At 40.8% G+C, this 72,089-nt stretch overlaps 1 protein-coding gene and 1 long non-coding RNA gene across 2 annotated transcripts; both read right to left on the bottom strand.

Annotated features, from left to right (window-relative positions):
- Nucleotides 1-14,756: 14,756 nt before the first annotated feature.
- Nucleotides 14,757-28,823, bottom strand: LOC138891082 (uncharacterized). The gene is made up of 2 exons (XR_011407392.1): nucleotides 28,395-28,823; nucleotides 14,757-15,044 (listed from the first exon to the last, which is right to left on the bottom strand). It is a non-coding gene; the product is annotated as an uncharacterized lncRNA (long non-coding RNA).
- A 22,110-nt stretch (nucleotides 28,824-50,933) lies between these two features.
- Nucleotides 50,934-51,431, bottom strand: LOC138868785 (uncharacterized). Its single transcript, XM_070146356.1, has one exon. The coding sequence runs from the start codon at nucleotides 51,429-51,431 to the stop codon at nucleotides 50,934-50,936; it is 498 nt and encodes a 165-aa protein (XP_070002457.1).
- Between the last annotated feature and the right edge of the window lie 20,658 nt (nucleotides 51,432-72,089).

A 72,089-nucleotide genomic window follows, 5' to 3' on the forward strand; every position in this document is an offset into this window, starting at 1 on the left:
CATCCCCAATATGACATCGAAATCAACCATGTCTAGAAGAAGCAAATCTATGCGAGTCTCAAGACCCCTAATCACAACTATACATGAACGATGAACTCGATCTACCACAATAGATTCACTAACCAGTGTAGACACATAAGTCGGGGCACTTAAAGAATCACTAGGCATGACCAAATACGGTGCAAAATAAGATGACGCATACGAGTACGTAGACCCTGGATCGAATAACACTGAAGCATCTCTATCACAAACCAGAACCGTATCTGTAATAACTGCATCTGAAGCCTCAGCCTCGGGCCTGGCTGGAAGAGCATAAAATTAGTGCTGGGCGCCACCACCCTAAACTACATCTCTGGGATGGCCTGCTGCTGGCTGGCCTCCACCTCTAATACCTCTACCTCCACCTCTAGCACCTCTACCCCCACCTCTAGCTGGCTGGGCGGGCTGTGGAACACCTGCTGCTTAAACCATGGCACGGGAACCCTTATGCTGAGAGCTAGTTGGTGCTTGAGGGCAAAACCAAGCAATGTGACCCATATCACCACAAGTGTAACAAGCCCTCGGCTGCTAAGACTGCTGGCCCTGACGACCTGAATGACCACCCCGGAAACTCTGAAGTGGCGGTGCACTAATAGGAGCAGGTGGTCCACTGTAGGAATGCTGATCAGAATACTGCATCTGAGGACCACGACCACCTAAAGCATCGTGAGAAACCTGAAGTGCCGACTGAAAAGGCCTATGAGGATGGCCTCTACCATATGAACCCCTACCTCCAAGACGAGGTACCACTGAATCAGCCTGAATGACGGGGCCTCTTGTCTAACCCATGACCACCTCCCTATGACAAAACCATCTCCACTCTCCTGGCTACGTTGGCCGTCTCCTGGAAAGATATCTCACTCACAGCCTCCCTAGCCATTTGGAGACGAATCGGATGAATAAGTCCATCAATAAACCTCCTCACCCTCTCTCTCTCTTGGTGGGAAGTATGATAAGAGCATGCCGAGCCAAGTCGATGAATCTTGTCTCATACTAGGTAACAGTCATAGAACCCTGCTAGAGATGCTCAAACTACCTCAGATAGACCTCTCTCTGAGTGATAGGGAGAAACTTCTCCAGAAATAGCTGCGTAAACTGCTCCCAAGTCAAAGTTGGCGATCTGGCTGGTCTAGCTAAACAGAAATCCCTCCACCAAGTCTTAGCAGATCCAGACAAGCAACAAATAGCAAAATCGACCCCATTGGTCTCAACTATCCCCATGTTCCTAAGAACTTCATAACAGCTGTCTAGATAATCCTGGGGATCCCCAGTAGATGCACTATTGAAAGTAGTAGTAAAGAGCTTGGTGAACCTATCCAACCTCCACAAAGCATCAGCAGACATAGCCGCTCCATCACCGGTCTGAGCTACCACACCCGGCTGAACTGTTGGAGTCTGAATCTGGGGAGCTACCTGCTCCGGAGTGCGAGTAGCAAGAGTCTAGGCTCCTCCTCCAGCCTGAGAAACGGCTGGTGCTACATGAATCAAGCCTGCTCGGGTGACACTATCCATGAGGCCCACTAGACGGACCAGATCATCTTGAAGAACTAGGGTAACAATAAACCCCTATGGGACCTGAGCGGGGCCCACCGAAACTGCTGGGGCCAAAACCTCATCATCAAAGTCAACCTGAGGCTCCGCCACTGATGCTGCTGCTCGGGGCTGAGCCCTGCCCCTACCTCGTCCTCTAGCACAGCCTCGCCTTTGCCCTCTGCCCCTTGTGGGAGCTGCTGCTGGGGGCTCGGGCTGCTGGTTAGTGGATGAGGAAGCGCGTGTTCTCTCCATCTACGAAAGAACAAAGTAGAAATTCAAGTAGCATTGAGAAACCAAACCGCATGACAGAAGAGAATAAATGTGAAGTTGTTCCCAATTTTGTAGGCTCTGAGTGATAAATACAGACTTCTCCGAACCGATCCCTCATACTCTACTAAGCTTGTCTGTAAACTGTGAGACCCATGTAACCTAGAGCTCTGATACCAACTTGTCACGATCCGAATTTCCTACCTTCGGTAGTCGTGATGGTGCCTACTGATGTGAGATAGGCAAGCCAAACATTTAATATAATTACTTTATTAACAATTATTTCTTTTTAACAAATATAAGACGATAACGTGGTGACAGCGGAAATTCAAATTTAAGTAGAAGACAACCATAAAATATATGAAAACTGCATCTATTACAAATACTTAAGTCTTAACCACCTAAAACCTAGTGTCACAGTGTCACAGACTGTCTAAGATTGCTACATACAAAGTCTGAAGAAACAACAGTACACTGTTTCTAAATAAAAGGAAAATGAAATAGGAAATAGGGACAGAGAGAGATGCCAGGGCCTGCGGATGCCTGCAGGTCTACCTTGGGTCTCCGAATGGACTTAAGGAAGCCTCCAAGCTACTGTCCAAATGCTGCTCCGGGATCTGCACATAGTGTAGAGTGTAGTATCAGCACAACCGATCCCATGTGCTAGTAAGTGTCCAGCCTAACCTCAGCGAAGAAGTAACGATGCTAGGACTAGACTACCAAATAAACATGTGCAGTTTCAATATATATACAACGGAAAAGTAATACAGAAATAACCAGCTAAGTATGGGAGGGGGATCATGCTGTGGGGAAGATAACAATTCCGAATAGAAGGAACATCAAACAAACGAAGGAAAACAACATAACTCGGATATTAACAAAGAATCAGAAATCAATAAATGCACGACATCACCCTTCGTGCTTTTACTCTCATCCTCACCATATAATCAATATAATCGGCTCGGAATGGTACATCGTGCGGCACAACATCACCTTTCGTGCTTTACACTCTATCCTTACAATCATACACGGCATCACCCTTCGTGCTTTAACTCTCTCCCTCATCCAAACAACAATCACAAACAATAGGGCAAGGGAATAAAGGAAATTTGCAATAAGAATCCCGGCAAGGGAGCAACAAGTCAACAATTAAATCCCGGCAAGGGAACAACATCAATAACATCAACATCCCGGCAATGGAGATAACAAATAAGTCAACAATATCCCGGCAAGGGTGGCAACATAATAATCCCTTCTTTTTCTCACTTTTACTTCGCATTTCACTTCACAACTCGAGCCAATGCTCTAGAGGTTCAACTATCTCTTACACGTTCACAATTCGTTATGCAACTTGAGCCAATGCTCCTCAATGTACGTAGGTCACAATTTCCTTCCACAATCTTTGTACAACAAATAGAAGCTCCCACTAAGGCATGAATGATACAACGAAGTCATGATAATCACAATATAAAGACTCACAAGCATGCTAGACACCAATGTATAGATACTCGTCACCATGCCTATACGTCGTACTCAAAAATTACCACATAGCAAATAGGACTCAATTCCTAATCCCTCAAGCTAAGGTTAGACCAAACACTTACCTCGATGCCACAAACACAATTCATGATTCAATTATAGCTTTACCCTTTGATTCCACCACCAATTCGCTCGTATCTAGTCACAAATTACTTAATTACATCAATAAACACCAAATGAATCGATTTGAATGCATAAAAATGAGTTTTCCAAAGTTTTGCCCAAAAAGTCAAAAATCGCCCCCGGGCCCACATGGTCAAAACTCTAGGTTCAAACCAAAACTCGATTACCCATTCCCCTATGAACCCAAATATATAATTTGTGTTGAAATCGGACCTCAAATCAAGGTCCAAATCCCCAAATTTTGAAAAATCTAGGTTCTACCCAAACACCCAATTTCCACCATGAAAATCATTGATTTTGAGTTGAAATCTTGTTAAAAGATGTTAATGATTGAGATAAATGAGTAAAAATTAACTTACAATTGATTTGGAAGAAGAGTTGTTCTTGGAAAATCGCCCAAAGGAGTTTGTGTTTTGAAAAGATGTGAAAAATGAGTTTAAAATCGTCTAAGTAAAAAAGTTGCAGGTCTCAGATGTGGGAATTGCGAACAGGGGTTCGCAATTGCAAATCTCGACCTCCGCTAGGTTGGGAATTGCGAAGGGAAGCTCGCATTTGCGAACTCTTAGGAAATCTAGGCTTTTTGCATTTGCGGACAATAAGTCGCATTTGCGACTTCAAGCCTTCCCAGCATACGTCGCATTTGTGAAGAGGATCCTCGTATTTGCAAGGTCGCATTTGCGAAACATAGCTCGCATTTGCGAGATAAGGCAGGCCTGGGCTGGTTCACATTTGCGACCAAGCCCTCGAATTTGCGATATCGCAATGCAGGCCTGATCATACCAGCAAAATTTCTACAATATTTCTAAGTTCAAAATGCACCCCGTGGCCTATCCAAAACTCACTCGAGCCCTCGGGGCTCCAAATCAAATATACACACAACCTCAAAAACATACTACGGACTTATTCGTGTACTCAAATCACCAAAATAATATTATGAACATCGAATTAAACCTCAAGATCAATGAAATTTCTTAAAACTCCTTTAAACATCAATTTGCATTTAAGGTTCGAATCACGTCAAACGAATTCCATTTCTTACCAAACATCACACAATTATCTTAAATCATATATAAGACCTGTACCGGGCGCCAGAACCAAAATACGGGCCCGATACCAACATGTTCTAATCAAAATTCATTTCCAACCCTTGTAAACACTTTCAGAAAATAATTTTCTTCAAGAATACATTTCTCGGGCTTGGGACCTCGGATTTTGATTCCGGGCATACACCCAAGTCCCATATTTTTCTACGGACCCTCCGGGACCATCAAATCATGGGTCCGCATCTGTTTACCCAAAATATTGACCAAAGTCAAATTGATTCATTTTATAGTCAAATTTATCATTTTTCACAGATTTTCACATTTAGGATTTCTGGCTACGCGCCCGAACTGTACACACAAATCGAGGTGATACTAAGAGTGGTTTTTAAGGCCTCGGAATGTAGAATTCATGTTGACCAAGTAATTACTTGGCCAGACAAATATGCCGAATTGTGTAATTATGTGATGACCCAAAAGGTCGTCACTTGTTTTTAAAATGAATTCTGCATTCCAAGGCCTTAAAACCTCTTTCAGCATCACCTCGATTTGCATGCGCAGTCCGGGCGCATAGCCGAAAAGCTATTATGTAAAAATCTGTGAAAATGTTGAAATTTTAACTTAGAATGTATTTAAGTTGACTTCGGTCAACATTTTGGGTTAACGGACCCGGACCCGAACCCGTGATTTGACGTTCTCGGAGGGTCCGTGGAAAAATATGGGACTTGACATGTGCCCGGAATCGAATTCCGAGGTCCCAAGCCCAAGAAATGAATTTTTAAAGAAAATTATTTACTGGAAATTTCTATATGTTTTGGAAATGAAATGCATATAGAATTTGATGGTATCGGGCCCATATTTTGGTTCCGGACCCGGTACAGGTCATATATGTGAAATAAGATGAGTCTGTGAAATTTGGTAAGAAATGGAAGTCGTTTGAGGTGATTCGGACCCGTAGTTGTGAAAATTCATGCTTTGAAAGTTTTGAGGTTTTTCTTAGATTTCTATGCTAAATTCGTTGTTTAAGAGGTTATTTTGGCAATTTGATCGCACGAATAAGTACATATGATGCTTTTGAGTTAGTGCGTATGTTTGGTTGGGAGCCCCGAGGGCTTGAGTGAGTTTCGGATGGGTTTTGAAAAGTTTTGAACTCATAAAAAGTTGCAAGTTTTTGGTTGTTCAGTGCCCATGGATTTTGTTCTTCGCGTTTGCATGGTCCCACTCGCGAACGCGTAAGGCAAATATCCTAGGTACCATATTTCTTCTTCGCGAACGCGAAGCCTGAGATGCAAATGCAAGGTTGAGGGGGGAATACCCTTCGCGAACGCGTCCAAGCACTCGTGAACGCGTAAGGTTAAAGGCCTGGGGGACGGGCTCACATTTTGTTCTACGCGAACGCGGCCATTGGCCCGCAAACGCGAAGGCTCGAGGGGTCAAAGCTACGCGAACTCAAGCCCAATGTCGCGAACGCGAAGGTCACTTAGGCCCAACTCTTCACAAACGCGACAGGCCTATCGCCAAAGCGATGAAGGCCTGTCCAGTAATTTTAAAACAGAAGCAAAAACGGGACTTAATCAAAATTTCATAACTTCTTCTTCCAAACTCCAAATTGGGCGATTTTTGAAAGAGTAATTCACCACCAATTCATAGTTATGTAATCTTAGACTCATTTTCTTCAATTTCCATTAACACCCATTAGATTTCTAGGCTTAAATCATGTTCTTAAGGGTAGAAAATTAAGGATTTGGGTAGAATTAGGGCTTTTTGTATAATTGTGATTTAGACCTCGTTTTGGGGTTGAATTTTGGGACTAATTATATATTCGGGCTCATGGCTGAAAGGGTAATCGGGTTTTGGTCTGAACCTCGTGTTTTGACCAAGCGGGCCCGGGGTCAATTTTTTGACTTTTTGGGAAGAATGATGGGAAAGCTATAATTAAGCATTGGAATTGGATTGTTTAGCGTTTATTGATGTTATTAAGTCGATTATGTCTAGATACAATTGGTTTGGAGATGAATTCAAAAGGAAAAGCGGTGTTTGAGGCTTGAGTTGGTCGTGGAAGTTCGAGGTAAGTGTTTGGCCTAACTTTAGCTTGAGGGATTAGGAGTTGTGTCCTATTTGCTACTTTCTTCTTGTTGAGTACGACGTATAGAAATGGTGACAAGTATCTATACGTTGGTGTCAAGCATAACCGTAAGTCTTAAATTGAAATTATTGTGTTCTGAAATAATACTACGGATGCTTAAGTTGATGATTATCTGTATTGGGCAAGGATTATGATTATTCTTGTGGAAATTATGTATGACTGAGTATTGGTGTTAGCTGAGGTAGTTAGATGTTGGAACAAGTTTGGTTATAGTTGTTTCTCCCTTGCCGAGACGTAGTTACTTATATTGTCGATTCTCTTGCCGGGATAGTGTAGTTCTTTATTGATCCCTTGACGGGACTCTTGTTATGATTGTTGTTGATTGTGTATGTGGATCGGGTTGCGCGCCACAACAATGATATATTTGGATCGGGTTGTACGCCACAACAATATTATATATGGATCGGGTTGCATGCCGCAACAATGATATAATTGGATCGGGTTACACGCCGCAACAATGATATAATTGGATCGGGTGGCACGCCGCAATAGTGATAAATGATATGGATCGGGTTGCACATCGCAACAGTGTTGTTATGTGTTGGGATCGGGTTGCACACCGCAACAATTGATAATATAAAGTGTTTATGGATTTGTTACAAGTTCCTTATTGTTTTGTTGAAAATTCTAAGTTGTCTTTATGCCTTTTTCTTGATTTACTGTGGATACTGATATATCCCCGCAACATGTACCCCCTTTTCAACTTTATTGTCACGACCCCAGTTCGCCCTCCGTAAACCATCATGATGGTACCAAGTCTCTATGACTAGGTAAGCCTGAATTGCGGAAGAAAAACTAAAATTTGTGAAAGTAAAACAATTTAAAATAGGAATAAAGTAATAATAGTGTTTAAATGTGCCGCTCAGCATACACCATGTTTAACTTTCAACACCAATACGCAAATCCAAGACCCAAAAACCAATGAATCACAAGTTAAGATCAATACTACATAGCTCTAACTCTAGAATGTCTAATAAGAATAGAAAAATATAGAAGGGCTAAATACTAAAAGCAGGAATAGAAAGCGACTTCTCGGTTTGTGGACGCGGCAGATGTACCTTGAAATCTCTAGAGCAGTCGCCTCCTCAAGGATGATAGGCCTGAGTAGCGGTACCTGGATATGCACATGAAAAACATGCGCAGAAGGGCCATGAGTACACCACAGCGGTACTCAGTAAGTGCCAAGCCTAACCTTTGTTTGGTAGTGACGAGGAAGGTCAGGGCCCTACTGAGATTAAATAATATAAAGATGACAGAATAAGATAAGCAGTACAATTGAAAATCTACAGTAAGAATCTACACAAGATAATAAGAGTATAATAATGGAAACAGAGATGAAGGCAAACAACAAGGAAGTACCACTCATAACAAGGATGATAACCGGGGATCTCTTGGTATCCCGAGGATCTCTTGGTATACTCAATATATGTTAGGGATCTCTTGGTATCCCGAGGATCTCTTGGTATCCTCAATATATACTAGGGATCTCTTGGTATCCTCAATATACGTTCCAGGATCTCTTGGTATATCGCACCTCAGTTCAGATCATAAATACGTACAGGGGATATCCCAGGATGCCGTACCGTATTCCCAAAGTAAAACACACAGTAGCAACACAAGAATACCTAATTAAGCTAAATTTCGTACGAAGTAAACAGTTAATCATAGACTAACATGCTACATGTAATTCAATTAAGGCAGTTTAAGCAAATAGGCAACTAAGTCAACTAAACATGCTTTTCTAAACTAGCAACGGGCTAAATTCACAAGTAGAATAAAACAGGAAAAAAAGATTTCAATTGAAATACTTAAGGAAAAATCGGATTTTCAACAATTAGCTCAAGTACGCGCTCGTCACCTCACGTACAAGGCATTTCAATTATCAAATATATCATATCCTAAGGGGAAGTCCCCCCACACAAGGTTAGACAAGCCATTTACCTCGAACCAGCTCAAAATCAACCCGACACCACGTCTTTGCCACGAGTACTCGACTCCAAATGGCCCAAATCTATTCAATTAAATTGCATAATGTAAATAACACTTCAAGTAACTGATTCTCTAATTAAAGTCTAAGCTAATACGCGAAATTATGTAAAATTCAAAAAAATACCCCTCGGGCCCACATCTCGGAAGCGGGTAAAATTTATATTTTCAGAATCCTCACACTCTCACGAGTTCATGCATACCAAAATCGAACATCAAATGATCCCTTAAATCATTACTCAAAGGTCTCCAATGCTAAGCCCTAGTGTCCCCAAATTTTCACCCTTAATTTCCATGATTTCTAGATCTAATCCGTGAAATAATAGCATAAGAACGTGTTTTAGGTCCAAATTCGTTACCTTAATGAAGTTCCCTTGAAATCCCTCTTTCAAATCGTCCCAAAAGCTCCCAAGTCGTGATAAAAATGGTGAAATAAACCCCAAAGTCGCGGAACCCCTTTTAAAATAATCTGCCCCAGCAGTTTACGCATCTACAGCCTTGGGACCGCTTCCTTGGGACCACATGTGCGGAACAAGGGGTCACATCTGCGACGTACACTTAACGTCCAATTTCCGCACCTGCGATTTCCCGTCTGCAGGTGCGGTACCGCTACTGCGGTTAAACTACTCGCATCTACAGAACCTGCTGCTTCTACACAACTCCGCTCCTGTGATCGCTAAGCCGCATCTGCGGTGCCACACCTGCGGAACCCAAACCACAGGTGCGATTATGGCAGCACCAGCAACTAAAACTGCAACTTAAACTCCAACATTTCCTCCGTCAACCATCCGAATTCATCCCGAGGCCCTTGGGACCTCAACTAAAGGCACCAACAAGTCATAAAACACTACCCAAACCTGTACCAATCCTTAAAACACCTACAACAACATCGGGACCTTGAATTAACCAAGGATTTAAGCCTAAGAACTCCAAAATTTCTCAAAATATGCTTTCGATCAAAAAGTCTAGCAAACCTTTTTCTGAATGACCTGAAATTTTGCACACACATCACATTCAACACTACGGAGCTACTCCAACTTCCGAAATTTCATTCCGACCCTCGAATCAAAATATCACTATAGGACCAGAAACTTCAAAAATTCAACTTTCAGCATTTCAATCCTAAATTAGCTACGGACCTCCAAAATATAATCCGAACACGTCCCTAAGCCCGAATTCACCTAAAGGAGCTAACAGAATCATTGGATTTCCATCCCGAGGCCGTCTTCACACTGTTCCGAATACGTTCAACTTTCCAACACTTAAGCTCTCATTTAGGGACTAAGTGTCCCAAAACTCCCCGAGACTCAAAACCGAACATTCTAGCAAATCAAAATAGCAGAAATAAACTCGAGGAAAGCAGTTAATAAGGGATAGGGGCATAAATTCATAAGACGACCGGCCAGGTCGTCACATCCTCCTACACTTAAACATTCGTTCATCCTTGAACGAGCATAAAGATATACCTGAAGTATTGAAAAGATGTGGGTAACGACTGCGTATATCTTGCTCGGTCTCCCAGGTTACCTCCTCGATCGGCTGACCCTGACACTGAACCTTTACCGATGCAATGTTCTTTGACCTCACCTTTCTAACCTGCTTGTCCAATTGCCACTAGCTTCTCAATATAAGATAGATCCGTGTCCAACTGGACCGAACTGAAATCTAACACGTGCGACGGATCACTATGATACCTCCGAAGCATCGAAACATGGAATACCGGATGAAATCCTGCCAAGCGGGGAGGTAAGGCAAGCTCATAAGCAACCTCCCCATAATGCCTCAATATCTCAAAAGGTCCAATAAACCTCGAACTCAATTTCCCTTTCTTCCCAAATCTGATAACGCCCTTCATATGCGATACCTGAAGCAGAACCCGCTCTCCAACCATATAGAAAACATCATGAAACTTCCGACCCGCATAACTCTTTTGTCGGGACTGGGCTGTATAGAGTCTATCCTAAATCACCATGACTTTCTCTAAAGCATCCTGAACCAAGTCTGTGCCCAATAGTCTAGCCTCACCCGGCTCAAACCAACCTACCAGGGTTCTACACAGTCTCGTATATAAAGCCTCATACGGTGCCATCTGAATGCTGGACTAATAGCTGTTGTTGTAAGCAAACTCCGTCAATGGCAAGAACTGATCCCAAGACACTCCAAACTCAATCACACATGCATGGAGCATATCCTCAAGAATCTGAATAGTGCGTTTGGACTGTCCATCCGTCTGAGGGTGAAATGTTGTACTCAACTCCACCCGAGTACCTAACTCATGCTGAACGGCCCTCTAGAACTGCGATGTGAACTGAGTACCTCTATCTGAAATGATAGACACTAGAATACCATGCAGACGAACAATCTCCCGGATATAAATCTCCGCCAACCGCTCCGAGGAATAAGTAGTACACACATGAATGAAATGAGCGGACTTTGTCAGCCAATCCACAATCACCCAAATAGCATCAAACTTCCTCAAAGTTCGTGGGAGCCCAACTATAAAGTCCATGGTTATCCGCTCCCACTTCCACTACAGAATCTCTATCTACTGAAGCAACCCACCCGGTCATTGGTGCTCATACTTCACCTGCTGACAGTTGAGACACTGAGCTACGAATCCAACAATATCTTTCTTCATTCGCCTCCGCCAATAGTGCTGTCCCAAGTCTTGGTACATCTTCGCGGCACCCGGATAGATGGAATACTGCGAACTATGGGCCTCCTCTAGAATCAACTCTCGAAGCCTATCAACATTGGATACACAAATTCGACCTTGCATCCTCAATACCCCATCATCACAAATAGTCACATCTCTGGCATCACTGTGCTGAACCTTATCCTTGAGGGCAAGCAAATGAGGGTCATCATACTGCCACTCCCTGATACGATCAAATAAGAAAGACCGAGAAACCACGCAAGCTAGAACCCGACTGGGCTCTAAAAGATCCAATCTCACAAAATAGTTGGCTAACGCCTGGATATCCATCACCATAGGCCTATCTGATGCTGGTAAATAAGCCAAACTCCCCAATCTCTCTGCCCGACGACTCAAAGCATCGGCCACCACATTGGCCTTGCCCAGGTGATACAAAATGGTGATATCATAGTCTTTTAGCAACTCTAACCACCTCTGCTGGCACAAATTTAAATTCTTTTGCTTGAACAGGTGCTGCAAGCTCCAATGGTCAGTATAAATCTCACAGGGAACCTCGTATAAATAATGGCGCCAAATATTCAAGGCGTGAACAATGGCAGCTAACTCAAGGTCGTGAATAGGGTAATTCTTCTCATTTATCTTCAACTATCTAGACGCTTAGGCAATCACCCTACCGTCCTGCATCAACATCGCTCTGAGGCCAACCCTCGAGGCATCACAATAGATCGTATAAGACTCCGAACCTATAGGCAGTATCAAAATTGGGGTTGTAGTCAAAGCTTTCTTGAGCTTCTGGAAGCTCGCCTCACACTCCTCCGTCCACTGGAACGGAGCACCCTTCTAGGTCAACCTAGTCATAGGGGCTTTAATCGATGAAAACCCCTCAACAAAACAACGGTAGTAACCCGCCAAGCCAAGGAAACTACGGATCTCTGTAGCTGAGGATAGCCTGGGCCAACTCTGCATGACCTCTATTTTTTTCGGATCCACCTGAATGCCCACACTCGATACCACGTGGCCTAAGAATGCCACTGAATCCAACCAAAACTCACATTTCGAGAACATAGCATATAAATTCTTCTCTCTTAGAGTCTGAAGCACAGTCCTCAGGTGTTGCTCATGATCTTCCCGACACTGGGAATACACCAGAATATCATCAATAAAGACAATGACGAACCAGTCAAGATACGGCCGGAACACACTATGTATCAGATGCATAAAATCTCCTGGTCATTGGTCAACCCAAATGACATAACAAGGAACTCATAATGACCATACCGAGTCTAGAAAGCAGTCTTCGGGATATCTGGCTCCCAAATCTTTAACTGATGGTAACCTGAGCGCAAATCAATCTTAGAAAACACCCGTGCGCCCTGAAGCTGGTCAAACAGATCATCAATACGAGACAAAAGATAACGGTTCTTCAATGTAACCTTGTTCAACTGGTGATAATCAATACACAGACACATAAAACCATCATTTTTCTTCACAAACAAGACATGAGCACCGCAATGTGTTACACTAGGCCGAATAAAACCCTTATCAAGCAATTCCTGTAACTAATCCTTCAACTCTTTTAACTCAGGAGGAGCCATATGGTAAGGAGTAATAGAAATGGGCTAAGCGCCCGACAGCAGATCAATGCCAAAATCAACATATCTATCAGGCGGGCATGCCCGGAAGATCAGCTGGAAACACATCGGGAAAATCCTGTACTACTGGGACTGAATCAATAGAAGGGGTATCAACACTGACATCTCTCACATAAGCTAAATACGCGTCACACCCCTTCTCTACCATACGCTGAGCTTTAAGAAAAGAAATAACTCTACTGGTAGTGCGATCTAAAGTACGCCTACACTCAACACGCAGTACACCTGGCATAGCCAGTGTCACGATTTTAGAGTGACAATCAAGAATAGTATAATGGGGTGACAACTAGTCCATGCCCAAGATAATATCAAAATCTACCATGCTGAACAACAATAAATCGACTCTGGTCTCAAAACCAATAAGAGTGACCAAACACGACAGATAAATGATGTTTATAACTAGAAAATCTCCCACATGAGTAGAAACAAAAACATGGGAACTCAAAGAATCCTGAGGTACACCCAAACACGGAGCAAAATAAGAAGACACATAAGGATAGGCTAAGCCTAGATCGAATAAAACTGATGCATCTCTATGACAAACCAGGACAATACCTGTGATGATAGAATCGGAGGCGACAGCCTCGGTAAGGGTAGGAAAGCCATAATATCTGGCCTGGCCTTCCCCTCTAGCTGGCTGGGCAGGTGGGGTAGCAACTGGTGCGGTGATTATAGCCTGAGAACTCTGCGGAGCGCATTGTGGCTGAGAAGTCTTTGGAGGTGCACTCCTCCCAAGTCTAGGGCAAGCCCTCACCATATAGCATGTGTCACCACACTCAAAACAAACTCTGGGAGGATGTGGCAGTGGAAACTATGAGGTACGGGTACTCCAAGACCCCTCTACACCTGGAACACTGTGAAATATGAGATGCAAATTGAGCTGGCTGACCCACAAAACCTCTACCATGCCGTACTCTTCCTCCAAAATAAGGACCAGTGGGTCTCTCCAGTCCACGAGGCCTCCTCACTTCCCTATATTCTCTCTCCTGACCTCGTCTGTCCTCTCTCTCCTAGACCCACCTGTCTTCTACTCGGCGAGAGGTCCTCACCACCCGCTGAACTAGGACCACAGGCTGTGTCGCTATGACACCCAGAACCCGACCAATGAGAACTCGCTGCTCTGGAGTGGGGGTGGCGGAAGTCTAGGTCCTTTCCCCGATCTGTGAAGTAGTTGGTACAACCTGAATCAACCCCGCCTGAACTAACGTACCAAATATGCTCAGGAACTGTGCTAATGTCTCCTGAAGTGCTGGAGCAGTAGTAGCAGTAGGCGCATTCGGTGCCTGCACTCTGTATGGAACTGCTGGTGGCTCCTCGGTGGTTGTTCGCATGGGTGCTCTAGCTGCACCGCATGCACATCCTCGGCCTCTACCCCGGCTCCAACCTCTGACGGCTCTCGTAGAGGGAGCGAGTGTCTGATCATCTTTGGTAGCACGTGTCCTCACCATCTATGAGAGAATGGAAGACAAAGGTTTAGGATTCGTGATGTCAAAAAATCTCGCACGATAGGGAAATCAAATGAAGTGAAATTTTCCTAACGGTTACATAGCCTCTCGTAGATAAGTACAGATGCCTTCGTACGGATCATCGAGACTCTAATAAATCGGCTTGTGATTCATGACTCCTATGAACCTAGAGCTATGATACCAATTTGTCACGACCCCGGTTCGCCCTCCGTGAACCATCGTGACGGCACCTAGTCTCTACGACTAGGTAAGCCTGAATTGCGGAAGAAAAGCAAAAATTTGCGGAAGTAAAACAATTTAAAACATGAATAAAGTAATAATAGTGTTTAAATGTGTCTCTTGGCATACACCATGTTTAACTCTCAACACCAATAGATAAATCCAAGACCCGAAAACCCATAAATCACAACCTAAGATAAATATTACATAGCTCTAACTCTGGAATGTCTAATAAGAACAGAAAAATACGGAAGGGCTAAATACTAAAAGCAGGAATAGAAAGGGACTTCTCGGTATGTGGACGCGGCAGATGTACATCGAAGTCTCTAGAGCAGTCGCCTCCTCAAGGATGATAAGCCTGAGTAGCGGTACCTGGATCTGCACATGAAAAACATGCGCAGAAGGGGCATGAGTGCACCACAACAATACTCAGTAAGTGGCAAGCCTAACCTCGGTTGGGTAGTGACGAGGAAGGTCAGGGCCTTACTGAGGTTAAATAAAATATAAAGATTAATAGTATAGAACAGAACAATATAAATAAGTACATCAGTAAAAATAATACATGATGTACAGGACAACAACAACTCTGCAGAAACAAGGTAATCACAGAAAGGAAATACAGCTCAGCACCAATAATAACGATCGGGGATCTCCAAGGATATCGTCCTGTAGTCCCATGTGTACATATCCAATGGATCTCCCAGGATCCCGTCCCGTACTCCAACTCATAGTGCGTGGGGATCTACCGGAATCTCATTCCGTAGTCCCAAATGTAAATAACCAACACTGGGGGAATCTACCGGGTGCATTCCCGTAGTTCCATATAACTATGCAGGGGGATCTACCGGAATCCCACATCCGTAGCCCCAAAATAAACAGACAAGGGGGAGATACCGATATCCCACATCCGTAGTGTCAAAATAAATACACAGCAACAACAGGAAAATATACAGAAATGGCAAACTTCATAATAAGGCAACAAGTGATTCTAGCCTAGCATGCTGCACAGAATAGGCAGATTGAGCAAATAAAGAAATTAAGTCACTTAGACATGCTTTCCTAAGCTAACAAAAGGCTTAATAGTGCAAGTAATAGAGACATGAAAAGGAAACATACTAGTAATTACTTAAAGAAAACCGAATTTCTAACAATTAGCACAAGTACGTACTCCTCACCTCACGTACAAGGCATTTCAATTACCAAATATACTAATCCTAAGGGGAAGGTTCCCCACGCAAGGTTAGACAAGCCACTTACCTCGAACCGACTGAATAATCAATTCAAAACCACGCTCTTACCACGAGTACTCGACTCCAAATGGCCCAAATTTATTCAATTCAATTTCATAATGTAAATAACACTTGAAGCAATGATTCTACAATTAAATTCTAAGCTAATACGCGAAAGTATGTAAAATGACCAAAACACCCCTTCGGCCCACGTCTTGGAATCGGGTAAAATTTATATTTCCGGAAACCTCGCACTCTCATGAGTTCAGTCATATCAAAAGTATAAAAATCATACCTCAATTTGTCCCTCAAATCATCACTCAAATGTCTCCAATTATACAAGCCCTAACCCCCCAATTACCACTGATTTTCCTTATTTTTTCATGCTTAAATTGATAAAAATCATTGCAATAACGAGTTTAGGGACTAAAGACCTTACCCCAATGAAATCCACTGAAAATCCCTCTTGAAAGGTGCTCCCCAAGCTTCTTCCCATTTTGAAAAGATGAAAAATGACAAAATTTCGCGAAGGCAAGAATTTATATGTTCTGCCCAGCAATTTCCGCATTTGCGGCCCTAGGACCGCATCTGCGGAGCCAAGGTTGCACCCGCGACTTTTCACTTAAAGGTTGACTTCCGCATTTGCGACTCCCAATCCGCAGATGCGGTACCGCTTCAGCGGTATTACCACCTCTTCTGCGGTTCCTGAAGAATGAATAAATTCCTCTTCTGCGGCCACTGAACCGCTTCTACGGCACCGCACCTGCGGAACACAAATTGCAGGTGCGGTTATGATAGAACCAGCAGCTGAAGCTGCAACTCTAACTCCAAAATCTTTCCATCAACCATCCGAATTCATCTCGAGGCCTCCGAGACCTCAACCAAACATACCAACCAATCCTAAAACATCATTCAAACTTGTTCCAACCTTCAGAATGCTCAAAACAACATCAAAACACCTATTTTTCATCGAATTCAAGCCTAAGAATTCCAAAAACTTTAAAAAATACGCTTTCGATCAAAAGGTCTATCAAACCTCGTCCGAATGACTTGACATTTTGCGCAAACGTCACATTCAACACTATGGAGCTACTCCAACTTCCTTAATTCCATTCCGACCCTCAGATTAAAATCTCACTATCGGACCAGAAACTTCAAAAATTCAACTTTCGGCATTTCAAACCTAAATTAGCTACGGACCTCCAAAACACAATCAGAACACACCCCTAAGCCCGAAATCACCCAACGGAGCTAACAGAATCATCGGAATTCTATTCCGAGGCTATCTTCACACTGTTCCGACTACGGTCAACTTTCCAACACTTAGCTCTCATTTAGGGACTAAGTGTCCCAAAACTCTCTGAAACTCAAAATCGAACATTCCGGCAATTCAAAAATAGCAGAAATAATCTTGGGAAAAATAGTTAATAGGGGATCGGGGCGTTAATTCTTAAGACGACCGGCCGGGTCGTCACATCCTCCTACACTTAAACATTCATTCATTATCGAACGAGCATAGAGACATACCTGAAGTAGTGAAAAAATGAGGGTAACGGCTGCGCATATCATGCTCGGTCTCCCAGGTCGCCTCCTCGACTGGCTGGCCCCGCTACTAAACCTTTACTGATGCAATATTCTTTGACCTCAGCTTTCTAACATGCCTATCAAATATTGCCATTGGCTCCTTAACATAGGATAGATCCTTGTCCAACTAGACTGAACTAAAATCCAACACATGCGTCAAATCACCGTGATACCTCTGGAGCATCGACACATGGAATACCGGATGAACTCTGACCAAGCTCGGAGGTAAGGCAAGCTCATAAGCAACCTCCCCATCACGCCTTAATATCTCAAAAGGGTAAATAAATCTCGGACTCAACTTTACTTTCTTCCCGAATCTCATAATGCCCTTCATCGGTGAAACCCAAAGCAGAACCCGCTCTCCAACCATATAGGAAACATCACGAACCTTCCGGTCCGCGTAACTCTTCTTTTTGGACTGGGCTATACGGAGTCTATCCTGAATCACCTTAATCTTCTCCAAAGCATCCTGAACCAGGTTTGTGCCCAACAATCTACCCTCACTCGGCTCAAACCAACCCACCGGGGATCTACACCGTCTCCTATATAAAGCCTCATACGGTGCCATCTGAATGCTGGACTGATAGTTGTTGTTGTAAGCCAATCACGCCAATGGCAAGAACTAATCCCAAGACCCTCCAAACTCAATCACACATGAACGGAGCATATCCTCAAGAACTTGAATAGTGCACTCAGAATGTCCGTCTTTTTGAGGGTGAAATGTTGTACTCAACTCCACCCAAGTACCCAACTCATGCTGAACGGCCCTCCAGAACCGTGATATGAACTGTGTACCTCTATCTGAAATGATGGACACTGGAATACCATGCAGAGGAACAATCTCCCGGATATAAATCTCCGCCAACCGCTCCAAGGAATAAGTAGTACACTCAGGAATAAAGTGAGCGGACTTGGTCAGTTGATCCACAATCACCCAAATAGCATCGAACTTTCTCAAAGTCCGTGGGAGCCCAACTACAAAGTCCATGGTGATCCACTCCCACTTCCACTATGGGATCTCTATCTGCTGAAGTAACCCACCCGGTCTCTGGTGCTCATACTTCACGTGCTGACAGTTGAGGCACCGAGCTACAAATCCAACTATATTTTTCTTCATCCGCCTCCACCAATAGTGCAGCCTTAAATCCTAATACATCTTTGCGGCACTCAGATAAATGGAATACTGCGAGCTTTGGGCCTCCTCTAGAATCAACTCTCGAAGCCCATCAACATTGCGTACACAAATCTGACCCTGCATCCTCAATAACCCATCATCACCAATAGTCACATCTCTAGCATCACCGTGTTGAACCTTGTCCTTGAGGACAAGAAAATGAGGGTCATCATACTGCCGCTCCCTATTACGATCAAATAAGGAAGACCGAGAAACCACGCAGGCTACAACCCGACTGGGCTCCGAAAGATCCAATCTCACAAACTAGATGGCTAAGGCCTGAACATCCATTGCCATAGGTCTCTCCGATGTTGGTAAATAAGCCAAACTCCCCAAACTCTCCGCCCGATGACTCAAAGCATCGGCCACCACATTGTCTTTGCCCAGGTGATACAAAATAGCGATATCATAGTTTTTCGACAACTCTAACCCACTCCTCTGGCACAAATATAGATCCTTTTGCTTAAACAGACGCTACAAGCTCTGATGGTCAGTATAAATCTCACAAGGAACCCTGTATAAATAATGGCGCCAAATTTTTAGAACCGATGCAGTATGATATAAAAACTATGGGTGTAGTCAAAGATGTCTTGAGCTTCTAAAAGCTCGCCTCACACTCCTCCGTCCACTGGAATAGAGCAAACTTATAGGTCAGTTTGGTTTTTTTATAGGGGTTGCAATCGATGAAAACCCCTCAACAAAAAGACGGTAGTAACCCGCCAAGCCAAGGAAACTGCGGATATCTATAGCTGAGGATGGTCTGGGCCAACTCTGCACGGCTTCTATCTTCTTCGGATCCACCTGAATACCCTTACTCGATACCACATGGCCTAGGAATGCCACTGAATCCAACCAAAACATTTCGAGAACTTAGCATATAACATCTTCTTCTCTCTCAGAGTTTGAAGCACATTCCTCAGGTGTTGCTCATGATCTTCCCGACTTCGGGAAAACACAAGAATATCATCAATAAAGACAATGACGAATGATTCAAGATACGACCAAAACACACAGTGCATCAAATGCATAAAGGTTGTTGTGGCATTGGTCAGCCGAAATGACATAACAAGGAACTCGTAATGACCATACCGAGTCCTGAAAGCACTCTTCGAGATATCTGGTTCTGAATCTTCAACAGATGGTAACCTGAGCGCAAATAAATCTTAGAAAACACTAGTGCGCCCTAAACCTGGTCAAACAGATCATCAATACTAGGCAAAGGATAACGATTCTTAACTGTCACTTTGTTCAACTGGAGATAATCAATACACATATGCATAGAACCATCCTTTTTCTTCACAAACAAGATAGGAGCACCCCAAGGTGATACACTGGGCTAAATAAAACCCTTATCCAGCAATTCCTGTAATTGATCCTTCAACTCTTACAACTCAAGAGGAGCCATATGATACAGAGGAATAGAAATGGGCTCAGTGCCCGGCAACAGATCAATGCCAAAATCAATATAACTATCAGGAAACATGCCTGGAAGGTCAGCTGGAAACACATCGGGAAAATCCCATACTATTGGGACTGAATCAACTGAAGGGGTATCAATACTGACATCTCTCACATAAGCTAAATACGCGTCACACCCCTTCTCAACCATACACTGAGATTTAAGAAAAGAAATAACTCTACTGGGAGTGTGATCTAAAGTACTCCTCCACTCAACACGCAGTACACCTGGCATAGCCAGCGTCACGGATTTGGTGTGACAATCAAGAATAGCATATTGGGGCAACAACCAGTCCATGCCCAAGATAATATCAAAATCTACCATGCTGAGCAACAATAAATCGGTTCAGGTCTTAAAACCAGTAAGAGCAACCAAACACGACCGATAGATGCGGTCAACAATAAGAGAATCTCCCACATGAGTAGAAATATAAATAGGGGAACTCAAAGAATCCCGAGATACATCTAAATGCGGAGCAAAATAAGAAGATATATAAGAGTTAGTAGATCCTGGATCGAATAGAACAGATGCATCTCTGTAACAAACCAGTATAATTCATGTGATGATAGAATCGGAGGCAACAACCTCGGTACAGGTAGGAAGGGCATATTATCTGGCCTGGCCTCCCCTTCTAGGGCGACCTCTACCTCCCCGACCTCCGCCTCTAGCTGGCTGAGCAGGTGGGGTAGCAACTGGAGCTGTAACCATAGCCTGAGAACCCTGTGGGGCACGCTTTGGCTGAGAAGTCTGTAGAGGTGAAACCCTCCCAAGTATGGGGCAATCCCTCACCATATGGCATGTGTCACCACACTCAAAACAAGCTATGGGAAGATGTGGTGGCTGTGAATGGCTCGGGCCAGGTCTGCTGGACTGACCTCTAAAAGCACCCCGCGCAGGAGGCGCGCTAGATGCTAGAGGTGCATAATAAGGCTCCAAAGGTCTAGGAGGAGCTGGAATACCACTGGCTACTAGAAGAGCTGAATGAACAGGGCGACTCATATAACCCCTACCATGATGACCTACTACTGGGGCTCGGGCACCAGAGAAATGGCCCAACTCTCGAGACCTCTAGGCCTACCTCTCCTCTCTCTCCCTAGCATGCATACCCTCAATCCTCCTAGAAATGCTCACCACCTGCTGATAAGAAATATCCATCTCCAATTCACGAGCCAAGGTCGCACCTGCGACTTTTCACTTAAAGGTTGACTTTCGCATCTGCGACTCCCAATCTGCAGATGCGGTACCGCTTCTACAGTATTACCACCGCTTCTGCGGTTCTTGAAGAATGACCAAATTCCTCTTCTGCGGCCACTGAACCGCTTCTGTGGCACCGCACCTGCGGAACCCAAACCGCAGGTGCGGTTATGACAGAACCAGCAGCTGAAGCTGCAACTCTAACTCCAAAATCTTTCCGTCAACTATCCAAATTCATTCTGAGGCCTACAAGACCTCAACCAAACATACCAACCAATCCTAAAACATCATTCAAACTTGTTCCAACCTTCGGAACGCTCAAAACAACATCAAAACACCTATTTTTCATCGAATTCAAGCCTAAGAATTCCAAAACTCTAAAAATACGCTTTCGATCAAAAAGTCTATCAAACCTCGTCTGAATGACCTGAAATTTTGCACACACATCACATTCAACACTACGGAGCTACTCCAACTTCCGGAATTCCATTCCAACCCTCAGATCAAAATCTCACTATCGGACCGGAAACTTCAAAAATTCAACTTTGGCATTTCAAGCCTAAATTAGCTACGGACCTCCAAAACACAATCCAAACACGCCCCTAAGCCCGAAATCACCCAACGGAGCTAACAGAACCATGATATTTCCATTTTGAGGCCGTCTTCACACTGTTTCGACTACGGTAAACATTTCAACACTTAAGCTCTCATTTAGGGACTAATTGTCCCAAAACTCTCCAAAACTCAAAACTGAAAATTCCAGCAAATAAAAAATAGCAGAATAAACTTGGGGAAAACAGTTAATAGGGGATCAGGGCGTTAATTCTTAAGACGACTGGCCTGGTCGTCATATCTAAAGTCCTAATTGTTTTTCTTGTCACCTTAGTATTTTCACCTTTAATACCTTAGGGGTCTGTCTAGAACCACCTATAGGTAGAGGTCCTAAATCCCTCTAGGACCATTAATAAGGGATGGGTAATAGCACACAATAGAGATCGCTGACCAACACTCGCTTCTCCTCAATAAGGGGATGGGAATGGTCTATATGGGATATGATGACTACGCGTTAATGTGACGTGTAGCCCGTCATTGAGGAGTGTTTAATGGACATTGTGTGGGGTGATCCAATAGGCTAATAGACCTAGGACTCCCCCTTCCCGAATTTTTTTTAAGACTTTGTCTTATACAACTTGTCTAGAACTTTTGTCTTATTTGAGTCATATAAACATGCCTTATTTGTAATTATTTGTTTCAAGTACTTATTTGGACTAATTTGTGACTATAAGTTCGGTCGAGACACACAATTGTGGACCAAGAGGAGTGCCTAATACATTCCCCTTGAGGTCATTTCGAGCCCTTACCCTAATCTCTGGTAATGCAAACCAATCCAAGAGTTAATCACTCTAGGTGCCCTAACGCACCATAATCCGTTAGGTGGCGACTTTTCAAATACTCAATTCCCAAAAGGAAATGAGTTATAACACCCCATGGAATGTCGAAACCAAGACCTTTCTCCGCAGAGGGAAAAAAGGTGGCGCGACAGCATGGCGACTCTGTTCGGGATACCTTTACGCTTTTACTATAACGAACTTATCTTTTTACTAATTAGTCCAAGCATGCTTTATCCCATACCCTTCTCGCTTATTTGAATTTAACTGTCCATTTGTTAAGCATTTATGGGTTTTTTTCTGAAACTGACTTGTCTCTTTGTTTTCTTTTTCCTGTAACTGTCTTTCAATTATTTAAATGTTGTAATTATTTTTCCTACGTGAAAATACTTGACTACATGTTATTAATTGCTGCATAAATCATGCTCCACATCATATTCCACTCGTGCGTATCAAATTCTATAGCAACGCTTTAATGAGTGGTTGTGCTCTTCCTATTTACTACCCTTAAATTCGAAAAGCCTTATTTGCGGTAAAACCAGTCGATCAACGGTGCAGTTGACAGTTTTGTGCCTTCCCCCTCGAGTTGTCTACTTGAGGGTACCAGTTTAAAACCCCAAGAATCCTTTCTCTAGTTAAAATTGTTCATGCATCATGGTCAAACCTAGTCGGATCAGTTATGTTGTCCACATGATGATCCTTTAAGATAAGCCTTATCTAAAGTCCATCGGGTTTTCCATAATCCTAACGGACACCACCATATTCTGTGCATTAATTTGGAGAACTAAATGCTGGTATGTTGATCATAAATGTATAAATAGTCGAGTCTGGTGGGGGTAAGGTCTAATCCTTTTGTTTTGCAAAAAATGAGGCACGAGGTCCCCAGATTTGGTATGGTTAGCAACATCCCACCATTGTTGCTAGATTGGTGGGAGGACCTTTCCTCAAGTAACAGGAAATATGTGAAAAAGTACCTGGGTGACCTGCCCTCCTTGCTAGATATTGAGCCAGATAACAAACTGATCGAGGCTGCCACTTTATTCTGGCATAGTGAAAGAGCTGTGTTTCGTTTCGGTGACATAGAAATGACACCTCTTCTAGAGGAATTGGAGGGCTTGCAGGATTGACTTGGGACAGTCCCGGGCTATTGGTACTAGAAAACCGTATAGGTAAAGGATTTTTTAAAATGATTGGGGCTGAAGAAAAATGTCGACCTAGTGTGTTTGAAGGACTCCTACATACCTTTCAAATACCTGTACGAGAGGTATGGCCATAGCAAGTCTTTACGCACTTACCATGATGAGATCTCTCTCACTTCTCTGGGTCATATCCACCACAGAGTGTTTGTATTCATTGTATGTTTTCTAGGACTGATAGTGTTCCCAATGAAAAAGGGAATAATCTACACTAAGTTGGCCATGGTCGCCAAGACTCTGATGGAAGGGATTAATGGACAGACATATACCATAGTCCCCATAATCATAGCCGACATCTACAGGGCTCTGGAGAGCTGTCAAAGAGGGGTCAAGCATTTCGAGGGTTGTAATTTGTTGCTGCAGTTATGGTTGCTGGAGCATTTCCAAAAGGGTCGTTATTGCCAAGAATTTCCGCAAAGGGCTTAGAACGACCATATTTCCTTCCATCACCCTAAGCAGATAACTTACATTCCAGATAGATTTGCTTAGCCAGAAAGTGCCAGAGAATGGGTAAAGTTCTTCGACAGTCTGACCAAGGAATAGGTGCAGTGGAAGTTTGAATGGTTCCCAACAGACGAGTTTATTATCAGGTTCAGGGATGCTCCGCACTTTGTGCTGATCAGGTTGAGATGGATATACCCATATGTCCCTATGCGAGTTATGAGGCAAGCAGGCAGAAAACAGGTTGTACCAAGGGTTGTCAAGATGAGTCATTTTAGGGCAGACTTTCAAGATGAAGATGTCCCTTACAAGTGCCAAGCTCAGCACAAGTGGCACTAGAAAATCATTATGGAGAAAAACACCATTGACCCAGACAGGTATCATACAGGATGCGAGCCTCTCTACTCGGCATGGTTGGAGGACAATTTAAAAGGAATGGTGATACCAGGGGCCGGTCGAGGGAACAGAATCATAGATGAGGAAGCTGAAGCTCAAGTCAAATACAACAGGCTGCGCAAGAGGGTCCACGACTCTGAGAATGAGCACCAGAAAATACATGAGAGGAATGTGAGGTTGATCGAGGAGTGGAAAGAGAAGGAAATCACTTCCAATAGGAAACTGGAATATCTAGAGCGAGGAATAGTGTAGCTGGAAGGCAAAGCCATAAAGAGGATTGAAAATTGCCAGAACACCGAAGGAGTTGAAGGAGGACATTTGGACAGAGCCTACTTGCTGCTGGGGCTGCGCGGGCTGGGGGATCTATATGATGGAGTCCGAAAGATCAAATCTAGGGAAGGTCCTTCTGGGACCAAATAGGCTAGATTTACTTGCTTTTCCTAAAAATGTAATAAGGCCAAGTGCCAGTAGTGACTTATTTTATTATTTTCTTAGTGTCGTTTTGGGATCCATCTATTTTTATATTATGAAATGAAGCATTTATTGGCATTAAAAGTTCTCCAAATTTATTTGTCGCTAGACCTACCTCGGGCACAAAGAGGTTCCCAAAGTAGGACACAAATTTATATTTCTGTAATATGTGTTTAAATACTACAAACATTTCAGAATCCTCACTGACTTGTTACCTTTTTATTTTTGCTTATTTTTATTATTATTCTCATCCCCTTAGGTTGGTTCACTCATACCGGCCTCGTCAGCATATCATACCAGATCTAGAGGCCCTCCACCTCCTTCTCCTAGAAACACAAAAGGTAGAGGAAAATCAAAGATGGATGACTTAAGTGGAATCCGAAAGGAAAATATTGAGAATGCAGAGACTTCAGATGGCCGTAGTACTCTGGCCCAAATTATCTGGTTTTGAGACTGGAACAAAAGATACTGGAATTGCAAGGAGAATTTGAGCAGGTTCATAACTTGGAAAATTTGTCACTCACCCTCAATGTCCCCGATATCCATCAACAAAACTCAAAGAACCCGACGCCTCCTCAGAACACACAAAACCAGCAACCACAAAATCCTACCGCACAAAATCAATATGCAACCCCACCCCAAAATATCAATCCGCTGCCCAAAACACACCACAACCCATTTTCGATCCCCGAAACTCCAGAAATGACCATAACTACACCCAGGTTCCTGGCACCCATCAAAGCAACCCCATATATGCGGAAACTATACCTCATTCTACCTAACCAATCTCCTGTGTACCGGAATCCTCTGAGAAGGACATGCTCATTAAGAACATGGCTGAAGAACTCAAGAAGTTGAAAAGTTGAGTTCAAGGTGTTGAAGGCAACAAAGGAATATAGGGTTTGAACTATGAAGATCTGTGCATATAGCCGGATGTCGAACTGCTAGAGGGGTACAAACCTCCGAAGTTCGAAATGTTCGATGGTACAGGTGATCCCTGGGTTCATTTAAGGACCTATTGTGACAAGCTTGTCGGGGTGGGAAAGATGAAAAGATCCGGATGAAGCTCCTTTTGAGGAGCATTACTTGGGATGCTTTGTCTTGGTATATCAGCCAAAATCCCAAGAAATGGCCCAATTGGGTAAGCATAGCATCATATTTCATGGACCGATTCAGGTTCAACATAGAGAATGCACCGGATGTCTTCTACATTCAGAATCTTAAGAAGAAACCTACCAAGACTTTTCGTGAGTACACTACTCGTTGGAGGTCGGAATCATCCAAGGTTAGGCCCGCTTTGGACGAAGAACAGATGAATAAATTCTTCGTCAGGGCACAGGATCCATAATATTATGAGAGGTTGATGGTCATCGAAAATCACAAATTCTATGATATCATCAAGCTCGGGGAAAGGATCGAGGAAGGAATCAAGAGCGGGATGGTAACGAATTTCGAGGCACTGTAAACCACGAATAAGGCACTACAATTAGGTGACATATCCAAAAAAGAGATGTTGGGGAAGTAATGGTGGCCCAGGGCCCAAAATCTCCACTAACCTATCAAACACCTCCGCTTACCTGTCAAACAGCCCCACCTCCATATCAAACACCTCCACCCACATACCAAGCATCACTTCCTACATATCAACCTTCATCTCACAGATATTCTCAACCAGCCATTGTCCATCACACCTATAACTCCCAACCATCCCACTTCCAATCACCACCAGCTACCAAAAACTATCCAAGACCAAGACCCAATTTCAACCACAAGCCACCCAGACAATACACCGCCATTGCTGAGCCCATCGACCAACTGTATGAAAGGTTAAAAGCTGCAGGTTACGTCACTCTTGATCCCACTGTGGCATTAGAAAATTCATCCCAAGGGGTCAATCCGAACAAAATCTGTGCGTACCATTCTGGTATGAGAGGGCACACAACTGCTGAGTGCCGAACATTGAAGGATAAGATCCAGACGCTAATTAACAACAAGGTCATACAAGCAAACGAAGTTGCTGTCACACCTCCTTTTTCACTACACCCCGAGAAGGGGTATATAAGAGAGTTTTTTCCAACTTAAAGTGATAATTGAAATGGGATTATTTATTTATTAAATTCAGAGTCGCCACTTGGGATGGTTTGTTTTCTGGCGTCCCAAGTCACCGGTTTATTTTAAAATTCCAAATTGAGGAAAATTCGACTTTCCTTTTGAAGTCTGTGAACCAGAAATTCTGAATAAGGAATTCTGTTAACCCGAGGGAAGGTTTTAGGCACCCCCGGATTCTGTGGTTCTAGAACGGTCGCTTAAACTATTATAATTGGTCTATTAACTGATTTATTACATGTTTTAGCCTATGGTACATTTTTAACTTATTAGCCGCTTTTAATTTATTTTAGGAAGATTCAACGTTATCTAAAACACGTCTTGAACCACGCCACATGAAATGCACCCGCAGTCCTTGACATATTTTATTTAACATTGTTGAGATTTGGATTTGGGTCACATGAAATGCACACCCGAGTTTAAGGAAATTAATTTAAACTACGCACCTAAAGCAACTACGCACTTTCAAGTTTGCGAGGGCCATGGAAAATTCAACAAAATGGCACACCTTGATTTCTAAAGGATTAAAATTAATTAAGTGAGGACCATGAAAACATCAACATTAACAATTTACATCGTCCAAAATCTAAAAGAAATTCAATTGAAGCTCATGTTAAAAGAGGAAGACCATAACAACACTTTATCACGCCATTTCATTCCAATAACAAATATAAATTTCAGCACCTATTTGCAGGTACTCCAAATTTTAGATGCTTGAAATAAAATGTTTTCAAGCCAAAATACACAGAAAAATATGAAAGTAAAATAATTACTAAAATAATGAAGTAAAAACATGCATTTCTGTCAAACCAAGAAGTGTACAGATACAAGCATATATAAAAATCAACACCATAAGATTACTAAATCAAAAAAATATTAAATAGTAAAAATTAAACCCCATCTGTCGCCATTAGCATTCCGAGAGCCTTTACAAGAACTTATCAGATTCATTCGCGAGAAAACAACTACCACGATCTAAAAGACACACCCGAAATTGAGTTGCAAAGATTTTCATTAATGAGGTAAAGAACATGCAAGTTCAAAAATATATAAAAAAATAGAAATACAAAAAAAAATAAAGAAAACATACTTTCAATTCTTAGATGTAGCCACAACAAGAAAAGGACAGCAGAAATAAAGCATTCCTCGGATCAAAAAGCTTTGTAAAACCCAGAACAATGGACAGTAACTCGGCAATTGCAGAATCACGATTTTCTCCTAATTTTTCATTTTTTTTTTTTTTGCTTCTTTTTCAAATTCTTTTACTTCATGTCTATAACTTGAGGTCTTAATTCTAGATGGCTAAGGTTTTTTTTTGGGTAATGAGAGGGAAAATGGAGTTCGCTCAATGATGAGGGAATTAGGAGGTCGTGAATCCGCAACGGCTAGGATTTTTGGGTTAGGAATGGGGTTTGTCCGGTTCATCTCTGTTTAAGATGGAGAGGCAAAACGTCATTTCTGTTGTTCTCCATGGGAGGGGAAAAATAGCGCCGCTCTGGGATTTTCCAGGGTGAGCTCTAGCTAGGTTTTTGGGGTAGGGTGTATTATAAGAAGGGGGATCCGGTCAGGTAACGGGTCGGGTCAGGCGGGATTGGGTAGGGAGATTGGGTAGTGTGTTTGGGCTTTGGTAGATTTGGGTATAGGGTTTGGCCCAAATTCAAATTAAACTCTTTTCTAATTTCCTTTCTTCTTCTTTTTTCTTTAATTAATTAAAATCCTAAATTAATCTATTTTTGTAGAAATTAAAATTCTCTATTTATATTTAACATTAAAACAACTAATTAACTTAAAACTAAAGAAAAATGGTAATTTTAAAGACTAAAAGATAAATTGTAAAAATGACAATTTTTAAGGATTTTTCTATGATTTAAAAATGCATGAAATGCAAATAAATAATGAAAAATTCCTAAAATTAATAAAAATTATTTTTTGTTCTATTTTTTAGGAGTTATTTTCATGTAGGGCAAAAATCACGTGCTCACAGCTGTCTCTCTTAATTTTTACTCCGTGGGAAGCATTTTTGAAAGATTTGACCGCACTCTACTCCCGAGGTTGCCTACATATCTTTGGCTATAAAGGAATCATGTCAGTGCAGTTCGAGAAATTTTGGTAGCTGGGACTACCAAAAAGCTATGATTATACTGTTGCCGCTGCTACTACTGCTTGCTGAGCTCCTTATTTCCCCAAGACAAAACAAAAATAAGCTAGACTAAACTATGATCTGTGCATTACAAAATTCCTATCTATATCTTCAAACTTGCTCTTGTGATTCATGTTGCCTTGTTGACTTGTACCTCCCAGGTGAAGTTTCTTTGTTGCCGACTTAAATTGTAATCTGCGATGCTTCCCTTTTCTTCAGGTGGACGCCTTATTGCTGAACTCAAATTATAATCTGAGATGCTTACCTTTTTTCCAGGTGGACGCCTGATTACCGACACTTAAATTGTTTCCCTTCCTTAAAACTGATGTTGTTCTCCCTTGCTCTCCGGGCGGTCGCTAGATTGCCAAAACTTTAACCGTCCTCTCTTGTTACTTGACACTGTTTTCCCTTGCACCTTGAACCATTTTCCCTTGAAACTTGAATTGTCTTCCTTCCAAACTGCTTTCCCTTGAAACATGAGTTATCTTCCCCTGTTCTCCAGGTGGGCGCCTGATTACAACAAAACAGACAAAACAAAAGAAATTCTCCTGCCCCAGTTTGATATCGGGAACATCTATGAGTGTTAACAAAACTATAAATCACCTGCGCTGTTGATGAAGGATGCAATGATGAGAGTAAAATTAATGAATCGACTAGGATGTGCGTCTCCTAAACGTGATTGAGCTTGCGGAAAACTATGAACTAAGCTAGACTAAAGTAAAAACTGACCTTATTCTGCAGGTAGGACCCTTGATTTCAAAAAAACTAAACATTGATTACTTAAGAAAACTAAAAATTGACCCGTTTTTTTTTCAAATCGAGATTTCCCTTTTTTCAAATTATCCTAGGAGAAAATTTGTCAAACTAGGTTTTCTATCTTAAGAGAAAGATTCATCAGACTAAGACGTTTATCCTAGGAGAAAGTCCATCAGACTAGGTCTTCTATCTTAGAAGAAAAATTCATCAGACTAAGATTTTGATCCTAGGAGAAGATTCATCAGACTAGGTCTATTTTTGTTATCTTAGGAGAAAGATTCATCAGACTAAGATTTCTATCCTAGCAGAAAATTCATCAGACTAGGTTTTCTATCTTAGGAGAAAGATTCATCAGACTAAGATATTTGGAGAAAAATCCATCAGACTAGGACTTTTATCCTAGGAGGAAAAATGCGAAGATCAATGGCAAGATTTTATGCATAATTAGTAAGACAAATAAAGACAAAGAGTTGAGAAACTTCCCTTTGTCGGCTCTTCTCTTCTTTTATTTTCCTTCTCTTTTTTTTGTTTTTTTTTCTTTTCTTTTTCTTCTTTTTTTCTTTTTTTTTGAACCACTTTCCTTGAACTGCTTTGTTCCTGTTTCACACAAAGAAAAATTGGTCAGTTTTGAAAATGGTGGTCGGTTTGTGGCCTTGAGTCTTGGGCAGCTTGGCTTCTGCTTCAATCAGCTTGAGTCGGTCTCAAAAGACTTTTGTTCTGCACCAACTCTGATTGTTTCACACCAGTACCATTTGTATTTGCAGCTCAAACAGCCTTATCCCAATTGAAGATTTTTGCTTAGGTGACCTTTTCCGATATCTTGAATGACTTCCTGCTTTTGAGCAACTTGTCTGTCAGAGAGAATCACCAGTTATCTTTGCTTGGTTCAAGTAGGCTGACAAGAGTCTTTTTGGGGTAGCCTTTGCGTGAATCCTCAAGGTATATTGACAGAAACAACTTAGTGTTGACCAAATTTGCTTTATGAAATTGAAAAGCTGGTAGCAGATTTTGAAATCTTTTCTTCCTTCTTTTGACAAGGACCGATTCGGAGTGAAGGACACAATGATGCAAAGAAACAAGTATTAACAAGAAATGCCCCTGTCAGAATGACAGAAGGAAGAGTTCATTTTTTCTTTTTTTTTCTTTTTTTGTCAATAACTAGCTTTAATGATCATGATATGCATTTTGGACTTAACGACCGATCTACCAAACTAATCCAAACTTCCATTTTACCATTCTTATGACCTTTAAAGTCGGGCTTGTTTATGCCAATTCTTCGCATCAGCTTCACGACTCACTTTCGACAAGTAGTGCCCGAGGGGTTTTCACCAACAAGTCTCTCTTATTTATTCATCTCTGCTTATCGTCGCCTTACAGTGCCCGTGAAGGTTTTCACTAGTAAGACTTTTTCATTTTCCTTATTTTTATTTTTCTTTTACTTTCTTGTGCGAGCAACTTGACAGTGTTATATGTCGTGTGACAACCGTTGCTCATTGCATGCTTCTCTTGGCATTCTTGAAGGCATATTGGGAGATCTTTATTTGGAAGGTTTTTGGATAGGGTTGGAAAAAAGGCCGACATGAGGCTCAAAATAGACTAAAGATGACGGGGTTGTATACTTACATCTTTTGGAATCGATTCTTTTAAAAATAAAATAAAATCTTTTCCCTAGTTTCAGCTATTGAGGGATTTTTTTGATTTTTTTTTTCTTTTAAATTCTTATTTGGTTGGACCGAACCATGAGGCTGCCTACGTATCCTTTTTTAAGGAATAAGGTCGAACGTAGTTCAATCATCTGACCTTTTTTTTCATTTATATTTTATTTCTTTTCCTTTTTTTTAAAACAAGTTGCCCCAGCTTCTATTTTATGGGGGTATGGACCTTTACCAGTTCTTTTCTTCTTCATTTTTTTTCACTTGAAAATTTCCCCAGTTTGTACTCTTGGGACATGGACTTTTTTTTTGACTCTTGACTCTAAACTTGATTCCAAAAGAGGTGGTCAAAGAAAAATAACACAGACTCAAAAGGGGCAGCGAAGGATATAAAGTATTTAGGTAGTAGAAAAAGGGCCTCCCACCCTCGAGAACGCCAAACATAGTATATTTTCGCGATCACAACATTGATTTACATGACTGTCTTCTTGGTGTGTCGTGGTCACAAGACACTTTCCATCCCTTAATGTCAAACTTTCCAACAAACTTCAATTGATTAAACATCCTCAAGCCCGACCTTCACAATGATTTGAAGGTAAATTTTACTCGACCTTAGTTCTAAAGTATTTCAACTCTTTATTCATCCTTAAAAATGTCTTTTCCTCAGTTGTCCAATTCAAACTTAAATCAATTTTCTAAGATCTGCCAAAAATTCTGAATGCATGTCATGTCATTAAAACTAGCGGGAAAAGAACTAAGCATGGAATTACACAAAAGGACAAACTGCATTTCATTGAATAAACAACAAGACAAACAACCTAAAATCCGAGTTACAACCCTAAATAACCCAGCTAGTGAAAATAGCAACAGAACAGACAGACAAGACTTACACAAATAGAATGGAGCGATAGACGGATTTGACTCAATAAAACAAATAAAATCTGGATCACAACCCTGAAATAAACCAGATAATAGAAAAAACATCAAAACAAGCTACCAAGATTCATTCCTAGTGAGGAGGGAATGACTTTTCAATTGCTAGGCTTGGCATTTAGCCACAAATTTTCTCGTCAGAATCAGCAGAGCCTTCTCCAATTTCAACATCATTAACTTCAGTTAGCAAGTTCCCAAGAGGATTCTTATACTCCATGTCGCCAGGCATCATCCCCACAAAATGTGCATCATGATGTGCTGGTAAAGGATTCTGTGTGATATTCTGTATGTCACTGTCTTGGATCACAATCAGGTTTTCCTGGATCATCCTTTCTATTTCTCTTTTCAAATCCTGATAGCTTTCAACATTTTGCCCCTGGGCATTGGAATGGTATTCAAACCTTTTAGAAGGGTTAAAGCTTCTCACACGTGTGTCCACATGATTTGGAGGAATAGGTGCAATCATGTCATAATGCTTTAACTTCTCAAATAAGCTTGCATAGGACTCTCTTATTGGTGTAAAATTATCTTTCAACCTTTGTTCCCCTTTATACCTCTGCCTTGGATGTCGGTTATAGGGCACTTGAGAATTTTGTGGAGGCTGTTGGAGATTTCGTGATGCTCGTGCTCGCCTTCTGGGGTGTTTTGGTGGCTGGACAACATACTGAGGTGGAGCGACAGAGTATTGAGGGTTCTGAGGTGGATAATACTGCTTAGGGGAGTCATGGAAAACTTGAGGAGGCTGCTCATACCTTCGAGATGTTTTCCTGGGACCTCTTCTCGACCCTGATGTCATCATGATTTCTTCAACCTTCTTATTTGTGTCGCTATAATTATCACATTCAACCCGGACAGCCTGAGTTGCAGCTTTAAAAACTGTTTGACTTATAATTTTGCCTGTCTTAAGACCATTCTCTACCATTTCTCCCATTTTGATTGCTTCCGAGAAGGATTTGCCAACTGCAGACATCATGTTTTAAAAGTAATCTGGCTCTTGCGCTTAAAGGAAGACAGTGATTAGTTCGTGGTCATCCATGGGTGGCTTAACTCGAGCTGCTTGCTCTCTCCACTTAATTGCATATTCCTTGAAACTTTCACTTGGTTTCTTCTTCAGGTTTGAAAGGGAATTGCGGTCTGGGGCAATATCAATGTTGTATTGGAACTGTTTGACAAAGGCCTATGCCATGTCATCCCAGACATACTAGCGAGACGTGTCTTGATCCATAAGCCATTCGGAGGCTACTCCCGTAAGGCTTTTCAGGTGGGATATGGGGTCTCCATGTCCATCATACTTTTCAAATTTGGGAGTCTTGAAACCAGGCGACATGTGGACATCAGGGAACATGCATAGATCTTTGAAGGCAACACTCTTTTGACCTACCAACCCTTGCATGTTTTTCAACCGTTGTTCTAAGCTTTTCACTTTTTGGGTCATTTCTTCCTGTACCATCTTTCGGGCAGACTTCTTAATGTTTGCAGGAAGATCAAACGAGTATGAGTGGTACTCAGGAGAGTGGTATTGCTCTTGCTATGTAGCAAATTGTGACTCATGACGAGGCTGTCCTTGACCACTGGCCCATGCTTGACACATTTCGGTCATTTGTTGTTTCATTATTCTATTTTTCTCAAACACAGTAGTCAATGGTTGAACCCTTTGACCCTGAGTCTCTTGAGCACTTGTAACAACTTCGATGTCAGTTATCATTTTACCTTGGATCTTGTGTTTCCAGCTTACTACAAACCGACCACCTCAACTTTCTTCACAATTTAAAACAAAACATGTTAGAATGGACTCAGTCGGTCCTTATTATTATCAATATTTTTTCATTTTTTTTATTTTTGTTCATTTCTTTTTAATGGTGATCAAACCTGATGTGGGTTGCCTACATATCATGTGGAAACATGAATCAGATCTTGCATAGTTCAGAAAGATCATGAATAAAGTAAATAAACTAACTTTTTTTGAATTTTTTATTTTATTTTTTCGAAAGAAAGACTTATAAAAAAAAAGAAAAGGAATATTTTTGGATTTTGATTTTCCTTCAGCATTTTTGCAAAGAAATACTTCTAAAAAGAAAGAATTATTTTGAATTTTTTTTCTGGAATTTTGAAAGAAAAACTTCTAAAGAAGAAAGAAAATATTTTTGGAATTTTATTTTGAATTTATGAAAGAAATTCTTCAAAAAAAAAGAAAATATTTTTGAATTTTGAATTTTCTTTTCAATTTTTAAAGAAGAATGAAAATATTTTTGGATTTTTGGAAGAAATTAAAAGAAAATATTTTGTATATTCTTTTAAGATAATTAGGGTTTAAAAGAAAGGCTTTCTAAAGCAAGTAACAGAAAATGTTTTTGGATTTTTTGAAAATTGAGGTCTAAAAAAAAGACTTTTCTAGAGAAGAAGTAATGGAAAATATTTTTGGATTTTTTGAAAATTATGGGCCGGAACCGATGAGGTTTGTCTACGTATCTCACATCCTGTGAGAGTCAGACCCGCGTAGTTCACATGTTTTGATGCAATAGGAAAATATGACTTATTTTGAAATGACTTTTTCTCTTTTTTTCAAAATTTCGGCAGAGTTTCAGGATAATTCAAATACCTACTTCTCACTCTCTTTTCTTTTTTTTTTTCAATTTTCTTTTCCTATTCTAGAAGCCAGTCAACATGCAAGCCGAAACAAACAGATACACAAGTAGCACGTAAGATGCATCAGGATGGTCTTTTAATTTGGGTACACTTGTCCTAGACGGACCCAACCCCTCTGTTGAGTCCCCAAAGTCAAATGCACGTGATGCAAACAAACGTTCCTACTAGGGATCCGGCATGAGGCTATTTTATTCTAGGTTTAAAAACCTGGGTGTATTATTCTAGACCTGGCTTACCCGAGTGGACAGCTCGAGCTGAGGAGGGGCAGCGTACCGGGAATACAGAAGCTTCACTGTCTTTGCAACTTCGTTCTAAAATTGGGATATGACTCTAACAGAAAAGAAGTCACACGAAGTGAACACTTCCCAGATGATTTAGAAGACTCAGAGAGAAGAGGGTTTCGTAACAATTTATATACAGTAACAATATTAAAGCGGTAAAAGCGACATTTAACACATTAGGCTCAAACATATAAAAAATCAGATAATAAATAAAAGCCAAGTATAACAGTTATTCTAAGCTCGAATTCTTGAACCCTAAACCAAAGTTCTGGGTTCGATCCCCAGCAGAGTCGCCAGAGCTGTCACACCTCCTTTTTCACTATACCCCAAGAAGGGGTATATAAGGGAGTTTTTTCCAACTTAAAGTGACAATTGAAACAGGATTATTTATTTATTAAATTCAGATTCGCCACTTGGGATGGTTTGTTTTCTGGGGTCCCAAGTCACCGGTTTATTTTAAAATCCCAAATCGAGGAAAATTCGACTTTCCTTTTGAAGTCTGTGAACCAGAAATTCTGAATAAGGAATTTTGTTAACCCGAGGGAAAGTTTTAGGCACCTCCAGATTTCGTGGTTCTATAACAGTCGCTTAAACTATTATAATTGATCTATTATCTAATTTATTACATGTTTTAGCCTATGGTACATTTTTAACTTATTAGCCACTTTTAATTATTTTTAGGAAGATTCAATGTTATCTAAAATACGTCTTGAACCACGCCACATGAAATGCACCCGTAGTCCTTGACACATTTTATTTAACGTTGTTGAGATTTGAATTTGGGTCACATGAAATGCACACCAGAGTTTAAGGAAATTAATTTAAACTACGCATCTAAAGCAACTACGCACTTTCAAATTTGCGAGGGCCATGAAAAATTCAACTAAATGGCACACCTCGATTTCTAAAGGATTAAAATTAATTAAGTGAGGGCCATGAAAACATCAACATTAACAATTTACATCGTCCAAAACCTAAATGAAATTTAATTGAAGCTCATGTTAAAAGAGGAAGACCATAACAACACTTTATCATGCCATTTCATTCCAATAACAAATATAAATTTCAGCACCTATTTGCAGGTACTCCAAATTTTAGATGCTTGAAATAAAATGTTTTCAAGCCAAAATACACAAAAAAAATATGTAAGTAAAATAATTACTAAAAAAATGAAGTAAAAACATGCATTTCTGTCAAACCAAGAAGTGTACAGATACAAGCAAATATAAAAATCAACACCATAAGATTACTAAATCAAAAAATATTAAATAGTAAAAATTAGACCCCATCTGTCGCCATTAACATTCCGAGAGCGTCTACAAGAACTTATCAGATTCATTCGCGAGAAAACAACTACCAAGATCTAAAAGACACACCCGAAATTGAGTTGCAACGATTTCCATTAATGAGGTAAAGAACATGCAAGTTCAAAAATAAAAAAAAAAATAGAAATACAAAAAAAAATAAAGAAAACATACTTTCAATTCTTAGATGTAGCCACAAAAAGAAAAGGACAACAGAAATGAAGCTTTCCTCGGATCAAAAAGCTTTGTAAAACCCAGAACAATGGACAGTAGCTCGGCAATTGCAGAATCACGGTTTTCTCCTTATTTTTCGTTTTTTTTTTTTTGCTTCTTTTTGAAATTCTTTTACTTCATGTCTATAACTTCAGGTTTTAATCCTAGATGGCTAAGGTTATTTTTTTGGGTAATGAGAGGGAAAATGGAGTTCGTTCAAAGATGAGGGAATTAGGAGGTCGTGAATCCGCAGTGGCTAGGAATTTTAGGTTAGGAATGGGGTCTGTCCGGTTCGTCTCTGTTTAAGATGGAGAGGCAAAGCATCATTTCTGTTGTTCTACATGGGAGGGGAAAAGTTGCGCCGTTCTGGGATATTCCAGGGTGAGCTCTAGCTAGGTTTTTGGGGTAGGGTGTGTTATAAGAAGGGGGATCCGGTCGGGTAACGGGTCGGGTCAGGCGGGTTTGGGTAGGGAAATTGGCTAATGTGTTTGGCTTGGGTAGATTTGGGTATAGGGTTTGACCCAAATTCAAATTAAACTCTTTTCTAATTTCCTTTCTCGTTTTTTCTTTTCATTAATTAATTAAAGTCATAAATTAATCTATTTTTGTAGAAATTAAAATTCTTTATTTATTTTTAACATTAAAACAATTAATTAACTTAAAACTAAAGAGAAATTTTAATTTTAAAGACTAAAAGATAAATATGTAAAAATGATATTTTTTAGGATTTTTCTATGATTTAAAAATGTTAAAAATGCATGAAATGCAAATAAATAAATAAAAATTCCTAAAATTAATAAAAATTATTTTTTGTCTATTTTTTAGGAGTTATCTTCATGTAGGGCAAAAATCACGTGCTCAGAGCTGCACCTAATGTCCGCAACAATCCCCTCTATGATCACAAAGGTGATGGTGTACATGTGATAGAGACAAACGAAGAATGGGACCCTGAGGGGTCGATCGGGCTTATTCGAGAAGGCGATGACTTTAAGGTTGCAGTCACACTTACTCCTATTGTGGTTCAGACTCAGGCACTTATTGATGTTGAGGTAACTGCATTAGTTCCATTTGAGGTAGAAGTAGCTCCGCCCGCAGCCACCTTCGCTCTATTTGAAGTAGAAGTGGTCACACCTTTTACTGTGATGGTGTCAACCACACCCCCATTCAACTCAAAAGCAATACTCTGGGATTATGTTGCCGAGGCTCGGCGAAAAAGGAATGCCAAGAGAGAGGAATTTGACGCTGCACAAGGAATGACTAGAACCGGAAGAGTCTATACGCCTGAACACCTGGGAGGTTCAAGTAAGGAGACCACCACTAGGCAGCCTATTATTGAGATTAGGCCAGATGACCTGTGGAGGAAAGTACAGGCAAAGGAGTATTCTGTTGTCGACCATCTAAACAAAGTCCCTACTCTGATATCTATCCTGTTACTATTGCAAAATTCTGAGGCACACAAGAACACCTTAATGAAAGTGCTGAGCGAGGCTTATGTACCCAATAACATCACTGGTGGAGAAATGGCCAACATGGTTGGGCAAGGGCTGGAGAGCCATAAGATTATCTTCCACGAAGATGAGCTACCGCCTGAGGGCTTGAATAACAATCGGGCACTGCATATCACGGTAAAATTTGAAGAGAAGTTCATTGCTAGGGTCCTGGTTGATGGAGGTTCAAGCCTAAATATTTGTCCATTGGACACTATGAAAAGGTTAGACAAAGGTTTCCATGAGATACGGGTAGGAAACATGAATGTGAAGGCTTCCAATGGGTCCCAGAGGGCCACGATCGGGGAAATCAACCTTTGCTTGAAGATGGGGCCAACTTGGTTCGACGTTGAATTTCAGGTGCTTGACATACCAGCCTCATATAATCTTCTGTTGGTCCGGCCATGGATCCATGATGCTGGAGTCGTTCCTTCCACACTACATCAAGTCGTGAAGTTTGAATGGAACCGCCAGGAAGTAATCATTCACGGAGATGGAAGTAACCCCATCTACACTAGTCAAACCATCCTGGCCATTGGACATAAAAGAAGGTTATGAGGGGAAACCTATCATCACATCGAGCGAGTCAATGCCGTCGAGAAGGATAAGTGGTGGAGTAACAAAATAGAAAGCATACTAGCATGGTCCGGATACGAATCCGGCAAAGGGTTGGGAAAGAACCTCCAAGGTATCACCAAGACAGTACAACTGAAAAGTCATGGTACCACTTTTAGGATCGGATACCAGTACACATGGCAAGAGTACAGGAATTGGTCGCCTCCATAGCATGGACCATATTAACCTCTTGATCAATAGGTTCCACGTTTGGAACAAGCTTTCCACCAGGCCGACACAATATGGGGAACTGCAGAAGAAGAAGCACTAGCTGGGTTGAAGAATTTGTTCTTGGATGATGAGGACATGGAATGCGGTGCCATAATTGAGGAGGAGGAGGAAGAAGGCTTCACTATTCAGATTGTGGCGAACGGAGTTGTTCTCAAAAACTGGACCGCCACACCATCCCGAGCCCGCTGAGTCCCTGGGTAGCTTGGAAGAATTTACTTCTATAGCCGTTCTAGGAATTTATAATTTCCTATAGTTTCATTTTAATCTTTACTTGTTTCAAATAAATGCTCGATTCATCGAGCCATGCTTTGTCTGAACAATTTTTCAAATTTAAATCAAATGCATTTGCTCTTTATTATTCACTACTATCTTTACACTTTTTTCCACAGTGTTATTATTACTTTTCCTGATGAACTAGTGACTGTGACATGTAATGAGGCAACGCAACATGAGCATAGTGAATCAGGAGAAGAAGATGAGATACCCGAGGAAATTGTTAGGGAGGTTGAGAATTTTGAGAATAAGCCTAAGTCCAATCTGGACGAGACAGAAGAGGTAAATTTGGGAGATGCTGAGACCGTCAAAGAAACATGCATCAGCATTCACTTGTCACAAACAAAGAAGGAGGAGTACATTCGGTTCCTGTCACACCTCCTTTTTACCACCCGAGGGGGATATAAGGGAGTTTTTCCAATTTAAGTAACATTATTCGAAATGAGATTATTTATTTATTTTATCAGAGTCGCTACTTGGAATAGTTTATTTGGTGTCTCAAGTCACCGGTTTATTTTAAAATCCCAAATCGAGGAAATTTCGACTTTACATTAAATGTCTGCGAACCAGAATTCTAGATAAGGAATTCTGTTAACCCGGGAGAAGGTATTAGGCATTCCCGGTATTCCGTGGTTCGAGCACGACCGCTTAAACTATTAAAATTGGCCTAATTATCTGATTAATTACATGTTTTAAATCTATTATGCTTTTTTAGCTTTATAATCACTTTTAATTAATTATTGTTACATATTGTGAATCATGTCACGGGAACCATACTCACGATCTACAATATGTTTAATTTTTAAAGATTAAATTATGGTCGGGTAACATAAATGTACCCCCGGATTTAGTAATTAGGCATCACAACTACGTCACAGGAACCGTACCGGTAGCTATGCCAATTCTTTAATTAACAAGCCTAAAGCAAACTACGAAGGTTCAAGAAATTTCTAAACTAAATATGTATTTATATGAGGGCCATAAATTATAGAATTTTATTTGTGTATGACATACCTCAAATTATTTTCTAAAAAGGTTAGCTCTTGATCTAATTTTGTGAGGGCCATGTATTATAAATTTTAAGCATGGCACACCTCAAATTATTTTAAAGAAAAGGGGTATATATTTTTTCAAAGTTAAACTAAAGGTGCTCATATTTCTGATCTAAATTAAAACTAATTATCACAACCACGTCACGGGAGTCGTACCCGTAATTGTAATAGTTTAATTGCGTGCCTAAAAGCAAACTATGATGTTCATTAATTATGTATTTTTTCCTAAAATAATTTGAGATTATTGTAAGGCCTTGAGTTATGTAAAGTATTATGGAAGAATTCAGCCTTAAAAATCTTGTGCAAGAGCCTATAAGATTTGGTCCGTCTACATTTATTATCTAAAGTCCAATTTTGCAATAGATCGACCCCCTTTGCCGAATTCAAATTTGTCTTGTCTATCAAATTGTAACCTATTTGCATTCTTCCTTCATACTCAATCCTAATTGGTTCAAATTTATCCATCAAAAATTAACTATAATACCGAAAGAAGACAGGAAGCCAATATAAAACAAATTAAGCCAAAACAACGAAACAAAGCCTGAAATACTCAAAAATAAAAGTAATTAAAAAAACAGCACAACTTGAAACAAATATGAGATGAGAATAGAAATGGACCTCGATAATTGACCCTTTTGTATTAAACGAGAACTTGGTTACATCAAACTTTGACAAATTGAATCTGACCGAAAAATGAAATTGCAGCAGGAGATCGATCTGCGGACCGTGAAAATAACCTCGAACAGCACCTCGATTCTCGGACAGTGAAAAACTCGAGCAAGCCCGCAATCTTTCGAAACTCAAACCACAAAATAGAATCTTTGCTCCGTTTAGGAAAAGAAAACAGAAGCGATGTCTTACTTTTTTTGAACTAAAGCTTCATGATGAATCTTATGAAGGGACTGATTTTTGGTAAAGCTTAGTGGCTTTCAATGGTTTATTTTTGTAAAGAAAAAATGTTAGTCATGGTGGAGGAAAAGCAGCCAAGAAGAAAAGCTCGCTTGCTCCTTCCTTTAGCTCTCGATATTTACTCTTTTGTTTTCCAATCCCTTTTTTCCAGGTGCTTTGTATCTCTATCTTTGTCCGTATTGTGGATTCTAATGCGAACAAATTTCAAGATCTCAACAACAAGAGCCTTTGGTGGAGAAGTATGTTTTTGAGCTAAAGATGGAGTTGAAATTGAATTCCTTTTTGTTTCTTCTCCCATGTCCGTTTGTTCTCTGACCGTGTGTGCGTGTGATTTTTTTTTGTGTGAAGGGGTTTTTCGTTGAAGGTTTTGGGTGGAGGATATGAGGGGGTGTTAGGTTAAGGGCGGCTGGTGAAGGGTTCGTGAAGAAGAAGGGTTCTGCTCTATTGTTGAAGATGAAGTTCAAGGTCAGTTCCGTTTGGTGGGCTGTTTATCGCTCGGCGTGCTTAGGGATCTAGGGTCTAGAGTCTAGGTATTTTTTAGGCTAATTTTGGTTATATAGAGAGGGTTTTAGGTTAAGGGGTATGAGTTTGGTATTATTGGGCCAAAGACTAAAAATAAATGGACTACAAGATTAAAATGGGACAAACTAACCCAAGACTAACTCTTCCTACAAAATATAAAACTAGTCTTAATTAATTGAACTAAACTATATTGAAACTATTTTTGTGATTTCAAGATTATAAGAAAATAAAAATAAGGTGCTATTTTTTGTATATTTTTTTATTTAGATTTACGAAAAGTAATAAACTAAAAGCAACTAAAAATAAGAAATATTTTTGTAATTTTTATTTTATGATAAAATAAAGTAATAAGGTCAAAACTAGTTGAAATAACTATATTAGACCTAAACTAAATATTTACATGCTAAAATATAAAAAATCTTGGGGAGAGTCAAAAATCACATGTCTATAGCTGCCCCTCTTTGACTGGAAACGTGAAGAGTTTTCAGAAAAAGAACGACAAGACAAGTTTTTTGACCCGACCCTTATTTATAGAGACCAAATGCTAAGAGAAAGGAGAATGTGGTCGAGCCCTAGTATCTGAGCTGCCTACATATCCTTAGCTATAAAGGAAATAGGCCACGTGTAGTTCAGAATTAGGAAGAGTGATGGAGTACTGAGGTGGAGAGCTGATTGAAGTGCCGTTCCATCGAGGTTCCGGTACGCAGTCCCGTTATTACATCAAAACCAAAATTAAAAAGACTAACTTAACCTATCAACTACGAGTTACAAGATTCCCATCTGTAAATCTTTTGAAGCTTGATCTTGAGTTTTGGTTGGTTCTTCCTGCAGACTCCGATCTGAATCTTGATGCTCGTTAGTTGCGAACATTGGCTCATTTTTCTTCAGCTTTTCGGATCAAGGGGGGACATGCAAAACTTGTGACTTCAATCTTATCTTAGGCGGTCCGCATCTTTTCTCCGCTTCTACACTTAGAGCTCACTTTTTTTTTTCTTGTTTTTATTTTCTTTTATTTGGTTTGAGACTTCTTCTTTTGGTTATCTCGAACCTTGTGCCTCACGGTGAAAACATTTTCAGGCACCAAAGCAAACAAACGAATAAAATTTTCTGCCCCAGTTTTCACTAGGAAAATTTCGTGAGTTATTTGTAACAAAGATCTAAACTATTTCTTTATTGAAAGCAATAAAATCAACTAGGGAGTGGAGACCCTATGTTGGAAAAGCAGACTAGGGAGTGGAGACCCTATGTCTAAAATAAAATCAACTAGGCAGTGAAGACCATATGTTGGAAAAATAGACTAGGGAGTGGAGACCCTATGCCTAAAATAAAATTAACGAGGGTGTGGAAACCCTATATTGGAAAAGCAGACTAGGGAGTGGAGACCCTATGCCTAAAATAAAATCAACGAGAGTATGGAAACCCTATGTTGGAAAAGCAGACTAGGGAGTGGAGACCCTATGCCTAAAATAAAATCAACTAGGGAGTGGAGACCCTATGTTGGAAAAATAGACTAGGGAGTGAAAAACCTATGCCTAAAATAAAATCAACTAGGGAGTGGAGACCCTTTATTGGAAAAACAGACTAGGGAGTGGAGACCCTATGCCTAAAATAAAATCAACTAGGGAGTGGATACCCTATGTTGGAAAAGCGACTAGGGAGTGGAGGACCTATATCTAAAAATAAACTCAACTAGGGAGTGAGACCCTATGTTGGAAAGGCGACTAGGGAGTGGAGACCCTATGTCTAAAATAAACTCAACTACGGAGTGGAGACCCTATGTTGGAAAGGCGACTAGGGAGTGGAGAGTCTATGTCTAAAATAAACTCAACTAGGGAGTGGAGACCCTATGTTGAAAAGGCGACTAGAGAGTGGAGACCCTATGTTTAAAATAAACTCAACTAGGGAGTGGAGACCCTGTGTTGGAAAGGCGACTAGGGAGTGGAAACCTTATGTTGGAAAAGCGACTAGGGAGTGGAGACCCTATGTCTAAAATAAAATCAACTAGGGATGGAGACCCTATGTTGGAAAAAACATAACTAGAGATTGGGGACCCTAGGCTACCATGTTTTTGAATTTTTTTTTCTTCTTATCCTTTTTTTTCCTTTTTTTTCATTTTTCTTCTTCTTTTTTTTCTTTTTTTTTATTTCATAGAATGAGCGAATGCGGGAAAGAATTTGTGAGGGGACTTCCCTTTATGGATTGTTGCTGCAAAGTTGTTTCTAGCCCTTGCGCGTTTCTCTTTGGTTGCACCTGCTTCTTGCAAGGTTGCTTTAGATTGCACATGTTTCATGTTTTCAAACAAAGAACAATTGGTAGTTTGAAACGGTGGTTGGTTTTGTGGCCTTGATTATTTCAATCACTTGATCTCGACCCTTTCAACCGCAACTGGTTGCTTCCTGAATACCGACTGCATTTCTGACCCTGGAGAAACTCTGGATTATTCAGATTATTCCCTGACGATTGGTTGATGGGACTCAACCTTTTCGACTTTATTTTTCCTCTATAGGCCTTTCCCTTCTGACTTTTTTTTCGGAGCATTGGGGAACATTTGGCTCCTCAACCTTTGCTGCAATGGCTAGTCGCGTGGGACATAGTCGTTTCCAACTTTATTTCTCTTTCATAGGCCTTTCATTTCTGGCTTCTTTCTTCCAACTTCAATTTCAGATCATTTGGGTACCTTGGCTTTGCAAACCTTTGCCGATATGGTTAGCCACGTGAGACTCAACCTTTTCAACTTCATTTGCCTTTATAGGCACTTCAATTTGATTTTCTCCTTTTGAGAGTTTTGAATTCGAAGCATCGTCCGCCATGGCCAACCGAGGTCAACTTGATGCCCCTGACAAGGCCGGGTGCCTTTATGCACATGAGCTCGTATCAAACGAAAGCCCTATAAATCAATCTTGCTATCTCTTCTTTGTCTTAGTTTCGGAATAGAGTTAGACCGAAAGGGATTCAAAGAAAACAAATAGTAGAATGGAGAATGAGTTTAAAACAAGAAGTGTCCGGTTCGGGAAAAGAAAAGAAGGACTTATCTGGAGTATATGCGGACTTCAATAAACATGACATGCCCTTTGGACTGGATGCCTGATCTATGCAAACTGTCCGACTCTCAAAAATTCATCACAGCTTATGCCTCGAAACCGAGAAACCTTTCCTAGGACTGTATCAATGTCTGTCACGACCCCAGTTCGCCCTCCGTGAACCATCGTGACGACACCTAGTCCTCTAAGTCTAGGTAAGCCTAAATTGCAGAATATAACCAAAATGCTGAATAAAAACAAATTAAAACAGAATAAAGAGTGATAAAAATAGTGTTTAAAAGTGTCGCTCGGCATACACAGCACAACATTTCTCAGAACCAAGTACACTATCCCAAAACTTGGAAACTCACGGAAACACAAGCCTTTGGAATATCTAACAAGAAAGAAACTACAGAAGGGCAATGTTTAACAGCTAGAATAGAAAGGGACTCCTCGGTCTGCGGACGCGGCAACTGTACCTCGAAGTCTCTAGAGCAGTCTCCTCCCTCAAGGATGGTAGGCCTGAGTAGCGGTACCTGGGTCTGCACATGAAAAACATGCGCAGAAAGGGCATGAGTACACCACAACGGTACTCAGTAAGTGCTAAGTCTAATCTCGGTTGGGTAGTGACGAAGAATGTCAGGGCCCTACTGAGATTAAATAAAATATAAAGATCAGCAGTATCGAACAGAACAGTATAAATAAGTACAACAGTAACATAACACAGGATGTATAGGACAGCAACAACTATACAGAAGCAAGGGAAACACGAAAAGGAAATACAACTCAGCACCAAGAGTGACAATCTGGGACCTCCCAGGATACCGTCTTGTATTCCCATATGTACATATCCAATGGATCTCCCGGGATCCCATCCCATAGTCCAACTCATAGTGCGCGGGGATCTACCAGAATCACGTTCCGTAGTACCAAATATAAATACCCAGTACTGGGGGAATCTACCGGATGCATTCCCGTAGTTCCATATAACTATGCAGGTGGATCTACCGGAATCCCACATCTGTAGTCCCAAAATAAATAGGGAAGGGGGAGCTGCCGGAATCCCACATCCGTAGCCCCAAAATAAACAGACAAGGGGGAGCTACCGGAATCCCACATCCGTAGTCCCAAAATAAATACACGGCAGCAACAAGAAAAATATACAGAAATGGCAATATGTCATATTAAGGCAACAAGTGGTTCTATCCTAGCATACTGCACAAAATTTAAGTAAGGCAGGTTGAACAAATAAAGCAATTAAGTCACTTAGACATACTTTCCTAAGTTAACAACATGCATAATAGTGCAAGTAGTAGAAACAAGAAAGGAAACATGCTAGTAATTACTTAAAGAAAACCGGGGTTCTAATAATTAGCACAAGTACACACTCGTCACCTCACGTACAAGACATTTCAATTACCAAATATACCACTCCTAAGGAGAAGGCCCCCCACACAATGTTAGACAAACCACTTACCTCGAACCAGCTCAAAATCAACCCGACACCACGTCTTTGCCACTAGTACTCGACTCCAAATGGCCCAAATATATTGAATTCAATTGCATAATGTAAATAAGACTTCAGGTAACTGATTCTACAATTAAAGTCTAAGCTAATCCGTGAAATTATGTAAAATGACAAAAATGCCCCTCGGGCCCACGTCTCAAAATTGGGTGAAATTTACATTTTCAGAAACCTCGTACTCTCATGAGTCTATGCATAACAAGAACATTGAAATCGGAGTCCAAATGGCCCCTCAAATCCTCATTTAAATGTCTCTTAAACTCAAGCCCTAAATACCCATTTTTCCCAAATTTTTCACCACTAATTAGGTCTTTAATCACATAAAAATGAGTTATGCAGTCAAGGATGTTACCTTCAAAGGATTCCCATTTTGTTTTACTCATAAATCTCTCTCAAAAATTTCAAGCCGGGATGAAAATGGTGAAAGAATGGCTCAAATTCGCGAAGGCATTTACGCATCTGCGGCCCAATTTTCGATTCTGCGGTACCGCATTTGCGGTCCTTGAACCGCATCTGCGATTTTTCACTTAAGTCCAAATTTTTGCTTATGCGATCCCTTTTTCCGCATTTGCAGCATCACAAATGTGACCCCTAAGCCGCTTCTGCGGTTCCAGCCTTCCTAGTCCCTTTCCGCTTCTACGCTCCTTTCCACCGTATCTGTGGCATCGCACCTGTGGTCCCCAATCCGCAGGTGTGGAAACACCAGAAGCAGAAAATCTGAAGCTTTCTCAAAAATTCAAAACTCTCCGTTAACCATCCGAAATCACCCCGAGGTCCCCGGGACCTTACCAAAAGCACAAACATCACCTAATACCTTATTTAAACTTGTCCAATCTTCAAAACACTTCAAACAACATCAAATCAACCAAAACACATCGGATTCAAGCCTAAGTTTCTAAAATCTTCTAAATTCTGCTTTTGATCAAAAACCCGACCAAACCACATCCGAATGACCTGAAATTTTGCACACACATCCCAAATGACACAACAGAACTACTGCAACTCTGGAAATTCCATTCCGACCCTTGGATCAAAATCTCACTATCGAACCAGAAACTTCAAAAATTCAACCTTCAGCATTTCAAGCCTAAATTAGCTACGGACCTCCAAAACACAATCCGAACACGCTCCTAACTCCGAAATCACCCAATGAAGCTAACGAAACCATCAGATTTCCATTCCGAGGTCGTCTTCACACTGTTCCAACTTCAGCCAATTTTCCAATACTTAAGCTCTCATTTAGGGACTAAGTGTCCCAAAACTCTCCGAAATTCAACACCGAACATCCCGGCAAATCAAAATAGCAGAATTAAACTTGGGGAAAGCAGTTAATAGGGGATCAGGGCATTAATTCTTAAGACGACCGGTCGGGTCCTCACATCCTCATGCACTTAAACATTCGTTCATCTTCGAACGAGCATAAAGACATACCTAAAGTAGTGAAAAGATGAGGGTAACAGTTGCGCATATCCTACTCGGTCTCCTCCTTGACCGGCTGGCCCCGCCACTGAACCTTTATTGATGCAATGTTCTTTGACCTAAGCTTTCTAACCTGCCTGTCCAATATTGCCACTAACTCCTCAACATAGGATAGATCCTTGTCCAACTGGACTGAACTAAAATCCAACACGTGCGACGGATCACCATGTTACCTCTGGAGAATCAAAATATGAAATACCGGATGAACTCCGGCCAATTTGGGGGGTAAGGCAAGCTCATAAGTAACTTCCCCAACACGCCTCAATATCTCAAAAGGGCCAATAAACCTCGGAGTCAACTTTACCATCTTCCCAAATCTCATAACGCCCTTCATAGGTGAAACCCGAAGCAGAACCCGCTCTCCAACCAAATAGGAAACTTCACGAACCTTCCGGTCCGCGTAACTCTTCTATCTGGATTGGGCTGTACGGAGTCTATCCTGAATCACCTTAACCTTCTCTAAAGCATCCTGAACCAAGTCTGTGCCCAATATTGTAGCCTCATCCGGCTCAAACCAACCCATTGGGGATCTACGCTGCCTACCATATAAAGCCTCATACGGTGCCATCTGAATGCTGGACTGATAGCTGTTTTGTAAGCAAACTCCGCCAATGGCAAGAACTAATCCCAAGACCCTCCAAACTCAATCACACACGCACAGAGCATATCCTCAAGAATCTGAATAGTGCGCTCGGACTGTCTGTTCGTCTAAGGGTGAAATGTTGTACTCAACTCCACCAGAGTACCCAACTCTTGCTGAACGCCTCTCCATAACCGTGATGTAAACTGAGTACCTCTATCTGAAATGATGGAAACCGAAATACCATGCAGGTGAACAATCTCTCGGATATAGATCTCCGCCAACTGCTCCGAGGAATAAGTAGTACACACGGGAATAAAGTGAGCGGACTTGGTCAGCCGATCCATAATCACCCAAATAGCATCGAACATTCTAAAAGTTTTTGGGAGCCCAACTACAATGTCCATGGTGATCCGCTCCCACTTCCACTCTGGAATCTCTATCTGCTGAAGCAACCCATCCGGTCTCTGGTGCTCAAAATTCATCTACTGACAGTTGAGGCACCGAGCTACAAATCCAATTATATCCTTCTTCATCCGCCTCCACCAGTAGTGTTGTCTCAAATCCTGATACATCTTCGCGGCACCCGGATGGATGGAATATCGCGAACTATGGGCCTCATCTAAAATCAACTCTCGAATACACAAATCCGACCTTGCATCCTTAATACCCATCATCACCAATAGTCACATCTCTAGCATCACCGTGCTGAACCTTGTCCTTGAGGACAAGCAAATGAGGGTCATCATACTGCCGCTCCCTGATATGATCGAATAAGGAAGACCAAGAAACTACGCAAGTTAGAACCTGGCTGGGCTTCGAAAGATCCAATTTCACAAACTGCTGGCTAAGTTTTGAATATCCATCGCCATAGGCCTCTCAGTTGTTGGTAAATAAGACAAACTCCCCAAACTCTCCGCCCGGCAACTCAAAGTATCGGCCACCACATTGACCTTGCCCGGGTGATACAGAATAGTGATGTCATAGTCCTTCAGCAACTATAACAATCTCATATGGTGCAAATTTAGATCCTTTTGCTTGAACAGGTGCTGCAAGCTCCGATGGTCAGTATAAATCTCACAAGGCACACCGTATAAGTAATGGCGCCAAATGTTCAGGGAGTGAACAATGGCAGCTAACTCAAGGTCATGACCAGGGTAGTTCTTCTCATGTATCTTCAATTGTCTGGATGTGTAGGCAATCACCCTACTGTCCTACATCAACACTGCTCTGAGGCCAACCCTCGAGGCATCACAATAGACCGTATAAGACCCCAAACTTGTAGGCAATATCAAAATTGGGGTTATGCTCAAAGCTGTCTTGAGCTTCTGAAAGCTCGCCTCACACTATTCCATTCACTAGAACGGAGCACCCTTCTGGGTCAACCTGGTCATAGGGACTGCAATCGATGAAAACCTCGCCACAAAACGATGGTAGTAGATTGCCAAACCAAGGAAACTACGGATCTCGGTAGCTGAGGATGGTTTGGGCCAACACTGCACGACCTCTATCTTCTTTGGATCTACCTGAATACCCTCACTTGATACCACGTGGCCTAAGAATGCCACTGAATCCAACCAAAACTCACATTTCGAGAACTTAGCATATAACTTCTTCTCTCAGAGTCTGAAGCACAGTCCTTAGGTGCTGCTCATGATCTTCTCGACTCCGGGAATACACCAAAATATCATTAATAAAGACCATGACGAATGAGTCAAGATACGGCCGGAACATACTGTGCATCAAATGCATAAAGGTTGCTAGGGCATTGGTCAACCCAAATGACATAACACAAAACTCGTAATGACCATACCGAGTCCTGAAAGTAGTCTTCGGGATATTTGGCTCCCGAATCTTCAACTGATGGTAACCTGAGCGCAAATCAATCTTAGAAAACACTCATGCGCCCTGAAACTGGTCAAACAGATCATCAATACGAGGCAAAAGATAACGGTTCTTCACTGTAACCTTGTTCAACTGGAGATAATCAATGCACATACGCATAGAACCATCATTTTTCTTCACAAACAAGGCAGGAGCACCCCCAAGATGATACACTAGGCTGAATAAAACCCTTGTTAAGCAATTCCTGTAACTGATCCTTCAACTTCTTCAACTCAGGAGGATCCATACTATACGGGGGAATAGAAATGGGTTGAGTGCCCGGCAATAGATCAATGCCAAAATCAATATCTCTATCAGGCGACATGCCTAGAAGATCAGCAAGAAACACATCGAAAAAATCCCGTACTACTGGAAATGAGTCAACTGAAAGGGTATTAATACTGACATCTCTCACATAAGCTAAATACGCATCACACCCCTTCTCAACCATACGCTGAGCTTTAAGAAAAGAAATAAATCTACTAGGAGTGTGATCTAAAGTACCCCTCCACCCAACAAGCGGTACACCTTGCATAGCTAGCATCACGATTTTGGCATGAAAATTAAGAATAGCACAATGGGGTGACAACCAGTCCATGCCCAAGATAATGTCAAAATCTACCATGCTGAGCAACAATAAATCGGCTCTAGTCTCAAAACCACTAAGAGCAATGAAACACGACCGATAAATGCGGTCCACAACAAGAGAATCTACCATATGAGTAGAAACATAAATAGGGAAACTCAAAGAATCCCGAGATACACCCAAATGCGGAGCAAAATAAGAAGACACATAAGAATAAGTGGAGCCTGGATTGAATAGAACTGATGCATCTTTGTGACGAACCAGTATAATATCTGTGATGACAGAATCGGAGGCAACAACCTCGGTACAGGCAGGAAGAGCATAGTATCTGGCCTGGCCTCCCCCTCTAGGGCGACCTCTACCTCCCCAACCTCTACCATTAGCTGGCTGAGCAGGTGGGGTAGCAGCTGGAGCTGTAACCATATCCTGAGAACTCTGCGGGGCATGTTGTGGCTAAGAAGTTTATGGAGGTGCACCCCTCCAAAGTCTGGGGAAATCCCTTGCCATATGACGTGTGTCACCATACTCAAAACAAGCTCTAGGAGAACGTGGTGGCTGTGACTGGCTCGGGCCAGGTCACCTCTGAAAGCACCCCGCGCAGGAGGCGCGCTAGAAACCAGAGGTGCATAATAAGGCTCCTAAGGCCTAGGAGGAGCTGGAGCACTACTGGCTGTTGGAAGGGCTGAATGATGGCTTGACTATTGAGACCTCTTGGCCTCCCTTTTCTCTCTCTCTCTCTATAGCATGCATACCCTCAATCCTCCTAGAAATGTTCACCATCTGCTGATAAGAAATATCCATCACCAACTTACGAGCCATGCTAGATCTAATGCTAGGAATAAGGCCCTCAATAAACTAGCGAACCCTCTCACGAACAATAGAAACCAAGGCTGGTGCATACCTAGCCAAACTGGTGTAACGGACAGCATACTGTGAGACAGTCATAGCACCCTAGCGCAAATGCTCAAACTCTGTGCGCCATACGTCCCTAAGGCTTTACGAACATACTCTCTCAGGAACATATCTGAAAATTGAGTCCAAGTCAGTGAAGCAGCCTCATATGGACTTTCTAACTCATAGGTGTGCCACCACTCATAGGCGGCTCCTCGAAGCTGGAAGGTAGTAAAGGAAACCCCGCTCGATCCTGATATACCCATGGTACGAAGAATGCGGTAACTCTCATCTAGAAATCCCAGAGCATCATCCGATGCTAGACCGTTGAATATAGGAGGCTTGTACCTCTTGAACCTCTCAAGCCTCAGCTGTCCCTCCTCGGAAGCCATGCCCTATCCTCGGGCTAAATTGGCAATGCAGGTGGTACAGGAATAATCTTAGGGACCTGCTCAACATGCACTCGCTGCTCAGGAGTGCGGGCGGCGGGAGTCTATGCACTTCCCCCAGCATGAGATGTAGCTGCAGTAAGGGGAAACAACCCTGTCTGAGCCAGAGTGGTGTACATGCTCATGAACTTTGCCAAAGTCTCCTGAAGAGTTGGAGTAGTAGTTGCAGTAGGCGTGTCAAGTGCCTGGACTCAGGCTAGAACTACTAGTGGTACCTCAGCGACAGCTCACGCAGGTGCTCTAGCTGCACCACGTGCGCGTTCTCGGCCTCTACCATGGTCCCGGCCTCTGACGACTGCAGTAGGGGGTGTGGGTGCCTGATCATCTCGGGTAGCACGTGTCCTCACCATCTGCAAGAGAATAGAAGACAGACGTTTAGAATTGTCATGTCAAAATATCGCACGACAAGGAAATCAAATGAAGTGGAATTTTCCTAACAGTCACATAACCTCTCGTAGATAAGAACAGACGTCTCCGTATTGATCAACGAGACTCTAATAAACCGGCTTGTGATCCATGACTCCTATGAACCTAGAGCTCTAATACCAACTTGTCACGACCCTGGTTCTTTCTCCATGAATCATTGTGATGACACCTAGTCCTCTACGAGTAGGTAAGCCTAAATTGTGGAAGATAACCAAAATATGGAATAAAAACAAATTAAAACAGAATGAAGAGTGATAAAAATAGTGTTAAAAACTGCCGCTCGGCATACAGAACACAACATTTCTCAGAACCAAGTACACTATCCCAAAACCCGGACACTCACGGAAATACAAGACTTTGGAATATCTAACAGTCTAACTCCAAAATATCTAACAAGAAAGAAACTACAAAAGGGCAATGTTTAACAGCTAGAATAGAAAGGGACTCCTTGGTCTGCGCACGCGGCAGCTATACCTCGAAGTCTCTAAAGCAGTCGCCTCTCTAAAGGATTGTAGGCCTGAGTAGCGGTACCTGGATCTGCACATGAAAAACATTCACAGAAAGGGCATGAGTATACCACAACGGTACTCAGTAAGTGCCAAGCCTAACCTCGGTTGGGTAGTGACGAGGAAGGTTATGGCCCTACTGAGATTAAATAAAATATAAAGATCAATAGTATAGAACAGAATAGTATAAATAAGTACATCAGTAAAATAACACATGCTGTACAAGACAACAACAACTATATAGAAGCAAGGTAAACACGGAAAGGAAATATAGCTCAACACCTATAGTGACAATCGAGGATCTCCCAGAATACCATCCTATAGTCCCATATGTACATATCCAATGGATCTCCCGCGATCCCGTCCCATAGTTCAACTCATAGTGCGCGGGGATCTACCGGAATCCCGTTATGTAGTCCCAAATATAAATACCCAGTACTGGGGGAATCTATCGGGTGCATTCCCGTAGTTCCATATAACTGTGCAGGGGGATCTATCGGAATCCCACATCCGTAGTCCCAAAATAGACAGGCAAGGGGGAGTTACCGGAATCTCACATCCGTAGTCCCAAAATAAAAAGACAAGGGGGAGCTACTGGAATCCCACATCCGTAGTACCAAATTAAATACACGGCAACAACAAGAAAAATATACAGAAATGGCAATATTTCATATGAAGGCAACAAGTGATTCTAGCCTAGCATGTTGCACAAAATTCAGGTAAGGAAGATTGAGCAAATAAAGCAATTAAGTCACTTAGACATGCTTTCCTAAGCTAACAATAGGCTTAATAGTGCAAGTAGTAGAAACAGGAAAGGAAACATGCTAGTAATTACTTAAGGAAAACCAAGGTTCCAATAATTAGCACAAATACGCACTCGTCACCTCACGTACAAGGCATTTCAATTACCAAATATACTAGTCCTAAGGAGAAGGTCCCCCACACAAGGTTAGACAAGCCACATACCTTGAACTAGCTCAAAATCAACCCGACACCACGTTTTTGCCCTGAGTACTCGACTCCAAATGGCCCAGATCTATTCAATTCAATTGCATAATATAAATAACACTCCAAGTAACTGATTCTACAATTAAAGTCTACGCTAATTTGCGAAATTATGTAAAATAACCAAAATGCCCTACAAACCCACATCTCGGAATTGGGTGGAATTTACATTTTCAGAAACCTCGTACTCTCACGAGTCTATGCATAACAAGAACACTGAAATCGGAGTCCAAATGACCCCTCAAATCCTCATTTAAAGGTCTATTAAACTCAAGCCCTAAATACCCATTTTCCTAAATATTTTACCACTAATTAGGTCTTTAATCACATAAAAATGAGTTATGAAGTCAAATATGTTACCTCCAAGTGATTCTCATCTCATTTCCTCAAAAATCTCTCTCAAAAGCTTCAAACCCGGACGAATAACTATCGCGAAGGCAACTATTTATATGTTCTGGCCCAGCCATTTTCGCATCTGCGGCCCAATTTCTGCTTCTGCAGTGCCGCATTTGCCGTCCTTGAACTGCATCTGCGATTATTCACTTAAGTCCCAACTTTCGCTTATGCGATCCATTTTTCGGCATCTACAGCATCGCAGATGCGGCCCCTAAGCCGCTTCTGTGGTTCCAGCCTTCCCAGGCCCTTTTTCGCTTCTACGCTCCTTTCCCCCACATCTACGGCATCGCACCTACGGTCCCCAATCCGTAGGTGCGGAAACACCAGAAGCAGAAAATCTGAAGCTTCCTCAAAAATTCCAAACTCTCTGTTAACCATCTGAAATCACCCCGAGGCCCCCGGGACCTCAACCAAAAGCACAAACATAACCTAATACCTTATTCAAACTTGTACCAATCTTCAAAATACTTCAAACAACATCAAATCAACCAAAACACATCGAATTCAAGCCTAAGTTTCTAAAATCTTTCGAATTCCGCTTTTGATCAAACACCCAACTAGACCACGTCTGAATGACCTGAATTTTGCACACACATTCCAAATGACACAATGGAACTACTGCAACTCTTGTAATTTTATTTCGACCCTCGGATAAAAATCTCGCTATCGAACCGGAAACTTAAAAAATTCAACCTTCGGAGCTAATAGAACCATCAGATTTCCATTCCGAGACCGTCTTCATACTGTTCCGACTACGGCTAACTTTCCAACACTTAAGCTCTCATTTAGGGACTAAGTGTCCCAAAACTCTCTGAAACTCAACACCGAATATCCCGGCAAATCAAAATAGCAGAATTAAACTTGAGGAAAGTAGTTAATAAGGGATCGGGGTGTTAATTCTCAAGACGACCGGCTGGGTCATCACAATTTTAGTGATTGAAGATCCTCTTTTTCGATCAGTGTTGTCCTTTGCGGGTTTCACGAGCCGACCTCTCTCATTTCTCTTCTCACCATCGCCTTGTAGTGCTATTGCGAGTTTTCACTATCAAGACTCTCTCATTTTCAATTCTCTGCATACCATCGCCTTACAGTGCCTGTGTGGGTTTTCACCAATAAGACTCTCTCATTTTATTTCTCTCATTTTGATGTATCAGATCCAAATAATTGTATCCTTTCGGAATCAAGTCGAACGTAGTTCAGGAAATTCGTTTTTGATTTTTCTTTTGTTTTTTCTGTTTTGTTTTGTTTTCTCTTTCTTTTTCCTTTCCATTTTTTCTTTCATTTTTCATTTCATTTTCTTGTTGCCCTTTTCTTCCCCTTTTTTTGTATTTTTATTTCTCTCTCTTTTCATTTTTTTTTCATTTTCTCAATTCATTTTTTTTTTCAATAATACTTTCAGGTTCCAAAGAGGGTAATCAAAAAAGAGTAACCGACTCAAATGGTTTACAAAAGGGTTAATGGTGTTTGGGTAGCGAGAATGAAAGCCTTCGTCATCACAACTGGAGAATATTAATACTACGTGGAGGATCAATCATAGTATCCTTTGACTGCATTTGCATTGACAGTTGTTCCAGGGACATTTCTTTCGATGTTTCCCAGGTACAATGCTTTCTTTGGCAGTACCCTTGTTACCATGTATGGCTCTTTCCAATTTGGAGCCAATTTTCCTTCAGTTGTTCCAACTCTTTGTTTTATTTCTTTAAACTTATCTTCATTGCGATCTAATTCTTGATTCATTATTTCGAGGTCTGATAGCTTTTCAGGATCTAGGCATGAAGTCCACAAGCATGTCATGTTATTATAATTTGCATTTAACTTAACTGAAAAGAAAAATAAGAAAAGTGACAAGACTAAGAAAAGAGATATTCCTGGACAATGAAATATTAATTTTATTTGATTTTTTTTTTCAATTTTTGAAGATAGAAGAGTTTTCATCGGAAAGTAAGACAATAAAGTAAAACATCTGGATCACACCTTGAGATAATTCGGACGCCAAAAGGATAGCAAGACTGGCTACCAAGACTCCCGTCTGATTGGGAACTTTCAGGCTTGGCCACTGTTTTTTGGCTTTTCTTCTATCTCGGCAATGGATGCAATGGCCTTTAGTGCCGGATCAACTTCCTTGTCTTCACAAATCATTCCGATTATTGGCCCGCTGTTGTGGGCAGGCAACAGAGTGTTCATCACATCAGGAACTTCCTCATCGCAAAAAATGATTCTTTCAACTTCAATCAATTCTTCAACTACCACTTTGAGGGTCTAGCAGTCCTCTGTACTGTGTCCTACTGCTCCAGAGTGGTATTCACATCTAGCATCAGCTCAGTGCGAGGGGGACTTGGGGTTATGCCGGTTCAGGGCCACTGGCTGCAATAGATCTAGCATGATTAGCTTTTGGAACAAGCTTGAATAGGATTCACCAATAGGGGTGAACTGATTCATTCTGAAAGGCTCTCTTGTGCAAGGAATGTATTGGGGATCATTTGGTTGAGGATTATATAGAGCTTGGTAAGGATGGGCATTTATGGGAGGTGGAGTTCGGTTTTGTGATAATGTTGTGGTTGGGTGTAAGATTGCGCGCTCATCACTGCATAGGGAGGCGGTGCCACATCATAAGCATCATCATGAAGGGGATAATAGTGTGATGGGATCATAAGAGGCACATATGACTGGCTGAATGACTTACGGGCCCCCCTCGAGCTTGAAACCATCATGGCTCTCTCCTCACTCCCATTTCTGTTCATCAAACCCTCCGAACCATTTTGAACATCTGGTGATGTGACTTCAAAAGCAGTATGACTCAAGATTCAGCCCATTTTTAGAACGTTTTCAACCATTTCCCCAATTTTGATAGACTCAGTAAACGGCTTACCCACAACAGACATCATGTTCCGGAAAAAGTCAACCTCTTGGACCTGTAGAATAATCATGACTATTTCAGTTTTGTCTAGTGCAGGATTTAACCTGGCAGCTTGCTCACGGCATTTGACAGCATATTCACAGAAGCTTTCCACGGTTTTCTTTTTCAAATTGGACAAGGAGTTTCTATCAGGAGCGATGTCCACATTATATTAGAACTGACAGAAAAAATCTTGAGCCATATCGTCCCACACATGCCAATGAGTAATTTCTTGATCTATATACCACTCAGAAGCGATTCTGGTGAGGCTTTCAGAAAGGGGCTTACCTAACATGGCGATTCTGGTGAGGCTTTCAGAAAGGGGCTTTCAGAAAAACTCTATTTCCATAACAGTCAGGTGTTACCTAAGGGAACTCGAAAGGGGCTTTCAGAATGGAGTATAGCGCTGGCACGAACCAGCCTTTCCCGCACAAAACTTACAATTTTTCTTTGAACGCAGGCACATTTGACGTAACGATAGCACTCGCAAAACATGCATACACAAAGATAATCCATTATCAATCAGGCCATCAGACATCGAATACATCTCCAGCTAAGACATACACTACTCTTATTTGATGCTCGCTCTTTGCATGGAACTAAGCCCTGTCCCCCATATTGGCATGAGGCTAATCCTTGCCTCCCCATTTGCATGAGGTTAATCCTTGCCTCCATACTTGCATGAGTCTAATCCTTGATTCCATGAGGCTAATCCATGTCTCCATACTTGCATGAGGCTAATCCCTGCCTCCCAATTTACATAAGTCTAATCCCTGGCTCCACATTTGCATGGGGCTAATCCTTGCCTCCCTATTTGCATGAGTCTAATCCCCGACTCCCCATTTGCATAAGGCTAATACTTGCCTCCCTATTTGCATAAGTCTAATCCCTAACTCTACATTTACATGAGGCTAATCCTTGCCTCCCTATTTGCATGAGTCTAATCCCTGACTCCACACTTGCATGAGGCTAATCCTTGCCTCCATATCTACGTGAGGCTAATCCCTGCCTCCACATCTGCATGAGGCTAATCCTTGCCTCTATATTTTGCATGAGAATAATCCCTGCTTCTATATCTGCATGAGGCTAATCATTACCTCCATATTTGCATGAGGCTAATCTGTGCGTCCATATCTGCATGAGGTTAATCCTTGCCTCCCTTTTGCATGAGGCTAATCCCTGCCTCCATATCTACATGATGCCAATCCCTGCCTCCACATCTGCATGAGGCTAATCCTTGCCTCCCCATCTGCATGGGACTAATCCTTGCCTCCCCATCTACATGGGACTGAGCATTGTCCCTCTCTATACGAATATTGCTCTATTTCTAGCACTATCTATTTTCTTTTCGATCGGGCCATGCTCTGCCCTCCATTTCATAAGATCAATCATTGTCCTGATGACATCATGACTATTGCACATCATGGGCTGAAATATCGCCAACCTATCCAAAGGCGTCATAGTCTAAAAGGCATCATCCCCATATCCGGAAGACACCATGCCATGGCCGGAGGATCTCTCAAATTTGCATATCATTATTCAAAGGCGTCATGGTTCAGAGGAACCAATTTCATGGCCCGAGAACATTATTTCATAGCCTGCAAATCCCTCACTGGACAATTCATGGCCCAGGACGTCATGGTCTCAGGACGTCATCTTTAACCGTCCGAAGACAACCTTCATGGTCCAAAGGAAATTTGCATCATGTTTAAATTTTTCGCAAGCGCATGTTTGTAGCATCTTTTATCTGCAGGTAACCGGAAAGCAACCACTATCCTAGAAGGAGCGATATTTCTCCAATTCCCTCCAACCGTCCCGAGCTTTAACCGCTCAGCGTAGCCGCTTCCGCATCGTGTGTCCGTTCTTGCAGTAATTTCATCGGCATACTCCGTAGACGAATCCAGAACTACACATGACCTGATTCCTGTAAAACCAGGGATATGTAGGCAACTCGAAAATCGGAGTCCAACCCCTATCTTTCAATACATCCCATCCGGTCAAAATTAGTCATCATTTCTTTACCCGAAAACTCTTTCATCCTTCCCGGGTAAAGAGGGGCAGCTGTTGATACCCAATTTTTCCCTATATATTTTTAATAAGCATAAATACTTTTAAAATAGAATACATATGCATATATAAGCATGCACAAGGTTTTTTAAAAATTTTTCCATAATTTTAAGGATTCAAATTGATTTATTTCCTTCCCTTTTATTCAAAATCCCCAATAATTATCCCTCAAATTATTGTTGTGGTGATTTAGTCATTTGATTTCTATATTTATGCTAAAATATGGTTAAAATATTTTTTATACATTTTTATAATTGCATTTTTGTATTTTTAAAAGCTAAATTGCATATAATTACAATATTAGCCCCATTAATGTATAATTACATTTATTTGCATAAAATCAACCTTCTGTATTTTTAAAATGTTGAAAATCTATTTTAAATCATTTTAGCACGTGAAATTATTTTTAGAAATTATTTATCATTTATTATAAATTATATAGGGAAATTGGCTATTTAAAATATAGCCAGATTTGCCTTTCAATTTCAGCCCAATTTAAACCCAACTCCAACCCAATTTCTAACCAAATTACCCGACCCCAAACCTTGAACCCGCCTACCCGCTCCAAAACCCGTCAAATCCTGGCCGCTCATCTAAAAGAACAACGACCCTCGCCCGTTCATTCCTTTTTTTATCCTAAACGGCCCCTAACCCTAGATCATTATTCAGAGATCGACACCTCTATACTCTCTCATCTCCTATCCTCTCTCAACCACTCAACCTAACCCTAGTTCCTCCAATTGCCGACCTCCCTTTCTCCGGTCTTCTCCGATGATCTCCCTTCAACTCATAAGCCTCCAATGGCTCCTCTATTGCCATGCTCCCCTTCTCTGAGGCCTTCAAGGGCCCTGGGCCACGTCGACTTGCATCTAGGGTTTTCCATCTAGTCTGTTCTTGGCTACTTCAGTATGATTTCAAGCAAAATCATGTTGTACTTGTTACGATCCTTGAGATTTTAGACAAGTTCTTTCATCTCTACTTGGGTTTCTTCTGAAACCCTAATTTTTCTTACATCTCCTAGATTTGTACAATTTTTAAATGATTTGAGTCTGTTTCTTTGATATTTTACACTATCCTTGTAACTCTTTACAAGAATCATCGATTTCAAAGTGTTTTCACCTTCTTCTAAAGTTAGGGTTTTTAGAACTTCTTCTAAAACCTTGTTTAAACCAATTCTTTATGATTAAACATCTATCTCTTGCATATTACGACTGATTCTATGATTTTACTACCTTTTCAACTCGTCTATGTTGAAAGCCCTAAATTTCTAAGATTTCTTTGTTTGGTTCTGTGTGTTAGCATGATTGCTTGTTTCTTGTTTACATTTCTGTGATTATTTTGCCTCGAATATGTTCTTATCGAATTTTTCGCCTAACTTATATCACCTCTATGTGATTATGTTCATCTTGATTGTTCAGACTTGCCTCTTTCTATCGATACTGTTTAACCTGCATGTTTGCTATGATTGGTTATTCCTATCTTACTCTATTTATATGTTGAATATTGAATCATGACTCCCTCTTTGATTGATTACGGGTTCCCTATTTTTGGGGTTTTGATTGAATGACCTTACTTTAAACCCTCAATATTTACCTCTTCTACTCAAATTAACTGATGCGCCTACGTTGTCTGCTGTGGCACTTTATTCTTACTGAACTATTTCCTTAATTAGAGTTTTTCTAAACTTAGACCTAATTGTTTACCCTATACTTACTAGATTTGATTATTTCCTTATTAGTCATACACTGATTTCTTTCCTTATATGCTACTTATTCTTATCGTTTGAATTGATTCCCTTAACTTAAGGGAGTACTTGTCCTGATTTTGCTCTAATTGATTCTGAGTTCCATAATTACTATGCTACAATGATTCTTACCTTATTTTTATCTAATTTCGAACTACTATATATACACACTCTCTCAGTAACACAAGGACACGAACACTTTGTTCCACAAGCTCTCTCTCACGCACTTAAACTTTCTGCTCTCTCTCTTTTGTGCTACTTGCTACTATTTTGAGTTAGCCAGTTAGAAGACAAGGCTAACTATTATGCTCTCCTAATCTTTCACTCTTGCCTATTGTATTCTTTACTGGTATGTTCTAATATCATTTCAAGTTCCAAAAACTATATGGTTCTTTTATTGCTTTTGTTCATCCTGTTTCTAGTTTGCTTTTACTTATGGTTTTGCTGTGAAACCTGCAGTTAATATGCTTGCATAATTAGCATGTTATGAACCCCCTTCATTAGAATCAGTGTGAGCATGTTACCCCCCCCTAAATAGTCTGCACTCCTAACTAGTATGGTTCTGGGATTGAGTCATGTGGATCCTATACTGAACACCCTTAAGAATTGTTGGTTATGTGACAATGTCTGATCAGTTGTATCTGATCATGCTTGTACCAATTCATAAGACCTTTGCTTGTTATTTGTTTATAATCATGTGTTCTATGTATCCCCAAATCCCTTGACCCTTGTTTGTGACTACTGAACTTGCTTTGGTTCTGTGACCCCTATCTGTGTATGAACCTGTCTTAAGGGTGTTGTGTTTGGACTGTTGTTTACTACTCCACTATCTTTTCAAACTGTCTCTGTTGTTTTACTAAATTATTTCAAACAAACTTCTTTTTAATACAGTTTTCCCACTAAAACCTTTCAACTTATGTCAAGAACTTTCACTTTACTTCTAAGTCAATAAGTTCTGCCCCCTCCAGTATGTGTACTGCCTTGGGATCCTCTTGAGAATCCTCTGAACTCTGTCATACTGAGACTGGCACTTCCACGCTGCACTTATTCAATTTTGGTTACCAAGTCTATGTGTAAGCACTACCCGGGATCCTTAAGATCCTTAGGGAACTTTGATGCACCTAGATTATGACATTGTCTATGGAATTGAGGCACTTGAGGCTATTGGAGGCTTTGGAAATCTGGGCCTATCTATAGGCTCCCTATAGAATAACTTCTTATTTTCTTATTTACTTATGTAATTCATTCATATGGTCTGTGATAATTTGAAACGAATATTGGGGTAACTAGTGAAAGGGTGGGTAGTTACATGTTTGTGGGGTAATACGGGTAGGAACCATGCCAATAGGACTTTACAATTTGTTGTGTTTCCCTTTATAAGTAGAAACCATGCCTATAGGACTTTACAATTTGTTATGTTTGCCTTTATATAGAAACCGTGCCTATAAGACTTTACAATTTGTTTTGTTTGTCTTTATAAGTAGAAACCATGCCTATAGGACTCAATTGATGCCATAACAGAAATCATGTTTGCAAGTCTTAAAATCAGCTTCACAAGTAGATGCCATGCCTATAGGATATAATGCAATCCAAATTCTGGCATAACAAGTGTTTACATGTGTTCATGCCTGCAAGCTTCTAAGATCAGTGTTAAATAATTAGATATCATGTCTATAGGGGACAACACCATAATTCTGTCTATAGATGAAAACTAGTTTAAATAAATCAACACAGTCTGCGTTTTAGTTCACTTTTGAACTGGTTTAATTAAGTGGTTTATATTTCCCTGAAACGAGTTCTTTTTAAAAACTTCCTTAATCTGTTACTAGACAGCATGCCTCTAGGGATTAAAGAGTCTGTTTCAAAACCTACCTTGTTTCACTATACAAAATGTAGTCATCAGTATTCCGCGTATAGGCAAGCCCGTAGGGCATTTTCAAAACATGCAATTCTGAAACTGTTCCTGTGACTTAATGTTCTTCTGGTTTAAACAAGCTTTAAAATCAGTAGGCAACTGATAGGGTCATTACTTCTGAGTTTATAAAGCAAACTGCCTGGCTTCTGTATATTCACTTAGACATCATGCCTTAGGATACTGTTTAACAAAAGGCCCTTATTTTTGCTTGAGTCGTGCTATTTATGTGCCTTGTTTAAGGAGGAAACTTTGAGTCTCTAATTGCTCCCTTTTATCTTATGTTTCTAAAGTCCTAATTGTTTTGCTTGTCGCCTTAGTATTTTCACCTTTAGAACCTTAGGGGTCTGTCTAGAACCACCTATAGGTAGAGGTCCTAAATCCCTCCAGGACCATTAAGAAGGGACGGTAACAGCACACAATAGAAGTCGTTGACCAACACTCGCTTTGAATGACCACTAAGGGGATGGGAAGGGTAGATATGAGATATGATGACTACGCGCTAATGTCACATGTAGCCCCTCTGAGGAGTGTTTACCGAACATTGTGTGGGGTGATCCTATAGGCTAATCAACTTAGGACTCCCCCATTCTGTAATTCTTTTATTGGTTTAAGCCTTTGTCTTATACAACTTGTCCAGAACTTCTGTCTTATTTGAGTCATATAAACATGCCTTATTTGTAATTATTTGTTTCAAGTACTTATTTGGACTAATTCGTGACTATAAGTTCGGCTGGCACCCACGGTTGTGGACCAAGAAGGGTGCCTAATACCTTCCCCTCGAGGTTATTTCGAGCCCTTACCTTAATCTCTAGTAATGCAAACCAATCCAAGATTAATCACTCTGGGTGCCCTGACGCACTGTAATCTGTTAGGTGGTGTGAACACGTGATTTTTGCCTCGCGTGAATTATTCCTACACAATTCCCAAAATTATGATTTTTTCTTTTAATTATTTGATTTTTTAGGATTTATTGCATGATTTTGTGTTTGTTGGCATGTTTAATTTATTTAATTCATAGTAAATACAAAATACATTGCATTTGCATTTACGATTTAATTTTATATTTTTAGATTAATTAGTAAATTGGTATGTTTTACAAAAATGAAAAAAAATCACAAAAAATAACTCCTGTTTGCATTTTTAATTTTGAGTTCGAATTTTTTGTAGTTTTTCTTTTAAATTGGTATCTAGGGTCCAAAATAGTTGGCACGCGGCACAAATATGGCATTCATCCCAAAACATGATGATACTTTCCAAAACACAATGATAGCAAACAGTTTTCAATCAAATACGCGATTTAACTGTCATACAGGACGGACTAAGTGACAATCCCCAACGGTGCACGACCCTACGCTCGTCATCTAGCATGTGTGTCACCTCAAAGTAGCACAACAATGTAAAATTCGGGATTTCATACCCTCAGGACAGCATTTACAATCATTACTTACCTCTATCCGGTCCATGCTCTAACCTGTGATGCCTTTGCCCCTCGAATCGACCTTCGGAAGCTCCAAATCCATCCAAAACAGATTTATACCATCAAAATATGCTAAGGGAACAAAGCTCACTCGAAAATAACCAATTTACATAAAAAATCTCGAAATTGGTCAAACTCGACCCCCGGGCCCGCATCTCGAATTATGACAAAAATTACAGAAACTAGAATCCTTACACTCTCACGAGTTTATACATATCAAGAGTACCAAAATCTGACCACAAATGACCCCTCAAATCCCTAGATTTAGGTCTCCAATTTCCAAGCTCTAACTTTCATTTCTTGGCTTTAGATTCCACAAATTCCATGTTTAATTAGGTAGAAATCACATTAGGATCGAGTATTAAGTCCTAGAATCTTACCTCCAAGTGTTTCCCCTTGATTCACTCTTCAATCTCCCTCAAAAAGCCGCAAAATCGCTCAACAATGGTGAAACTTAGACACAAAATCGCGGAAATGGTCTTTTAAACATTCTGCCCAGCTATTCACGATCCTTCTTCCCGAACGCGGTCAACGCCTCGCGTTCACGAAGCACAAGCTTACGTTGACAACTTATTCCTTCATTGCAAATGCGATACACCTAACGCGAATGCGATGCTTCATCTCATCAAAGCATCGCGAATGCAACGACCCTCTCACGAACGCGAAGCATAATTCACCAAGACCCCAGCTGCTCACCTTTCCTCTACGCGAACGCGGCAAAACCCTCGTGAATGTGATGACCACTGACCTCAGACCTTCGTGAATGTGGGACCACCATCGCGAATGCGAAGGCCAAATCTACTGCCTCACATCCCAACCCTTCGGGAATGCGGGACATCCATCGCGAAGGCCAAAAGCCTGCAACACCAACAACAGTTTTTCTGCAACTTTTTCCAACATGAAATGATCCGCTCAACCACCCTAAACTCACCCGAGGCCCTCGGGGACCTCAACCAAATATGACAACATATCCCATAACCTCATTCAAACTTGTTCCAACATTCGGAACGCTCAAAACAACATCAAAACGCCAAATTTACATCGGATTCAAGCCTAAGAATTCCAAAAACTTCCAAATTCCGCTTTCAATAAAAAGTCTATCAAACCTCGTCCGAATGACCTTAAATTTTGCACACGTCAAAAATGACACAACGGACCTACTCCAACTTCCGGAATTCTATTCCAACCCCTATATCAAAATTTCACCTATCAACCGAAAAATGTCAAAATTCCACTTTCGCCAATTCAAGCCTAAATCTACTCCGGACCTCCAAAACATATTTCGATCATGCTCCTAAGTTCCAAATCACCTCCTGAAGCTATCCGAACCATTGAAATTCATATCCGATCCCTTTTTCACATAAGTCAACATCCAGTTGACTTTTCCAACGTAAGCTTACACAAAAGCGACTAAGTGTCTCAAACCTTACCAAAACCACTCCGAACCCGAGCTAACCAACCCGATAACACATAATACAGCTGAACAGGACAATAAGAATCAGAAATGGGGAAAACAGAGTGGTAACGCATGAAATAACCGGCCGGGTGGTTACAAATTAGTAGTGGAACACGACAAGTAACAACACAGTAGAGTAAGCAACTTGGAAAGAATAACCACTTTTACACTAGGTTTATCCACTAATATCCACAAGGTGCCAAACCTCAAATATTAACAATTCACAGGTCCCAATTCTCAAACCCTAATAACTTAGCATCTTGTGCCCTCATTACAACTAGTAACTACAGGGACAATTCACGTGCCAATAGAATGATTCTCACATAAGACGCAAGTAGAGGAGGGGGTATAGAAATGATAAATAACATCAAGATCTATCTTCCTAAATTGACAGGGGTGATTAACTACGTGTATGCTTGTGCAAGTGTTATATTACATTTCAGGCCAACTAGTAAGAGTAGAGAAATAAACGGCACGTAAGAACAACACAATTGTCACATGTTAAAACTCACACAGTTCTGGTATGCCACTACATAGATATCAACAACAACAACAATGGCCAAAGTCCATCACAAGTCATCACAAATCAATCCCCGACATAGCCCACCTTGTCTCGCCACGTGCACAATAATAAAGTAAATGCCTATCTTGTCTCGTTGTATGCGCATAGTAAAGTTCCCACCTTGTGTCGCCACATGCGCAAACCCACATATATATAGCCCACCTTGTATGCCGCATGTGCAAATATCATTAGTAACAATAGCACGGCAAAAATCTCGTGCAAACACCCTAACAAATCCTCCCAACAATATCACGTGCCAAAAATACAACAACACAATAGAATGTCCTTTACAACATGTGCTTATATTCCACAATATTTACTCTATATAGTTTCAATACCACAACCGCGCATAGCCCTCAGCTCAACAAATGAGTACAACATCAACAACTACAACAATACACGAGAATACGACAAGTAAATCAACCCAAGAGCTTTAGAACACAAGAAGCAGTAAAATGAGCTCACAAAGATTAAACAAAATAGAGAATACTAGTCTCAATAAGAATAGCTCAACAAGGAAGAAACAATACGTAACAAATGATTCCACAAAAGTACAATTCGACAACAAGGGAGATAACAATAGTCAATAAATCCAAATAAGGATGAGGCAATGGAAAAGATAATCATAACCTCAATTATGGATACACAATTACAGAAGAGATAATAATTATTTCAATTAAGAATAAGCAATTAGGAAGAATAGTATGGCAATAGAATAGTTAAAAACTTCAGTTAAGGCACATATGAGTCAAATAGGCAATATCATGAAGAAATTAACTCCAATTAAATCATGTAAAGATGAAAACAGTAAATGGGAAATTTAATCATAGAAAAAAAATTCCATATCTAATGAACTTAAGAACATAAGAGCCCTAAAAGGTCAACCTTCCATAACTAAGCCCAATCACGTGCTTATCACCTCGCGTACACGGACTTCACGTAACACAATTAACACAAAAGACTCGAATCCTTAGGGGTAATTCCCCCACACAAAGTTAGGCAAGATATTTACCTCAAAAAGATAGATCGTTACTCTAACATGAATTTCTCGAGTGAATAACCTCCGGACGGCTCAAATCTAGCCAAAGTAACTTCAAAGAATAAATAAAACTCATAAGAAGCTACTCCATATAATAAAGCATCAATCTTTATCAAAAACAAAAAGGACAACCAAAAAGTTGACCCTCAGGCCTGCATCTCGGAACCCGACAAATTTCACAAAAGCCGAACACCCATTCCGATACGGGTTCAATCATGCCAAAATTATCAAATTCCGATACCAATTCATCCCTCAAATCATCATTTTACATGTTGAAAGTTTTCTTCAAAAATCTCCATATTTCCTCAACTAAAAGCACTAATTAAATGATAAAAATAAAGATCGAATTATGAAATGTGATAAATTCCGGGCGAAGAACATTTACCCCATTGATTTGTTTGAAAACCCTATAAAGAATCACCCAAAACCGAGCTCTACAACTCTAAAAATGATAAAAATGGCTAACCCTCAAAAAAGAGTACTTTTATGTTCTACCCAGTGACTAATGCACTGCGATAGCGAAATATCCGTTGTGATCGCGAAGAAGGAAAATGAAGGATTCCCCAAAACGGGCTACGCAAACGCGACAGCGAGCCCGCGAACGCGGTGACCAATTCTCCGGACCTTACGTGAATGTGTCTGTGCACTCGTGAACACGAAGATAAGTTGTTGAATGCCCTATTCCGCCTTACCTCTATGAGATCGAGGACCACTGAGTGAGAACTCATAGGCAAAGATCTTCCAACCTTCGCAAACGTGAACCCCTATTCGCAAAAGCGAAGAGTAAATGTTGCCTGCATCTCAATAACACTACGCGAACGCGATGGCTTCATCACAACGATAAAGGTGACGGATATGCTAGGTTACTGGGGGTTATAAATCCCCGAACTACGTATTACGTGGTTGGTGTTGAGGTGATGGATATGCTAGGTGACGGGCGTATGGGTGTACACCGTAGTAATTGTGACTTGGTTGATTCTGTGCAACTGTGTATTTATCAAATCCTGATATTATTCTTGTATTCTCCATGTGTTAGAGAAATTGAGTTGTGATTCATGTTAGAAATTATGCATAGGCTATATGTTGGTACTGTTGGGACCCATATAGGTCATTCTTTTATTGTTGAGTTATTTGCTTAAATTGCAGTTATCTACTCAGTCGCATTCATCATTTGCCGATCATATTTCAGTCTCTGTTACTATTTAACTTTACATCATGTATCATTGTTTTGGGATGATTGGCATGAGTGGTTTGAGCCCGAGATATTGGAGAAATTGATGACTGAGTGAGGCCGAGGGTCTGATTGTGAGTGATATTTATGTGGTCGGACTGCACGGTGCAGCGGATTTTATTAATTTATGATGGGATCGGGCTGCACATTGCATAAGGTATTATTGATACATGATGGGATCGGGCTGCGCACCACATCATATTTTATTAGCACTTGAGCAGGATCCGCCCCTCCGAAATCTGACATACTAGTAGTGAGTGTCGGTACATACAGTATTGAGTGGTTGAGTGTAATGAGTGACAATTATGACAAATAGATTGAGTACTTTGAGAGTGTGAGTACATGAGATTACCATTGTCATGCATTACATGTGACATGCACATTTGACATGTAGAAATAGAGATGTAAGATTCCTCATATCAGTCACACTTGGAATATTTTATTCGTATTCCATTTAAACTGTTAAACTTGAAAGCATGTCTATATTTCGGTACTGCATGCACACTGATTATGAGATTCCTCTAAGATATTATTGTCCTTTTTCCGTCATATTTGTAGTGTTATAATCTAGAATTGGACTGTACCTATTTAAGCTCGTCATTACTGTCAGCCCAAGGTTAGTCCTGTTACTTATTGAGTATATATTAGGATGGTCGTACTCATACTACACTCTGCACTTTATGTGCAGATCCAGGTACTTTTGGGCACGACGATTGCTAGATTTGGAGCTTCCTCTATGGAGACTATTGAGGTAGCTACCTTGACGCCCGCAAACCTCGTCTCTCCTTCTTTTCAAATTATAACATTGTTCTATCTTATTCAGACAATTGTTTTAGTAGTTAGAGTGTATTGTCATTTAGATGTTCATGTACTCAGTGATACCCAGATTTTGGGAATGTTGTATTTGAATCGCAATATTTCTTATCAACTATTTGTGAAAGTTATTACTATTAAACTTGTTTCATCTTATTTTCAATATATAAATTGCGTAGTGAATTGTGATTGTCGGCTTGCCTAATTTTGTGATAGGCTCCATCACGCCTTGCCTTGCAGAAGGTCTGTGAACATTGACCCTCCCTCTTTCTTTGATTATTTGTGTTGTTTTTGTGTTTACAATGTGATCTATGTCGACTATTTTTAGTTCTTGATATATGTCTGTAGTTTGTAGTTGTTCATTATGTTCTGTTGTTCTCATTGATTATAGTTGATCGCCTTTTCCTGATAAGCTATGATTGTTTTAGTATCACCGGTAATTTGTGCTAATGAACCTCGTGATTTACCTAGATAAATATTTTTCATTGTAAATGATACGAATTCTGCTCAACCTTTGTTATTACTCCCTCCGTTTCATATTAGATTGGGTACTTTTCTTTTTAGTATGTTCCAAAACAAATGACACATTTCTAAATTTGGAAATAATTCAACTTTAAACTCTTTATTTTACCCATTTACCCTTAATGAGAAACTTTTATAGCCACACAAATGTCATGGCCCCACAAACCTTTTAACTCTTAAGCTTTTAAGACCACAAGTTTCAAAAGTTTCTTTTTTTCTTCTTAAATTCTATGACGAGTCAAACTACATCATCTAATATAAAAAGGGAGAGAGTATCTAGTAGTGTTTTGATGATCTTGTATGTGTTTTATCAGCTGTACTACCATGTTTAGTTACATGGATTAAGTTTTGCCCTTATGCTTTTTCCGATGTCTTGCTGCGAATTCATATTTGTAACATTTGTGCTGTATTGGCTCTTCGATTAGCAAGGCTACATTACTTGTTGATTTAACTTAATTAAATAATCTCTATCATAGTGTCCATGCCACACACTTAGCCTGTCTGCTTTGATAATCTATTACTAAACCACATCTGTTGTATACACTTAAGAGTTCACAGGTCCTCATAATATATACTTATGTAATAAACTCATGATCATTATGTTATCTGCTAACTGAACGTGTAATCATGTAAGTCTCTAGAAACCTCACTATGCATAGGTTTGAATAATGTCTGTTAACCTCTATGTTTGTGTTTGTTCAATAAATACTTGTGAATCTATGCATGTGTTTCATCTGGGGAAATTTCATGCTTCTACTACTATGTTCTTCAGTTGATACCGTTTTATCAAGAATGAAATTGACTCCTGCCAGCCTCAGTGACCCCAACAGTCTGCGTAATATAGAATTTGGGATGAGGAGTTTACGGTTGTCACTCATAGCCTCAAAAAAATCCATTAATATCTGCTTATTCTATTAAAATGAACATTGTTCTATATTTGGTTTATGTCCTATGTCTGTAAAGACTTATTTATGAATCAAGATGTTTGATTGATGATCTGATAGACTAGTGATCATGTTACAAAGCTTGGACTAAGGCTAAATCTAACTACTTGGCCTACTTTGATGAATTTGCTTAGTCAAACAAGGCCATTAGTATAGGTCTTTGGTGTAGTAAGACCTTAATCATGTGTGTGTTTGCCCTTGACTGTTTTTGAAGATCAGTGCAATGAGTGTTGGTATTTTTTTGACTTGGATAAAGGTCGTGAAATGTGAAGGCCACTAAAACTAATTAGTGCATGCATCTACTTTTATCACTAACCATTTTCAGATCACTCAATTACGTAACTTGAACATGAATTAG

The sequence above is a fragment of the Nicotiana sylvestris genome, chromosome 5, assembly GCF_000393655.2.
Source record: "Nicotiana sylvestris chromosome 5, ASM39365v2, whole genome shotgun sequence".
In the NCBI taxonomy this organism is placed as follows: domain Eukaryota; kingdom Viridiplantae; phylum Streptophyta; class Magnoliopsida; order Solanales; family Solanaceae; genus Nicotiana; species Nicotiana sylvestris.

Excerpts from the sequence above, each read along its gene's own strand:
- LOC138868785 (XM_070146356.1), bottom strand. The coding sequence starts at position 51,431 with ATGGTAGATTTTGACATTATCTTGGGCATGGACTGGTTGTCACCCCAT.